The following is a 72,089-nucleotide window of genomic DNA, read 5'->3' as shown; positions in this document are numbered from 1 at the left end:
AGAACTGTTTATGTTATACATTTGTACTGAAGAAAGGCTGTTTTCATTTTGGAGCTGTAAAGTTTATGATGGACAATAAACTTTATGCTGTTTTTTACATAAAAACCCTGTGTCTGTGCGTATCCCAGCGGCTACCAAAGAGCTGAACCCCTATAATTGGTGTTTGAAGGCGGGCATGAAGTCCCAAACAGCATAAATGATTGCAGTTTAAAGACCGAATGTCCTAGGTAAAGGCAGCTACAGTATTGCAAACACAGTCTGAAATCATGGAGGAGCTTGTTGAGCAACTAGTCCAGGCCAATTGGCAGCAGCAGCAGGCACAACAAGAAACCAGCAGTTTTAACAGCAGCAGCAGATGGCTTTCTTGGTAGAAACTGTCCAGGTCAGTGAGATGGCACCTCCCACCAGCCAAAGTGATGATAACCGTGTGAGGCGAAGAGTACGGGAGGCCTTGCAGAAAATAACTCTGGGAGTATGACATTGGGGCTTTCCTGACTGCCTTTGAGAGGGTGGCAGACAGGCAGAAACCATCCCCTGAACAATGGACAGAGGTCCTAGCTCCTTACCTTACTAGAGAACTGAAGAAAGTGTACTGCGTCCTTGCCCCGCAGGATGCCAAAGAGTACAGCAAGCTGAAGGCAGAGAATATGCCATCTTTTGGCGTAACCCTGGCAGTCAAGGTGCAGTGAGTGCACCTCTAGCGCTGTCATAGGAACAAGTCACCCAGGTCCCAGGTGTTCGACCTTCTACACATAGTGCAAAAATGGCTACAGCCTGAGACAGCTCCGTGGCACAGTTGGTGGAGAGAGTGGTGGTGGACTGATTTATCTACTCACTTCCCTGGTCTATACAATGCTAGGTTGCTCAGGGAGATCCCCAGAATGCAGATGACCTTCTGAGCCTCAAGGAAAGATATCTGGCTGGGGAGGAGAACTCCCTGAGCAGTCAAGGGAGCCTAAAGTCTCCCTTCTGCAGTACTCAAAGGGGAGTTTATAATTAAAAGAGGCTAAATCTTCGTCTGAGGGGCGCCCAAAGACCCAGAAGGGGACAGAGCCAGTTTCAAGGGGTCTGTCTCATACCATTGTCTGTTGGAGGTGTCATGCCCTAGAATATCTAGCAGCCCATTGTCATATGGCCTCAGAACAGATGGACTGCACCGTAGACTGGCGCTGCTTATTATTTTCACATCCCGGAAGTGTCACTAAGTGACACTTCCGATAATAATGCAATAAGCTCTTGATATTTCACACTTCGTAGGTCTGTGCATATGTCGAATTGGGCCACGGGATAGTCCTTGGCGTCACTACGGATACACCTTAGCCCCACCCTCTTCCCAAGGACTTGCACTTGCGGAAGTGTACAGTTAATAGGGTAACCAAACTCCCTGAGTTTGACACTATTTAGAGGGTTAACTGGCCCCAAAACAGGTCAGGGTCGGCAGAGTGGCAGCTGTCTTATATAGCTGTCAGCCGCAGGAATTTCGCCAGCTGGGGGGGGGGGGCTCTATTTACTTATTCCTCAACACTATTAAAAAGGCCCCTTGATGGCCACCGTTAAGGCATATCACTGGTCATTGAGGGGTTAACCTATCATATGTTAAGGTTACGCTATAAAGTGTAAATTTTTGGGATCAAGTTATTGAGACAAGTATTTAAAATCAAAGTCTCCTTAGACCGAATAATATGTGTGGGATATAGGGAAGGGAATCAGTTCCCAATGATGGTGAAAAAACTACTATACTTTGTACGGTCCAACAAAGAAAGAAGTGATTGTATACGTAAATAATTACTTGCAACATGAACATGTTTATTACTGTAATATGCATAAACTAAAGACATTTGTTCAGACCTGGAGATTGTGGATTTAAAGCAACTGTAAAGAATGCCAGATCACTGAGATTGAAGAAAAAGAGCGGAGGAAGGGATGGAGGGAGTTGCAATACTGTTGCTCATATAGTGATTATGTAAATATATACAGTGGCATATGAAATCAAAGAAAAAAGTTTTTCCAGCTCACCAATGTGAAAGGAGCCCTCCGGCAGTGCGAGGATTCAGCTGTGTCGGCAGCAGGACTAAGCAATAGAGGAGAGTATCCAGCAACCAGTCTGGGAGAGCGTGGTTAAAAATATTTTTTTTTTATTATAAATTCATTAAAAGGCAAAAAGTAAAAAATTGGGACAGTCCTCGGGAACTGTACCCAGGTACTCCAGTAGATCTGACGCGTTTCAAACTAGGTAGTTCTTATTCATAGTCTGGCATAGTTCCATGTTACAAGTAAATGCCTTAAATAGTAATAAAAAAAAAGAGAGAGAGGGATGAAAAGTAAGAAGAAAATATAAAATATTCAATAAACCCTAGTGTATATACATGAGGTCTGTTTTAATATTCAGACCCTTTGGTATTGTAGAGTCTAACTTAAAAATCCACAAAGCTTCTTTTTGATGTAGGATCCGAGTTCTATCACCTCCCCGTTTGGGTGGTGGTACTTTCTCAATAGTTCTAAGAGTGCTGACATCACCCTGGTGGTAATTTAGAAAGTGTTGGGAAGCACCTAAAAATGAATAATAAGAAAAACGGGATTCAGACGCAACTTCAATAATCGACGTGTAAGTATGAATCCACTGATGGCAATACTGATTTATCTGATTATGATACTGAAACATTGGAAGCACCATCTACGTCTAATTTAAATTAAAAAAATGGAGTAGGCTCTGCACTGCACAAAACACATCTACAAAAAGAGTCACCAAGAGAGCTGGGATAAAACCTCACAAAAACACTGCACAATTATTCAATTAGACAAAAGAAATAATAAAAAATCACGAGGATGATTCTACCATCTTGAATTTGTCAGCCACTATTGTTGACCAGACACAAATTAATGTATTAAAAAAGGGATTGAATTTTGTACCTACCAGAAAATTTGAACAGTTAACACTGTTGAGAAAGTGCCCCCACCCAAACGGGGAGGTGATAGAACTCGGATCCTACATCAAAAATAAGATAAAAATCGACATAAGTTAGACTCTAGAATACCAAAGGGAATGAATATTAAAACAGACCTCATGTATATAAACTATGGTTTATTGAATATTTTTCTTCTTACTTTCCATCCCTCTCCCCTTCAGCCCCCCAAGATTGGTATGTCATTTCCCCCTTTTTTTTTTTTTTTTTTTTTTACTATTCAAGGCATTTACTTGTCACATGGAGCCATGCCAGACTATGAATAAGAACTACTTAATTCGGAAAGCGTCAGATCTACTGGGGTAATCTTTTATACAGTTTCCCGCGGACTGTCCCAATTTTTTCCTTTTCACCTTTTAATGAATTTATAATAAAACATTTTTGTTTTTAATCACACTCTCCCGGACCTGTTGCTGGATACTCACCTCAGTGGCTTGCAAAAGTATTTAACCCTCTTGGGTTTTTACCTATTTTATTACATTACAACCTATGTTTAAATATTTTTGTAATCCGTTTTCTGTGTGGTGCATCAGCACTAAATAGTCTTAAGTGGTAAAAATATATGCATAAATTAAATTATGGGATCAAATAGCTAATGTGCATTTGTAATCACCCCTTTTATTATGAAGCCCCTAAAAATTTCTGGTGTAAGCAATTACCTTCATAAGTCACATGCTTAGTGAAAGGAAGTCCACTTGTGTGCAATCAAAGTGTCACATGGTCTGTCAGTATATACACTTTACCTTTTCTGAAAGGCCACAGAAGCTGCAACACCATTAAGCAAGAGGTGCCACTAACACAATGAAGACCAAGGAGATCTCCAAACAAGTCAAGGTCAAAGTAGTTGAGCAGTACAAGTTAGGGTTGGGTTATAAAAAAATATCCTAATCTCTGAGGATCCCCTGAAGCACCATCAAATCCATTATCATCAAATGGAAATAACATGGTACCACAACAAACCTGCCAAGAGAGGGCTGCCCACCAAAACTCTCAGCCCAAGCAAAGAGGGCATTAACAGAGGCAGAATAGAGACCAAAATTAACCCTGTAGGTGTTGCAGAGTTCCCAAGCAGAGACTGGAGTATCTGTCCATAAGACCACAATAAGCCGTACACTCCATAGAGGTGGCCTTAATGGAAGAGTGGGCAGGAAAAAGCCTTTACTTACACTCAAATTGTAAGGCTCGTTTTGAGTTTGCCAAAAGACATATGGGCGACTCCCCTAATGTATGGAGGAAAGTTCTGTGGTCAGATGAGACAAAAATTTTAATTTTTGGCCACCAAGGTAAGCGGTGTGTCTGGCGCCAAACCAACACAGCTCATCACCTCAACAACACCATCCCCACAGTGAAATATGGTGGTGGCAGCATCATGCTGTGGAGAGGTTTTTCAGCAGCAGGTACAACGAAAATGGTCCGAGTAGAGGGGAATATGGATAGTGCAAAATACAGGGATATACTAGAGCAAAACCTGCTGCAGTCTGTCAGTGATTTGAGACTGGGATGAAGGTTCAACTTCCAACAAGACAATGACCCAAAGCATACTACTAATGCAAAACTCGAGTGGTTTAAGAGGAAACATGTAAATGTTTTGGAGTGGCATAGTCAAAGCCCAGACCTTAATCCAAGTGAGATTCTGTGGTCAGACTTGAAGATTGCTGTTCACCAGAGGAAACTATTTAACTTGAAGGAGAAGGAGCAGTTTGCCTTGAGGAATGGCCAAAAATCCCAGTGGCAAGATGTGGAAAGCTCATAGAAACTTATCCAAAGTGACTTGCAGCTGTAATTGCCACAAAAGGAGGCTCTACAAAGTACTGATTTTAGGGGGGTGAATAGTTATGCACACTAACGTTTACAGTTACTTTGTCCTATTTGTTGTTTGCTTCACAATAAAAAAGAAAACCAAATGTTCACAATTGTAAGCATGTTCTTTACATGAACTGGTGCAAACCCTCAAAGAATCAGTGAAATTCCAGGTTGTGAGGTAGCAAACCATGAAAAATGCTGAGGGAGGAGAATACTTTCACAAACCACTGTAACAATATGAAATATTTAATGCTAATGTTATAATGCTTTTTAGATAATAGATGTCTATTAGTAACTGCATATATTTTAATTCTAAAGTAAGTTCTAACTTGCTTTTCATTCAATTTATCAAAATATATGGTTTTTCCCTGTGTGATTTTTTTGATGGACAACTAAATCTGATTTCTGTTTAAAACATTTCCCACATTCTAGACATGAATATGGCTTCTCCCCCGTGTGAACTCTCTGGTGTATAACAAGACCTGATTTCCGTGCAAAACATTTCCCACATTCTGAACATGAAAATGGTTTCTCCCCTGTGTGAATTCTCTGATGGACAACTAAATCTGATTTCTGTTTAAAACATTTCCCACATTCTGAACATGGAAAGGGTTTCTCCCCTGTGTGAAGTTTTTGATGTCTAACAAAATTAGATTTATCTGCACAACATTTCCCACATTCTGAACATGAAAAAGGCATCTCTCCTGTGTGTAATCTCTGATGCCTAGTAAGGTTTGATTTATTTGTGAAACATTTCCCACATTCTGAACATGAATATGGTTTCTCCTCTGCGTGAACTCTCTCTTTCTCCCCTGCATGAACCATCTCATGTCTAACAAGCTCTGTTTTCTGATTAAAATATTTCCCACACTGTGAACAAGAATATCTTTTCTCCTTTGTATGATTTTTATGAGTAACAAGAGACATTTTTAGGGAAAAACATTTTCTATGTTTTACACTTGATAATGGCTTCTTTGCTGTAAGAGCAGTTTGATTTTTAATGCCGCTTGGGTGACTTTTATTTTTCTTAATAGTCTGTGATGAATCAGATGTTTGGACCTGTTTAATAGGATCAGATGATAGATCTTTGCTGTAAAGGGATGATGGAATATCTGGAGTAATTCCATTCTCTTCAGTTATATCTTGTGTGATCTCAAGGTCATCTGATTTAAAAATTGCAGATGTCACTTGTCCCTGTGATCTCCGGGTACAGTCATCTGCCAAGAATAAAGATTATTACTTTTGAATAAAATAGCCTTAAAAAATATATTTGTAAAACATTTGTAAACTAAACATAGAAATTGCAAGTTCTGTAGACAAAACCAGCTGACAATCAAACATTAGACCTCAGTGCAAGAACGAGTAGAGCATGAGGTTCGACCCTGTGGATTCCCAACTGCTGGTTAAAATGTCCAATTTTTATTAGTTGTTAAAATTTCATTCCAGAGTATATGTATTTCTCGTTTCTACACATGTATGGTAAGAATGCTGTTCCGTGCATGCTGGACTATTTAGAGTGAGCTGGATTTTTTCCGTTTTTCACTTTTTGCCAGTCTATTTTATAACCCCAATTAGGAGGATCAACTGGACTACTCCGATTTAATTTGGCATAGTGCAACCATGATCATCTTACAACTTCAACTAGGAGGATAAACTGTGACAGATTTTTATCAACTTAAAATGTTGACAAGTCTACTTTAGGACTATAGACTAGGAAGATTAAGTTGACTTAATATGTTTTTATTCGGCTTACTGCCACCATGTCCATCTTACAACTCCCACTAGTAGGATACACTGGACATGATGTTTATCAACGCAAATGTTGTCCAGTCCATTTCATGATTTCAGACTTGGAGGATTAACTGGACTCACTTTGATTTAATTTGCTTTAGAATAACAATGTCCAACTTACAACTCCAACTAAAAGGATAAACTGGGACATGGAAGTTTAGGTGGATTAACTGGACTTGTTATGGTTTTATTTGGCATACCATGCCCATGTCCTTCTTACAACTCCGACCAGGAGGAGTCTCCCATGGGCATAACACTACTCAGACAACACAGGGTGTGGGTAAAACCGTGTGGCAATACTTTATTGAACCACCAAATAGACAATAAACATATAGAACAGTCCCGGCAAAATACCCAAGAGGGTGCAAAATTACAGAGTCTCACCCATACGCTGACTCGCCGGGATTAGTGCAGCTGCGACTATGGGAAATCCAGAGCCAACTACCTCAACCAGCAGCACCCCATTTTGGGCGGGCACCCACAGAGAGAAGGTAGCGGAAAGCTTAAGAAGCTGACAGTCCATTGAGGTACGTGGCCAGGAGACTCGAGGGTCCCAACCTGGCTTCTCCGAACATATCCATGGAATCAGGTGACCAGTGGATCCCAACCTAGTTTTCTCCAAATGTATCCATGGGTTCTGTGAGTCAATGGAGCAGATCTGTATTCCTCCAGCCAAGGCCATGGTCCATTAAGCTGGCATCCTGCAGAATCCAAACCTGTGTCCCTCTAGATGGAGCCATGTGTCCTAGCTGTTACTCTGGCAATTCACTCTCATTCTCAAGAGTCTCTCTTGGCTGTGTTTTTCTAAAGTCTCTCTCATCATTCACAGGGCGGGGGGGGGGGGGGGGGGGGAGTGGCAGGGGCTGATGTCTCATTGTTTCAGCATTTAATCAGTTTGCATAGTTTGTCTTCTGTTTTGCAAGTCAACAAGCTAGCTGGCCTGGTACAATATGTAATCAACATATAGCAAACATCATTGTTCCATGACCAGTGTCCTTGTCCTCCAGAGATAACAGACAATAAACTGTAGGAGCTGATATAAGACGTAAATAACAGCCATTTATCAATTAACAAATATCAACTCAACCTACAAGAAGAGTCAACATTCAGATCATGACAAAAGTCCATGTTGCTTGACCAAATGAAAAAAACAAATGCATAAATTTAATATACAATAATTCAGGCAATAGTCTACCATACTGGGCCTACGAAATTTACGTCTGGCATAATGAAGAAGAAATGCTGTGTTTTTACACTAGGACATACATGTTTATCAACCTAAATGTCGGCCAATCCATTTACTGACTCCAAAATAAGAGGATTGACTGGTCGTACGTACGTACGTACGTATGGTTTCAGTCTGTTTAGCATAGCCATGTCCTTACAAAATCACTTTGGCTAAAAAAAACAAATTAAGGACATAGATGCTTTACCAGATTAAATGCCGACCAGTTCATTTTATGCCTCCAGACCTAAGAGAAATGACTGGGCTGACAAACAGTTACATTTGATTCAGTGCAATATGCACATCTCAAGTAGGAAGGATAGACTGGGAATCTGTTGGACTCTGCAGCCTCTTGCAGGACTGTATTTTAGCTTTCCCTTAACTGCAACAGACCTCCGGTATCATCTGGAACTTATCCTTCATCAAGCTCAGGAACTAAAAGGTAAAAGCCAAAACATTGAGAGGCAGTAATGAAAAACCAGACCTACTAAGCCATGAATCAGCTGGCTAACCAGGCAAAGCCCATAGACCAAAGTTAATGTATAACTGTCAGAATAATTTTTATTGTTGTATATACTGCAACAACTACTATTTACTACTGTTTTGTTAGTGCATGAGTTTCTGTCTCCAGAAATGGTGTCATGTTGCCAATAGTTCACTGCAAAAAAAAAAACCAGGAAATTCCTGCTCAGAGTGTGTGTGTGTGTGTGTGTGTGTGTGTGTGTGTGTGTGTGTGTGTGTGTGTAGCTGTAGCACACATTCACTTTGCAAGCTGAAAGCTAAGATCCTAAGCTATAAGAAATACCAGTTGTAAGCGGTGTTATCTTTGTTCCTCAATAAACATATATTCACTGTTGAATGGCTGGACAGCGTAGAGATTAATCCACTGCCAACAATATCACTGAGGGTAATATCCAGTCGAAGGTCCCATCAAACCATGCCATAAGGAAGACGACAGGCCAAAATACCAGGCTGCAGGCCCAACAGCTAACATAAGGCCACCGTTAACAAAAGGCTACAGCTAAATACCAGACTGCATGCCACCATGAAACCCATGACAAAAACCAAATGAGCAAGTATTTGTCTTGGATTTTGTATGTTTAGTGGCCAGTGTGAACATGCTCATACACGCTGCATGCATACTAACTTATATTCCAGTTAATTTCTTAAGGCTGCGTGCCCACGTTGCGTATTACAAGCGTATATGCTGCGGAATTTCCGCAGCGTAAACGCTTGTAAAACGCATGTATAGCCGCACCCCATGGTCCCCAATGGCATTCCGCAATGTCAATGCCCATGCTGCGGATTTTTCCGCAGCGTATATGCTGCGGTCAAAAATCCGCAGCATGTTCATTAATTTTGCGGAAGCGCAGCGGAATCAATGTGCGGATGGTACCCAAGTCTGGATGAGAGGAGACTCTCATCCAGACCTGGGTACCAAAGAACCTGTAAAAAAAAAGAAAAAATAAAGTTTATACTTATCTTCTGATGTCTTCCCGGTGTTTTCCCGCCGTCGCGCTGTTGTGTGAAGGACCTGCCACGTCATTGAGTCATGTGACCCATCACATGACTCAATGACGTCACCGCAGGTCCTGCTCACAACAGCGTGAGCCGCTCAAGACTCCGGACGGGGCAGAGAATGCATCGGAAAGTGAGTATAAACTTTATTTTTTTATTTTTTACCATTCTTATTCTTTTTTTTAACTATTACTTGGTCACACTATATAAATCCATGCCGGTTGCATGGATTTATATAGTGTGAACAAGTTGTCAAGCACTTTTCCAAGTGATGCTTAAATCACTTGGAGAAGTGCTTGATAACCCGCATGCGGAAATGCATGCAAAGACGCTGCAAAGACGCCTCACAAACGCTTCTACCTGGCGGGAAAACCCCATGTAAAATCCGCATGCGATTTTCCCGCCAGGGAGAAGCGTAAAAAATATGCTTCAGTTCCGCAACGTGGGCACATAGCCTTAGGTTCTTGTTTCAGGTTTTTGCACTCAGTACAAACAAGGGCGTGGCCTCCCTTTTCTTTGAGCTGTACATTACGTTTATATAGCTCTCATTGTTGGGTGTCCATTAGTCAGGTCTCTGTCCTGCTCTGCCCTTATTCACATTTACATCATTTGACATATGGTAAGGTTTTAATACTAGGTTAGGACCATCCCGAATAGGTTCACCCTGACGTGGTGGGACAGCTTTTACGTTTTTTTGATCAAAATTATGTTAACTAAGTTCCTTATATTATTTTCATGCACTACTGCTATTCATTTATTGCAGGGTATTAGCTTATTAAGTTTTTATCTTTGGTTGTGTCTGTTTAGTGGCCAGTGTGAACATGCACCTACATGCTGCATGCACATCAACTATATTCCAAATCATCTCTTTAGGTTCTTGCTTCACTGAAGTTGTAGGCCAAAGATCAAATTTAAAGCAGCAGGTACTGTAGACATTAAATCTAGCTTTCCCAAAGCTAATGATAACATTTCAGTGCCCAACTGGACCATTGTACCCACTGAAATTCTTCCTAGCGATTGCTATAGGGCACCTTAAGGGAGGTCCATGATCCACGGCTGCTCGAGCCATCTGCTGTAAAGCTCATCTATCTTCAGAACAGAAAACCACTTTAGGAGGTAGTGGGAGTTGCCTTTTTATTTTTTGCTCTTGTATTCCTGTCCAGTGATAGCTGGGGGTCCCTCACTCTCAGGTGCTGTCATGGGTGAGGGGAAAAAATACAAAAAAAAAAATTATAATTGTATTATATTTATTGTGTTTATATAAGAGTATGTCAGGGACAAACGTGTTCTTCTCTCCTCCTTGCTAAAACGGGTGCGTTTTGGGTATTTTAGATATACTGAACGGATTAACCCCTTCACGACCTTTGAGGTATCCATACATCCAGGTTGCTTGGTACTTGCCGACCTTGGATATATGGGTCATGGCGATTTTGCGAACACATAAGCTGTGTGCGCGCGATCGCCGCCGGATGTCAGCTTATTCTGACAGCTGACACCCAGCACTCAGTGTCAGGAGCACCACTCCTGCACTTTAACCCCCCTAAATGCTGCGATCTATATTGATCACAGTATTTAGAGGGCAGGCAGAGAGAGAGAGGAAGTACCCTCTGCCTTCCGATAGGCGCCCCCACTGCGTCATCGCGAGGGGCGGATCGCTGCCATGGTGATCCGATGTCATCATGACGACATGCCTTATCAATTTGGCCACACGCGGAACGACATTTAAAAAAAAAACAATTCCTGAATTGCTGATTTTTGTTCATTCTCCCTCCCAAAAATCGTAATAGAAAGCGACCAAAAAATGTAATGTGCCCGAAAAAGATGCCAATAAAAACATCAACTCGTCCCACAAAAAACAAGCCCTCATATGACTCGGTAGGCCAACATATAGAAAAATTATAGCACTCAAAATATGGCTATGCAAAGACTAGTTTTCACAAAAAAAAGAGTCTTTTAGTGTGTGAAAGCAGCCAAACATAAAAACCCGATATAAATCTGGTATCGCTGTAAGTGCACCGACCCGAAGAATAAAGTTGCCTAATCACTTATACCGCACAAGGAACAGGGTAAAAAATAAATAAAATCAATTCTTCATCTGCTGTTGATTTGTTCATTCAGCCTCCCAAAGATCGCAGTAAGGCTCGACTCACATTAATTCTGCGCTGGGCGCTTACACCCGGGCTTCCATGTACATCTCCTAAATACGTGATTCAGACGGAACCCCCGGCGGAAGATTCTTTACAATGAGGCAGATGGAGACACTATGGACGCCATCTGACGTGCGATCCGGAGGTGTCTGTCCTTTTAGGCGTACATAAAAGTGTGGTCCGCCACAGTTTTGTGCACTTCTGAAAAGAAAGACAACACTGAACAGAGGCCAGACGGAGTTCAGAGTAACTCTGCTGCCTGATTATAGCGAATGGGTCCCTCGAGGGTTTCATCTGAATCACGTTACTCAGAGATTTAGATGGAAATCCCAATATAAGTGCTCAGCGTAGAGCGCAGAATAAATGTGATCCCAAACGTTATGTAAAAAGTTCCTAACAAAAGGAAGTAGATAGCACTCCGTCCCTCCCGAGTCTCACCATGTACAGCCACATATGGGGTATTTCTACATTCAGCAAAAATTGTGTGACAAATTTTGGTGTAATTTTTACCCATTTCCTACTGTGAAAATGTAAAATTTGGGGCTAAAACAAAACTTTGGTGATAAAAACGTAATTATTCTTTCGTCATGGCCGAATGGTGTAAAATTCTGTGAGGCACATGTGGTGTCAACATGCTCACTGCACCCATAGATGAATTCATTGAGAGGTGTAGTTTGTAAAATGGGGTATTTTATGCGGGGGTTCTGCTGTTTTGGCATCTTAGGGGCTCTGCCAATGTGGACATGACATTGTCAAACCAACCCAGCAAAATATGAACTCCAATATGGCGCTTCTTCCCTTCTCAGATTTGCACTGTGCCTCAAAAATAGTTTTAGACCACATATGGGGTATCTGCATGCTCAGGAGAAATTGCACAACAATTCCAAAACGTCACTCCTTCCCTTCCAAGCGTGACGTACGCCCAAACAGTAACTTTCTCCCACATATGTGGTATCAGCGTGCTCAGTAGAAACTGCACAACAACTTTTGGGGTCCAATTTCTCCTGTTAACCTCGTGAAAATAAAAAAAATTGGGGCTAAAAAATTATTTTTGTGGAAAAAAGTCATTTTTTTATTTTCACGGCTCTACGTTATAAACTTTTGTGAAACATTTGGGGGTTCAAAGTGCTCACCACACATCTAGATAAGTTCCTTAAGGGGTCTAATTTCCAAAATGGGGTCACTTGTGGGGGGTTTCCACTGTTTAGGCACATCAGGGGCTCCCCAAATGTGACATGGCGTCCGCTAATTATTCAAGCAAATTCTACATTCAAAAAGTCAAATGGCGCTCCTTCCTTCCGTGCCCTGCCGTGTGCCCAAACAGTGGTTTCCCCCCACATATGGGGTATAGGCTTACTCAAAAACTTCACAACAAATAGTATGGTGCAATTTCTCCTATTATCCTTATGAAAATGCAAAATTGGGGGCTAAAAAACATTTTTGTGTGAAAAATGTATTTTCACGGCTCTACTTTATAAACTTTTGTGAAACACACGGGGGTTCAAAGTGCTCACCCCACATCTAGATAAGTTCCCTGAGGGGTCTAGTTTCCAAAATGGTGTCACTTGTGGGGGGGGTTCCATTGTTTAGGCACATCAGAGGCTTCCCAAATGCGACATGGCATCCGCTAATTATTCAAGCAAATTTTACATTCAAAAAGTCAAATGATGCTAATTCTCTTCAGAGCTCTGCCGTGCGCCCAAACAGTGGTTTTCCCCCACATATGGGGTATCAGCGTGCTCAGGAGAAATTGAACAACAACTTTTGGGTTCCATGTTTTCCTGTTACCCTTGCGAAAATAAAAAAAATTGGTGCTGAAGGATCATTTTTGTGGAAAAAAGTTAAATGTTCATTGTTTTCTTTCACATTCCAAAAATTCCTGTGAAGCACCTAAAGGGTTAATAACCTACTTGAATTTGGTTTTGAGCACTTTGAGGGGTGCAGTTTTTAAAGGGTGTCACTCCTGGGTATTTTCTGTCATAAAGGCACCTCAAAGTGACTTCAAATGTGATGTGATCTCTAAAAAAAAATGGTTTTGTTAATTTTGCTGGAAAAATGAGAAATTGATGGTCAACTTTTAACCCTTATAACTTCCTTACAAAAAAATGTGGTTCCAAAATTGTGCTGATGTAAAGTAGACATGTGGGAAATGTTATTTATTAGCTATTTTTTGTGACATATCTCTCTGATTTAAGGGTATGAAAATTCAAAGTTTGAAAATTGCGAAATTTTCGCCAAATTTCTTATTTTCGCAAAGAAAACGCCAGTCACATCAAATACATTTTACTACTATCATGAAGTACAATATGTCATGTCAGCATCATTGGGATCCGTTGTAGAGTTCCACAGTTATTACCTCATAAAGTGACACTGGTCAGAATTGTAAAATTGGCCTGGTCATGGAGGTGAAAATAGGCTTGAGTGGTGAAGGGGTTAATGTACATAATATAATGTGTATAGTTTTATGACTATTTATCTGTGGATGACCTGTATGTATTTTGATAATGCTTTAATATGTGTTAAGATAGGGACAGCATAGGAATAGGACTAAGAAGTAGTTAATATAGATAGGAGTGGGAAGTGCAGTGGAGGGCATTGTAGTTTAGAAAGTTAGATAGGTTCAGTACAGAAGTAGTTAATGTGTTCAGGGAGGTCACCCCAGTTGGGAGGGGTAGGAGTAGATAAAAGAGGGACTTCCTGGTTTACTCAGACAGAGATATATGCAGAGTTAAGATAGTGAGAGACTAGATGAAAGACAGATTAGGCCAGTGGACTTTTGGAAGCAGCATGCAGGCGGTTGCCACTAATTTCAGCGGTCCTTCCCAGGATATCCGGGGCCTACGGCCCGAAGTAGGTACGGAAGTGAGTGCCTTATTCACCTTCCAGAAGGTGAAGCTGCATGGGAAACCGAGTCAGAAGTCGGCCAGAAAGCATGGCAGCTGCGGAGTCGGATAGAGCGTCTCATGGGTCAGAGGTGCCATTAAATGAAGGGAGAGCTCAGGCTGAACAAACGGACAGAGTGGAAATGTACTGTGCGGTAACTGCCATTGAATACCAGATGTTAAATAAAGTTGAACTGTTTAAAAAGGACAAAGAGTCTGCTGTTGATTTTGTGGCTGCATCCAGATCCGGAATCGTGGAGCAATTGGAGTCTTCAGGACCAAAAATGAAGGTTAACAATGGAAAAAATTGCAATTATTAAGGACATACAGTCTGAAATGTGTTTGCCTGTATCATGTCTGCCTAGGTGATGTATACACCTTTTTATATGATCCAATAAAGTTTACAATGTTTATGAAGATTTTCTGCAGCTGGAACATCATACAATTTTTTCCATTGTGGCCCTGCCGCACTGCTGGTTCCGTCTCGATCTTCAACTTGGGTGAGCTAACTTTTCTCTTATCTCTTTGCCAAAAGTGAAGGTTATCCACTTTACATAGACCACATGACAGACGAGACATTATTTACTTGTGGGGTGCCAGGGTGTGGGAACACAACAGCCCCTCGCCCATGACTACTGCCCTGCGCACCTTAAATTTATATGTCTTCTGTTTATATTTGAGCATTTAAATAAAAAGGACTTGGACTGGTGTCTGGTCATAAAAGCAAGGCCCACCATACGGAATATATTTTTCTTCATGCTGTTGTACGCTGTCATTTGGCTTTGCAGCTTAGAGATGTGGGAAGGTAAGGGTCAGCATCTTCCAGTACCCTAGGTACTAGGGTGTATTCTCTGGGCTATAAGTTCTGTCTGGAACAGGTCTCACTCCAACAGAAAGTAATGGGTACAATTTTGGTTTAGCAGAACAACGGTGACTGATTGATTGTGATATGGCCGGACTACACCGAAGATAAAGCAGCCAAAGCAAAAAGAATCTGTGACTTCTCTGCATTTAGTGGTTAGTACTCACCCGGGTAGTCATTTGTAGAAGTATCTTCTTTATACCACTCATCACCCCTCACATATGTCTCTGTAGTAGTAATACGGGTCAGATCTTTACCCTGAAACAAATATTGTAAAGACAGATGGAGAAGTCACATCTATGATCAGCTCTAATTTTGCCATCCCCACAGTTCTCATTACAAAAGTATAAAACAAGACTGAGCTCAAGACCTTCACAGCCGTCTACACATCATAGGGGAGATCTCATGACACCTTCTCTCCATCTACCTGATGATCCTGAGGAACATTGAGATTTTCTTGTTTACAGTCCTGTGGAAGAAGAGGACGGGGACATCTCTCTGGTGTTTTCCTCTTACTGGATAGAACTGGAGGAAACACATACAGGGACTGAATTCATTCTTTACATACAGATAATTTTAGGCCAGGTGTATTTTGTCCTGTCTATTACCAGGTGATGTGAGGGGCTGGGGAATCTCCATCATGACGTCCTTGTATAGATCTTTGTGTTCTTCTAAATACTCCCACTCCTCCATGGAGAAATAGACGGTGACATCCTGACACCTTATATGAACCTGCCATATACAATGATATCGTCACCCCCCGATCCCGTCATAGCGTTACTGTATAATGTCCCAGCATTCCCAGCACAGTCACCTCTCCAGTCAGCAGCTCAATCATCTTGTAGGTGAGTTCTAGGATCTTCTGGTCATTGATGTCCTCATGTATCAGGGGGTGAAGTGGAGGCCCCGTGATTGCGTTTAGGGGTCTTCCCCATCCCTCAGACACAGGGGCCTGACAGTGTTCACTAGAGGTCTTCTTCACTACTGTGTAATCCTGGTTATGGAGAGACACATTAATAAATCTCACTACAGACATTTCCAGAGTCCTCACCTCTCGAGTTCGGTCCATCTGTTATTCCCATAGATAAGAATGATGTAATGTGACGTCATCAGAATCTCTCACCTCTCCAGTAAGCTGGAAGAGGATCTCTAGGGTGAGGTGTAATATCCTCTCCGCCATCTTGTCCCTGTCCATATCCATACTTGACGGGTCAATTAGGAAAATTGTCTTGTATAGAAGATCTTCACTGAGAGGATCCGATATTGTAGGCCCTGAAACGGAAGAAGCTGACGATGTAACATCATAAAAATCCCATATATTAATTATAATACAATTACTGGCGGTAATAAGGAAAACATATTATTTATTTATATAGCGCCATTGATTCCATGGTGCTGTACATATGTGTAGATGTTTATCGTATATACTGGAACATTAGTTGAATTGGTCAGTCAGCTTGTCCCATTCACTGGTTATTTTGGTCACAGCTGATTGGCTGTAGAGATCATATGGGCGCAGAAAATACAGATACTCGCAGGGGACCAATCAGTGGTGGTACAGGGGTTGTGGGGGATTGTTAATATGAGTAATAATATTTTAACTTTTTCTAGTTTTCATTTTTTTCCTTCTTTACACCTACTAATAAATCCTATATATTTTAGGGCACACACAACAAGCAGTTTCTTCCTCGGAGTCTGCAGATGAATTCGTCTCTCATAGACTCATCTTCCATAACACTAATTCTCATCTCATTCACTGACACTGGAATTGGCATTAGCAATACTGCAGGAGATATTTACTACATGTGAAATATGTGGGGGTCTGATGGTACTGTGGGAACATTATACTGTGTGTGGGGGTCTGATGGTACTGTGGGAACATTATACTGTGTGGAGGGGATGGTGGTACTGTGAGAACATTATACTGTGTGTGGGGGGATGGCGGTACTGTGGGAACATTATGCTGTGTGGGGGTAATGTGGGAACATTATACTGTGTGGAGGGGATGGCGGTACTGTGGGAACATTATACTGTGTGGGGGGATGGCGGTATTGTGGGAACATTATACTGTGTGGGGGTAATGTGGGAACATTATACTGTGTGTGGGGGGGATGGCGGTACTGAGGGAACATTATACTGTGTGGGGGGATAGCGGTACTGTGGGAACATTATGCTGTGTGGGGGGGTGGCGGTACTGTGGGAACATTATACTGAGTGGTGGGGATGGCAGTACTGTGGGGACATTATACTGAGTGTGGGGGGATGGCTGTACTGTGGGAACATTATACTGTGTGGGGGGATGGTGGTACTTTGGGAACATTATACTGTGTGGGGGGGATGGAGGTACTGTGGGAACATTATACTGTGTGGGGGGGATGGAGGTACTGTGGGAACATTATACTGTGTGTGGGGATATAGTGGTACTGTAGAAACATTACACTGTATATGGGGGATGGAGGTACTGTGGGAACATTATACTGCGTGTGGGGGGATAGCGGTCCTGTGGGCAGCACGGTGACTCAGTGGTTAGCACTGCAGCCTTGCAGCGCTGGGGTCCTGGGCTCAAATCCCACCAAGGACAACATCTGCAAGGAGTTTGTATGTTCTCCCAGTGTTTGCGTGGGTTTCCTCCGGGTTCTCCGGTTTCCTCCCACACTCCAAAGACATACTGATAGGGAATCTAGATTGTGAGCCCCAATGGGGACAGTGATGATAATGTATGTAAAGCGCTGCGGAATATGTTAGCGCTATATAAAAATAAAGATTATTACTGTGGGAACATTATACTGTGTGTGGGGGGGATGCCAAGACCTTGGCAAGGCAGTGTGTGGTGCAAGCTGGTCCCCACTGAAGCATCTAGGCAGTGGACCAGTCAACAACTGGTGCGCGTAAGCACAACCATGGTAGGCCCAGAAGAACAAAGTTTACAGATTTAGGTAGCACGTACAAAGAAATTCTGTCAGAATGAAGAGCTCCTACTTGCAGCGTGATAGAACGGATAGGCTAGAAAAAATCACTTTCTCATACAGTCCTTTAGAATTGACTTTGTTAATCATGTTTTGTTAGAGGCAGTAGCATAGGCACAGGTGGATTATAGTGAGAGCATTTTAAACTCCTCGTACGCGCGCGGCTCCGCTCCGTACGCCTCGTACACGCGCGGCTCCGCTCCGTACGCCTCGTACACGCGCGGCTCCGCTCCGTACGCCTCGTACACGCGCGGCTCCGCTCCGTACGCCTCGTACACGCGCGGCTCCGCTCCGTACGCCTCGTACACGCGCGGCTCCGCTCCGTACGCCTCGTACACGCGCGGCTCTGCTCCGTACGCCTCGTACACACCCGGCTCCGCTCCGTACGCCTCGTACACACCCGGCTCCGCTCCGTACGCCTCGTACACACCCGGCTCCGCTACATCCACACTGTAAACCCCTCCTGACCCCACACATAAACTTCCCCTCATCCAGCACCATGACAACCAGCACAGCAGAGTCCTGCATCCACTGAGGCCCCTGATCATGTGACCCCTGACTCCTCCCCTCCTGTGACCTCATCACAGGTCCTGTGCGCACAGAACAGCTATATAGCTAGAGTGAAGTTGACGTGTGAGGGAATGATGTCATCGGAAGGGGTGGGTGGCCCCCAGATACCTCACAAGCATGCATTATCCCCCTCCAGCATTAACCCCCAAGTATCAGCCCCCTCACCCCAATAACAAGAAGAAGACATTAAACCTGCAATTTAAAAACAAACTCCTCTTTTTCAGGTTGAGCACACACTCACCTCCTCCTGCAGCTTCAGCCAGCACACTGTGTATGTCGAGAAAATGGCATCTGGTGCTAAACTAGAACACGCCCACGGAAATTACATCATGCCTGGAACTAGCCCATACATACTAGTGTCTACTCTGGTGGTTGGATTGTGGCTAAAGGACCAGGTCCCTGTGAGTGTTTTAATACTAGACCTAACAGGCTAATGGACCAGGTCCTTCTGCCAACTTGGATTTAGGCTGCTCTCTATGCACATTCTCTGCAGGACTAGGTTTGAAAGTCATTTAAAGGGGTTTTCCCACAAACAAAAGTTAATCTTAAAAACTGGCTGTGTCTGATCATGTACAGAATATACCACATCTCCTGGGCAGGGGAGGAAGCAAAAGACAATATAAACATTACGGCATGGGATTGTGGAGAATTCATTTTGTGAGGGGTAAAACATTTGTCTGTTTTTAAACAATATTTTACCTCACAAAATGTACCAGCTCCTGGGAATAAACGGCGGTGGCTGCTGGAAGCAGGTCTCATCATTGTCCCCTGCTCGCGCTGAGATCAGCGCGAGCAAGGGACAATGTTGAAAGTTGTATTCAGCCCCCGCTGTCTACAACAGGTGTAAAATTAAGAATACAATTAAAAAAAACAAAAACACAAACACCTAATCTAATGAAGCCTGTGTCACCTGTAAAAAAAAAAAAAAAGCCTGTCACCTGTCCGACATACTGTCCCATACCGTAATCCATGTCTAGGACAACTGGTTTACAACCTGTGAGTGAAGGATTTATATTTATCTATCATGACTCCATCTTAGTTTCTTTATGCATGCATCTCTTTCTGGAATGGAGTCTATGTAAAGAATGGTTTTGAAATAGCTGTCTAAAGACATAGAAATAAAGAAACAAAATTGAGTAGAAGCTACATCTAGACCAAAATAAAGTGTTCATTTTAGCCAACTAAAAGTATGTATGCTTAGGCCATGTGCCCACGATGGAGAAATGCTCAGGATTTTTTCCTGAGCGTTTCTGCATCTCCCTGGCAGAAAAAAACGCATGCGGATTGTACATGCGTTTTCCTGCCAGGGACATGCGGAAATGGAGCGTTCATTCACTGACATTTCCGCATGCGAATTGACAAGAACTTTTAGCATCACTTGGAAAGTGCTTGTGACAACTAGGTCACACTATATAAATCCATGCAAACGGCATGGATTTATATAGAGTGACCCGAGAGAATGGTAAAAATAAAAAAATAGATGTATACTTACCCTCCGATGGTCCCTAGTGTCCCGCTCACTCCGTTCTCCCTTGCCGACAGCGATGGATTGAAAGACCTGCCGACGTCAGTGTCGCGTGACCCGTCACATGACTCTGACGTCAGCGCAGGTCCTTCAATCCACTGTGAAGTGCCGGGAAGCAAGTAGGAGCGCAGCGCGGGCCGTCGGAAGGTAAATATACATTTTTCATTTTATTCTTTCTTTTACAGATTTTTTTAATGGTACCTGGGTGTGGATGAGACTCTTCTCTCCTCTACACCCGGGTACCATCCGCACATTAGAACGCTTGGATTACGCATCTACATATACAGTGATGCGTAATCCATGCGGTCTAATGCAAGTCAATGGCGGCGAAGACCCAGCACTTCCGCAAAATAATTGGTAGTGCTGCGTTTTTTTCCGCAATGATAATCCGCAGCGGAAATTTCCGCAGCATGTGCACAGCACATGCGGATTATCATTGGGGAACATTGCTGCCCTTCTACCATGTGTTTTTAATGCGTTTCCGCAGCTGCAAAAACGCATCGTGGGCACACAGCCTTGTTACTACTCATTTCAGGGGATCTCTGTCCTAACCCTGGTCCACCCATCCCCCAACCTCAACCAACCCCACCTCACATCGAAACCCTGCTAACCTTATTAACATCAGTTGTACTCCTTCTCCCTCCTTCAATTGTGCACTGTGGCATCCACAGTCTATGCAACAAGCTTCCTTTCCTGCACAACTACTTTCTGACCAACTCTCTCAATCTGCTGGCCCTCACTGAAACCTGGATTCAGGATTCTGACACTGTCTCCCCTGGCGTTATTTCTCATGGTGGCTTGCATTTTCCCATTCCCCGATACCCGCAAACAGACTTGGTGGTGGAGTCTGCTTACCCCTGTCTTCACAATGCAAACCCCCCCCTCTCAATTCTATCACTTTCATTCCCTTCTTTTGAGGTCCACACCATCAGGATCTTCCATCCCCTCTCCCTCAGAGTAACGGTCATATACCGTCCCCCAGGCTCACCTCACTTCATGTCCTCAGATTTACCAACCCTTATCCTGGGAGACTTCAACATCCCCATTAACAGCCTCACCTCCCCATCCGCATCCCAGCTTCTATCTTTAACCACATCTCTTGGCCTCTTACAGCTTTCAATCTCTGAGACACACAAAGACAGAAACACCCTTGATCTGGTCTTTGTCCGGCTTTGTTCAATCCCCTACCTAGATAACTCCCCACTTCCCCTCTCTGATCATAACATTCTCTCCTTCACGCTCACAAATCCTCGCCCACCCCAGCACATGCCTATCACATATTCAGAAATCTACAAGCCATTAACCATCATACACTTACAGACGCCCTACACTCATCACTGTCCCCAATCTTCTCTTTTTACTGTACTGATCTGGCTGTAAATCACTACAATGTCACTCTCCGAAGCACCCTGGACCAAGTAGCACCCCTCACCCTCAGAACTTCTAAACACAGAGTGAAACAGCCCTGGCTCACACCACAAACCCGATATCTCCAGCGATGCTCTAGAAGTGCCGAACGCCTATGGAGGAAAACTCTCACACTAGAAAACTATATACTATAAATTTATGTTGACCTATAACTCTGCCCTTCACCTCGCCAAACAGTCCTACTTCACCACCCTGATCTCCTCACTATCCAACAACCCCAAAAAAAACTCTTCGACAACTTTCACTCCCTCCTCAGTCCTAAAGCGCAGGCCCCTATCACGGACATTTACGATGAGGACCTGGTCTCCTATTTCACAGAGAAAATCTGTCAGGAAATCAGCTCCCAGCCACCAAGCGACGCGACTCCCATCCCTCCCCACATCTCCTGTGGATCACTCTCCACATTTGACCCAGTCACAGAAGAAGTCTCCAGGCTCCTCTCTTCTTCTCATCCCACTACATGCACCACGGACCCCTTTCCCTCACGCCTACTCCAGTCTCTTCTGTCGTCATTACTCACTTTAACTAAAATCTTCAACCTCTCCCTCTCTTCTGGTATCTTCCCCTCCTCCATCATTACTCCATTACTAAAAAAAGCCCTGTCTTGACCCTTCCTGCACAACTACAGACCAGTCTCCAATCTTCCCTTCATCTCTAAACTGTTGGAGCACCTGGTCTACTCCCACCTCACCTCTTACCTCTCCATTCACTCTCTTCCAGACCCATCGTGGTCCGGCTTCCACTCCCTACATTCTACAGAAACTGCACTCAAAGTGACCAATCACCTTCTGACAGCAAAACGTAATGGTGACTACTCTCTGCTCATTCTTCTTGATGTGTCTGCAGCTTTCGACACCATTGACCACCACCTCCTACTCTCTATGCTCCACTCAATCGGCATAAAGGACACTGCTCTTTCTTGGTTCTCCTCATACCTATCTGACCGCTCTTTCAGTGTATCATTCGCTGGCTCCACTTCCTCCCCCTTCTCACTATTGGAGTTCCTCAGGGTTCAGTCCTTGACCCTCTTCTCTTCTCTCTCTACACGGCCCCAATTGGACAGACCATCAGCAAATTTGGCTTTCAGTACCATCTTTATGCTGATGACACAACTATACACTTCATCCCCTGACCTTACTCCCACTGTACTACAGAACACCAGTGACTGACCGCAGTTTCCAACATGTCTGCTCTCTATCTGAAACTCAACCTTTCCAAAACTGAACTTCTTCTGCTCCTGTCGTCTACTCACCTACCTAAATCTGACATCTCCCTCTCCGTGTGTGGCACCACAATAACGCCGAGCCAGCAGGCGTGCTGTCTGGGCGTTGTTTGACACCAATCTTCCCTTCACCTTCCATATACAATCTCTTGCCTGCTCTTGTCACTTGCACCTGAAGAACATCTCTAGAATCCGCCCCTTTCTCACCTTGGAAACAACAAAAACCCTCACTGTTGCCCTGATCCACTCCCGCCTTGACTACTGTAACTCTCTATTAATTGGCCTCCCCCCTCACTCGACTTTCCCCTCTCCAGTATATATATTTCTATGAGGCTGTCACACTCTGGTTGTCAGAGCCTCAGCAGGTCCATGCATTGCATTCTGAGATCAGACTGAGGTGCATGGACATCTGAATGAGCCCTTAAACAGATAATACTAACATAGCTCCAAACTATCCCGTTTTCGGCAGGACTGTCCCGCTTTGAGAGCTCAGTCTCGCGTCAAGTCACGAGTCAGCTGTTCTCACAGCTTCTACTTACCTCTACGATGTTTTCATCGCTCTGTAGCTCCTCCTCATCGGGTGCGGGGCCGATCATCTCAGTGCATAAAATAAATTACATATTCACCTTCTTATCGGGTCTCACCCAGAAATTGATCTCACTTCAGTGTGCTGTTTCCCAATACTTACAGGCTGTGTGCGCTAACCACTAAGCTATAGCCCATAATGTTAAAGACAGGAGAATTTGGTTATCTTGACTCTACATTGCAATGAATCCAGGAGCAGAGTATACATCTCCATAGAAATACATTGTATATATACAATGTATTTTTTATGGTTGCTGTATAGTGGAGGTGAAGAAAAATATTTATCTTGTTCTTATAAGGCTATAACCCCACGCTCCGTAATGGCAGCATTTTGGACACAGCTCACCTGCGCTGCATCTAAAACGCTGCGTTCTATATTAGAAGCACAATGGATGGATTTATAGAAATCCCGTGCTTCCATTTGACGCTGCGTAAACTCATCCGCGGCACGGATTTACAAGACGCAGCACAACAGTTTCTGTTGCAGAGACGCTGGTCTCCATTATGAAAAGTTCCACACTAGAATCATATGGGATGTGGTAACTCCACATGGTTAAGTGAAGACATGCGGATTTACCTGCGTGATTATAACGCAGCGTTTTGGATGCAGGGAGAATACGCTGCGGCCAAAGCGCTACTGTTCCTGATAGTGGTAATGTAGCCTAAAAGTATTAAGAATAAGCAATTCCAAATTTTTTTTTTTTTTAGTGTTTACTCAGGCCTTGAACCCACAAACTCCACATTACAGATATATGGGAGCTTTAGTGCGCTGAGCCACAAGCTTGAGGGACATGATGAAGAGGATTTCATGTACTTGATATGTACTGAAGAATCTGACCAGGCTGATAGAAATACACTGCTGTGTACAATGTATGTATTTTTATTCTACAGGGAGAATCAGGGAATGTGCCCACGATACGTACCAGCCTGCGGGCCCGATTCTCCGGAATAGCCGGTGGCAGCTTCAGCTCAATATGCAAATGAGCAGCTCCATTTTTTTCCCCAACTGCAGACTTTCCTCAGAGGTTAGGTCTATGGGGAAAGTCCACATGCGGAGCCGCAAGAGAAATGGACATGCTCCGGGTCTGAAACGCGACACATGTCAGCACGGAGACACATAGTGGACATGGGATTTCTACAAATCCTATCCACTATCCTGTAACATCTAGCTGCAGCGGGTTTCACACTGCATAAGCACGCAGCGGCTCTAGATTGTGTGCACATACCCGAAGAGATTTTTTATATCTTATAAAATGTAAAAAAAAATTAAATGAAAAACACTTCATAATGAAAAAAAGTTATTTTTAATGTGTTTATTTTTAAATAATAAACATAACAAATCAGTAAATAACATGGACATATTTGTGTCCCTGTAATCGGAACGACCCGCACAACACAGCAATCAGATTTACAGTACAGGGATTGGTAAATGACATAAAAAAGTAATTTATATTTTTCTCGATTAAACCCATAAAAATGTAATAAAACGGTAATGCTGAGGTAGTGTTCACATGTAGCGTAAATGCTGCGTTCTTTCTGCAAGCGTCCGCACCACACGACACAATAACAATCTTCTCTGATTTATGGCGTCTTTGCTGTGTTTTTGTTTTTTTTTAAGCGTTTTCCCGCTTATTTGATGTGATTTTGGGGAAGATATGAAGCAGAGTTTTTAACGCTTTTTAACAGTACAGAAAAGCTTTGATTTTTATTGCGGAGTTTGGTGCGGATCCTGCAGAAAGCTAAAAACACAGTATATCTGCAACGTGTGAACATGGCCTTAGGCTATGTGCCCACGATGCAGAAATGAAGCAGAAAATTTCTGCAGCATTTCTGCATCTCCCTGGCAGAAAAAACGCATGCATATTGTGCATGCGTTTTTCCTGCAGAATACATGCAGATCCACATGCGTTTCCGCATGCAGATTGACAAGCGCTTTCCAGGCGATAGCATCACTTGGAAAGTGCTTGACAACTAGGTCACACTGTATAAATCCATGCAAACGGCATGGATTTATACAGTGTGAACCGTAAAAATTAAAACAAATAAAGCTATACTCACCCCCGATGCCCCGCTGTGTGCAGCAGCGCTCGTTCCTGTCTGGTTCCCGGCTGCCGGCATATCGCGAGACAGAGCGGTGAAGGGCCTGCGGTCACATGACTGACGTCACCGCAGGTCCTCAAGCGATGCCGGCATTCAGAGAAAAGCCTTCGGAAAGGCGAGTATAAACTTTATTTGTTATTTTATTCTTTTTTTACAGGTACAATGGTACCCAGGTCTGGATGAGAGTCTCCTCTCCTCCAGACTTGGGTACCATCCGCACATAGAAACTCATATTATCCGTGTGTGCAAATGTGCTGACACGTATAATATGCGTTTCAATGCAAGTCAATGGCGGCGATTACGCTGCGTGTCCGCAGAATTAATGGACATGTTGCGGATTTTTGAGCGCAGCATAAACGCTGCGGAAAAATCCGCAGCATGGGCATTGACATTGCGGCTTGTCATTGGGGACCATGGGGGACGGATCACCAAGCGTTTCCCAAGCGTTTATGCTATGGAAATTCTGCAGCATAAACGCTTGGAAAACGCATAGTGGGCACACAGCCTTACAGACACAAAAAAGCCGAATGTTGTATAGTGAAGCTACATAAAGATGAGAAAGTTCTGGCGGCTCCGACTGTGAATGAAAGAACATAAAATAATCCACAACTAGAGCTGACCGGTAACACTGACCTGGATGCTGGATTTGGATCTACGCCCTGCAGTCTATGGAGTCTGCTGAATGTCCCTCATTACCAGCGCCCCTCTGACAACTCCTCCGGGGAAAGAGGGGGAGGTGGAAAGACGGAAGGGGGGCCCGAAATAGGATTAAGAGACAAGAAAGGGAAATTAAAAGAGGTGTCTAAAAGGAAATAAAAAGGTGGGAGGCCACCAGGGGACAATACCTAGCAAGTCAATAGAAATGGAGAAAGTGGGAGGGGGGTTTTGGAGGAATTATACTCATCTATCTGACAGACGTCAACAGTGTCACCCCTTCGGCAGCCTCGCATGGATTCAGCGGCCTCACTTGTCCGAGGAGAAGATATAGCCCGTTATGTAGACACTACGTTTGATTTTTTTACGCAGTTTGGAGCCTCCTGGTGGCCGGGCGTAAACCTGCAGTCCTGTGTCGCCTAATACTATTGAGAACAGCTTTAGGCTGTGTGCCCACGTAGCGTTTTTCAAGCGTATATGCTGCGGAATTTCTGCAGCGTAAACGCTTGAAAAACGCATGTATATCCGCACCCCATGGTCCCCAATGGCATTCCGCAATGTCAATGCCCATGCTGCGGATTTTTCCGCAGCGTATATGCTGCGGTCAAAAATCCGCAGCATGTTCATTAATTTTGCGGAAGCGCAGCGGAATCAATGTGCGGATGGTACCCAAGTCTGGATGAGAGGAGACTCTCATCCAGACCTGGATACCAAAGAACCTGTAAAAAAAAGAATAAAATAAAGTTTATACTTATCTTCTGATGTTTTCCCTCCGTCGCGCTGTTGTCTGAAGGACCTGCCACGTCATTGAGTCATGTGACCCATCACATGACTCAATGACGTCACCGCAGGTCCTGCACACAACTGCGTGAGCCGCTCAAGACTCCGGACGGGGTAGAGAATGCATCGGAAGGTGAGTATAAAGTTTATTTTTTTATTTTTTACCATTCTGAACAAGTTGTCAAGCACTTTTCCAAGTGATGCTTGGAGAAGTGCTTGATAACCCGCATGCGGAAATGCATGCAAAGACGCCTCACAAACGCTTCTACCTGGCGGGAAAACCGCATGTAATATCCGCATGCGATTTTCCCGCCAGGGAGAAGCGTAAAAAATATGCTTCAGGTCCGCAACGTGGGCACATAGCCTTAAGTACAAAACAGGATTCACTCCTCAGCGTGCAGCCCCTTCAGGAAGAATCTCATGTAAATACTCTCAATCCCTCCCTTCAGATGCCCCAACATCACTCCCTTCCCTGTTCAGCCCAACCCCCCAAAGTAAAACTACACTTCCCGGCGCAGTGGGCGCACCCCGCACACGCAACCCAACACAAGGGACATCACACAGTATCCTGGGCAGCACCATGTAACATCACTCTCTTAGCAAGCAGCCACATGCAAATAACAGGACCCCCTACGTCCCCACAATGACGCCCCATCGAGGTAAAAGCAACCACATGCAGATCCACCGCCTCATGCAAACCCTCCAGCCGCCGCCCCCCCCACCAGCCTTTTACAGGAGCCCTGCGCAGACCACCAGCCTTTTACAGGAGCCCCTCTTGCCCCCCCCTGCGCAGACCACCAGCCTTTTACAGGAGCCCCTCTTGCCCCCCCCCTGCGCAGACCACCAGCCTTTTACAGGAGCCCCTCTAGCCCCCCCCTGCGCAGACCACCAGCCTTTTACAGGAGCCCCTCTTGCCCCCCCCTGCGCAGACCACCAGCCTTTTACAGGAGCCCCTCTTGCCCCCCCCTGCACAGACCACCAGCCTTTTACAGGAGCCCCTCTTGCCCTCCCCCTGCGCAGACCACCAGCCTTTTACAGGAGCCCCTCTTGCCCCCCCCTGCACAGACCACCAGCCTTTTACAGGAGCCCCTCTTGCCCCCCCCTGCACAGACCACCAGCCTTTTACAGGAGCCCCTCTTGCCCCCCCCTGCACAGACCACCAGCCTTTTACAGGAGCCCCTCTTGCCCCCCCCCCCTGCACAGACCACCAGCCTTTTACAGGAGCCCCTCTTGCCCCCCCCCCTGCACAGACCACCAGCCTTTTACAGGAGCCCCTCTTGCCCCCCCCCCCTGCACAGACCACCAGCCTTTTACAGGAGCCCCTCTTGCCCCCCCCCTGCACAGACCACCAGCCTTTTACAGGAGCCCCTCTTGCCCCCCCCTGCACAGACCACCAGCCTTTTACAGGAGCCCCTCTTGCCCCCCCCCCTGCACAGACCACCAGCCTTTTACAGGAGCCCCTCTTGCCCCCCCTGCACAGACCACCAGCCTTTTACAGAAGCCCCTCTTGCCCCCCCTGCACAGACCACCAGCCTTTTACAGGAGCCCCTCATGCCCCCCCCCCCCTGCGCAGACCACCAGCCTTTTACAGGAGCCCCTCATGCCCCCCCCCCCTGCGCAGACCACCAACCTTTTACAGGAGCCCCTCTTGCCCCCCCCTGCACAGACCACAAGCCTTTTACAGGGACCCCTCTTACCCACCCTGCGCAGACCACGAGCCTTTTACAGGAGCCTCTCTTGCACCCCCCTGCACAGACCACCAGCCTTTTACAGGAGCCCCTCTTACCCACCCTGCGCAGACCACGAGCCTTTTACAGGAGCCTCTCTTACCCACCCTGCGCAGACCACGAGCCTTTTACAGGAGCCTCTCTTACCCACCCTGCGCAGACCACGAGCCTTTTACAGGAGCCTCTCCTGCACCCCCCCTGCACAGACCACCAGCCTTTTACAGGAGCCCCTCTTGCAGCCCACAAATAAGATGAAAACCAGCACACAGCTCCACGTAAATACCAGCATCCCCCTATGCAGCCCTCATACGGGAACACCCACTTCCCACCCCTCAGGTCCTCCATGTCATCTCTCCACAGCCTCAGCCACAGCAGAACACGGCTTCCTGGTATAAAGTTTGCAATTAACAAAGAGGCCACGCCCCTTCCGATGACATCTCAAATCGCATGGTCACATGGGCATCACGTCACCAGAGGCCTATTAGCCTATACCTACATCTGGTGTGCGGCGCTGCAGGTGGAGGTATGTGGAGATTCTCCATTACTGGACGCAGGGGACATTAACCCTTTAATTACTGAGACGAATTTCTTGCTTTTTGTTGTCACTTTTAACAATTACACATTTCTTGTTGCTTTTCCTCTGATAGATACATACGACCCAACTGTGAAAGAGAGGAAACACATTTTACTCACACAGTAGACTGCCCTTTTATTGTACCCCAGACAGTATAATGTTCCCCCAGTACCGCTGTCCCCCCACACACAGTATAATGCTCCCACAGTACCGCCATCCCCCCCACACAGTATAATGTTCCCACAGTACTGCCATCCCCCCACACAGTATAATGTTCCCCCAGTACCGCTGTCCCCCCACACAGTATAATGTTCCCACAGTACCGCCATCCCCACACACACAGTATAATGTTCCCACAGTACCACCATCCCCCCACACACAGTATAATGTTCCCACAGTACTGCCATCCCCCCACACACAGTATAATGTTCCCACAGTACCACCATCCCCCCACACAGTATAATGTTCCCACAGTACCACCATCCCCCCACACAGTATAATGTTCCCACAGTACCACCATCCCCCCACACACAGTATAATGTTCCCACAGTACCACCATCCCCCCACACAGTATAATGTTCCCACAGCACCGCCATCCCCCCCCACACAGTATAATGTTCCCACAGTACCGCCATCCCCCCACACACAGTATAATGTTCCCACAGTACAGCCATCTCCCCCCACACACAGTATAATGTTCCCACAGTACAGCCATCCCCCCCACACAGTATAATGTTCCCACAGTACTGCCATCCCCCCACACAGTATAATGTTCCCACAGTACCGCCATCCCCACACACACAGTATAATGTTCCCACAGTACCACCATCCCCCCACACACAGTATAATGTTCCCACAGTACCACCATCCCCCCACACACAGTATAATGTTCCCACAGTACTGCCATCCCCCCACACACAGTATAATGTTCCCACAGTACCACCATCCCCCCACACAGTATAATGTTCCCACAGTACCACCATCCCCCCACACAGTATAATGTTCCCACAGTACCACCATCCCCCCACACACAGTATAATGTTCCCACAGTACCACCATCCCCCCACACAGTATAATGTTCCCACAGCACCGCCATCCCCCCCACACAGTATAATGTTCCCACAGTACCGCCATCCCCCCACACACAGTATAATGTTCCCACAGTACAGCCATCTCCCCCCACACACAGTATAATGTTCCCACAGTACCGCCATCCCCCCCCACACAGTATAATGTTCCCACAGTACCGCCATCCCCCCACACACAGTATAATGTTCCCACAGTACAGCCATCTCCCCCCACACACAGTATAATGTTCCCACAGTACAGCCATCCCCCCACACAGTATAATGTTCCCCCAGTACCGCTGTCCCCCCACACACAGTATAATGTTCCCCCAGTACCGCTGTCCCCCCACACACAGTATAATGATCCCACAGTACAGCCATCCACCCACACAGTATAATGTTCCCACAGTACCTCCATCCCCCCCAACACACACAGTATAATGTTCCCACAGTGCCACCATCCCCCCACACAGTATAATGTTACCCCAGTACCGCCATCCTCCCCACACAGTATAATGTTCCCACAGTACCGCTGTCCCCCCACACACAGTATACTGTTCCCCCAGTACCGCTGTCCCCCCACACACAGTATAATGTTCCCACAGTACAGCCATCCCCCCACACAGTATAATGTTCCCACAGTACCTCCATCCCCCCCAACACACACAGTATAATGTTCCCACAGTGCCACCATCCCCCCACACAGTATAATGTTCCCACAGTACTGCCATCCCCCCACACAGTATAATGTTCCCACAGTACCGCCATCCCCACACACACAGTATAATGTTCCCACAGTACCACCATCCCCCCACACACAGTATAATGTTCCCACAGTACTGCCATCCCCCCACACACAGTATAATGTTCCCACAGTACCACCATCCCCCCACACAGTATAATGTTCCCACAGTACCACCATCCCCCCACACAGTATAATGTTCCCACAGTACCACCATCCCCCCACACACAGTATAATGTTCCCACAGTACCACCATCCCCCCACACAGTATAATGTTCCCACAGCACCGCCATCCCCCCCCACACAGTATAATGTTCCCACAGTACCGCCATCCCCCCACACACAGTATAATGTTCCCACAGTACAGCCATCTCCCCCCACACACAGTATAATGTTCCCACAGTACCGCCATCCCCCCCCACACAGTATAATGTTCCCACAGTACCGCCATCCCCCCACACACAGTATAATGTTCCCACAGTACAGCCATCTCCCCCCACACACAGTATAATGTTCCCACAGTACAGCCATCCCCCCACACAGTATAATGTTCCCCCAGTACCGCTGTCCCCCCACACACAGTATAATGTTCCCCCAGTACCGCTGTCCCCCCACACACAGTATAATGATCCCACAGTACAGCCATCCACCCACACAGTATAATGTTCCCACAGTACCTCCATCCCCCCCAACACACACAGTATAATGTTCCCACAGTGCCACCATCCCCCCACACAGTATAATGTTACCCCAGTACCGCCATCCTCCCCACACAGTATAATGTTCCCCCAGTACCGCTGTCCCCCCACACACAGTATACTGTTCCCCCAGTACCGCTGTCCCCCCACACACAGTATAATGTTCCCACAGTACAGCCATCCCCCCACACAGTATAATGTTCCCACAGTACCTCCATCCCCCCCAACACACACAGTATAATGTTCCCACAGTGCCACCATCCCCCCACACAGTATAATGTTACCCCAGTACCGCCATCCTCCCCACACAGTATAATGTTCCCACAGTACCACCATCCCCCCACACAGTATAATGTTCCCACAGTACCACCATCCTCCCACACACAGTATAATGTTCTCACAGTACCGCCATCCCCCCCCACACAGTATAATGTTCCCACAGTACCGCCATCCCCCCACACACAGTATAATGTTCCCACAGTACCGCCATCCCCCCACACAGTATAATGTTCCCACAGTACAGCCATCCTCCCACACACAGTATAATGTTCTCACAGTACCACCATCCCCCACACACAGTATAATGTTCCCACAGTACAGCCATCTCCCCCACACACAGTATAATGTTCCCACAGTACCGCCATCCGCCCCACACACAGTATAATGTTCCCCCAGCACCGCCATCTGCCCCACACAGTATAATGTTCCCACAGTACCGCCATCCCTCACACAGTATAACATTCCCCCAGTACCGCCACCCCCCCACACACAGTATAATGTTCCTACAGTACCGCCATCCCCTCACACAGTATAATGTTCCCACAGTACTGCCATCCCCCCACACAGTATAATGTTCCCACAGTACTGCCATCCCCCCACACAGTATAATGTTCCCACAGTACCGCCAGCCCCCCACACACAATATAATGATCCCACAGTACCGCCATCCCCCACACAGTATAATGTTCCCACAGTACCACCATCCCCCCACACACAGTATAATGTTCCCACAGTACCGCCATCCCCCCACACACAGTATAATGTTCCCACAGTACCACCATCCCCCCACACACAGTATAATGTTCCCACAGTACCACCATCCCCCCACACACAGTATAATGTTCCCACAGTACTGCCATCCCCCCACACACAGTATAATGTTCCCACAGTACCGCCATCCCCTCACACACTGTATAATGTTCCCACAGTACCGCCACCCCCCCCACACAGTATAATGTTCCCACAGTACTGCCACCCCCCCCACACAGTATAATGTTCCCACAGTACCGCCATCCCCTCACACACAGTATAATGTTCCCACTGTACCGCCATCCCCCCCACACACAGTATAATGTTCCCACAGTACCGCCATCCCCCCACACAGTATAATGTTCCCACAGTACAGCCATCCTCCCACACACAGTATAATGTTCTCACAGTACCGCCATCCCCCACACACAGTATAATGTTCCCACAGTACAGCCATCCCCCCACACACAGTATAATGTTCCCACAGTACCGCCATCCTCCCCCACACAGTATAATGTTCTCACAGTACCGCCATCCCCCACACACAGTATAATGTTCCCACAGTACAGCCATCCCCCCACACACAGTATAATGTTCCCACAGTACCGCCATCCCCCCCACACACAGTATAATGTTCCCACAGTACAGCCATCCCCCCACACACAGTATAATGTTCCCACAGTACCGCCATCCCCCCCACACACAGTATAATGTTCCCACAGTACCGCCATCCCCCCCACACACAGTATAATGTTCCCACAGTACCACCATCCCCCCCCACAGTATAATGTTCCCACAGTACAGCCATCCTCCCACACACAGTATAATGTTCTCACAGTACCGCCATCCCCCCACACAGTATAATGTTCCCACAGTACCGCCATCCCCCCACACACAGTATAATGTTCCAACAGTACCGCCATCCTCCCACACAGTATAATGTTCCCCCAGTACTGCCATCCTCCCACACACAGTATAATGTTCCCCCAGTACTGCCATCCTCCCACACACAGTATAATGTTCTCACAGTACCGCCATCCCCCACACACAGTATAATGTTCTCACAGTACCGCCATCCCCCACACACAGTATAATGTTCCCACAGTACCGCCATCCCCCCCCCACACAGTATAATGTTCCCACAATACCGCCATCCCCCCACACAGTATAATGTTCCCACAGTACAGCCATCCTCCCACACACAGTATAATGTTCTCACAGTACCGCCATCCCCCCACACAGTATAATGTTCCCACAATACCGCCATCCCCCCACACAGTATAATGTTCCCACAGTACAGCCATACCCCCACACACAGTATAATGTTCCCACAGTACCGCCATCCCCCCACACACAGTATAATGTTCCCACAGTACCGCCATCCCCCACACAGTATAATGTTCCCACAGTACCGCCATCCCCCACACAGTATAATGTTCCCACAGTACCACCATCCCCCACACACAGTATAATGTTCCCACAGTACCTCCATCTCCCCACACAGTATAATGTTCCCACAGTACCACCATCCCCCCCACACAGTATAATGTTCCCACAGTACCGCCATCCCTCACACAGTATAATCTTCCCCCAGTACCGCCATCCCCCCCACACACAGTATAATGTTCCTACAGTACCGCCATCCCCTCACACAGTATAATGTTCCCACAGTACTGCCATCCCCCCCACACAGTATAATGTTCCCACAGTACTGCCATCCCCCCACACAGTATAATGTTCCCACAGTACCGCCAGCCCCCCACACACAGTATAATGATCCCACAGTACCACCATCCCCCCCACACACAGTATAATGTTCCCACAGTACCGCCATCCCCTCACACACAGTATAATGTTCCCACTGTACCGCCATCCCCCCCACACACAGTATAATGTTCCCACAGTACCGCCATCCCCCCACACAGTATAATGTTCCCACAGTACAGCCATCCTCCCATACACAGTATAATGTTCTCACAGTACCGCCATCCCCCACACACAGTATAATGTTCCCACAGTACAGCCATCTCCCCACACACAGTATAATGTTCCCACAGTACCGCCATCCTCCCCCACACAGTATAATGTTCTCACAGTACCGCCATCCCCCACACACAGTATAATGTTCCCACAGTACAGCCATCCCCCCACACACAGTATAATGTTCCCACAGTACCGCCATCCCCCCCACACACAGTATAATGTTCCCACAGTACAGCCATCCCCCCACACACAGTATAATGTTCCCCCAGTACCGCCATCCCCCCCCACACAGTATAATGTTCCCACAGTACTGCTATCCCCCCACACACAGTATAATGTTCCCACAGTACTGCCATCCACCCACACACAGTATAATGTTCCCACAGTACCGCTATCCCCCCACACAGTATATTGTTCCCACAGTACCGCTATCCCCCCACACAGTATATTGTTCCCACAGTACTGCCATCCTCCCACACACAGTATAATGTTCCCACAGTACCGCCACCCCCACCACACAGTATAATGTTCCCACAGTACTGCCATCCCCCACACACAGTATAATGTTCCCACAGTACCACCATCCCCCCACACACAGTATAATGTTCCCACAGTACAGCCATTCCGACACACACAGTATAATGTTTCCCCGGTACCGCCATCCCCCCACACACAGTATAATGTTCCCACAGTAGCGCCATCCACCCACACACAGTATAATGTTCCCACAGTACCGCTATCCCCCCACACAGTATATTGTTCCCACAGTACCGCCATCCTCCCACACAGTATAATGTTCCCACAGTACCACCATCCCTCCACACAGTATAATGTTCCCACAGTACCACCATCTCCCCCACACAGTATAATGTTCCCACAGTACTGCCACCCCCCCACACACAGTATAATGTTCCCACAGTACCACCATCTCCCCACACACAGTATAATGTTCCCCCAGTACCGCCATCTCCCCACACACAGTATAATGTTCCCACAGTACTGCCATCCCCCCCACACACAGTATAAAGTTCCCACAGTACCGCCACCTCCCCACACACAGTATAGTGTTCCCACAGTACCGCCACCCCTCCACACAGTATAATGTTCCCACAGTACCGCCATCACCCATACACAGTATAATGTTCCCACAGTACCACCATCCCCCCACACACAGTATAATGTTCCCACAGTACCGCCATCCTCCCACACAGTATAATGTTCCCACAGTACCACCATCCCCCCACACAGTATAATGTTCCCACAGTACCGCCATCCCCCCACACACAGTATAATGTTCCCATAGTACCGCCATCCTCCCACACAGTATAATGTTCCCACAGTACCACCATCTCCCCCCACACAGTATAATGTTCCCACAGTACTGCCACCCCCCCTACTCACACAGTATAATGTTTCCACAGTACCACCATCTCCCCACACACAGTATAATGTTCCCCCAGTACCGCCATCCCCCCACACACAGTATAATGTTCCCACAGTACTGCTATCCCCCCACACACAGTATAATGTTCCCACAGTACTGCCATCCACCCACACACAGTATAATGTTCCCACAGTACCGCTATCCCCCCACACAGTATATTGTTCCCACAGTACCGCTATCCCCCCACACAGTATATTGTTCCCACAGTACTGCCATCCTCCCACACACAGTATAATGTTCCCACAGTACCGCCACCCCCACCACACAGTATAATGTTCCCACAGTACTGCCATCCCCCACACACAGTATAATGTTCCCACAGTACCACCATCCCCCCACACACAGTATAATGTTCCCACAGTACAGCCATTCCGACACACACAGTATAATGTTTCCCCAGTACCGCCATCCCCCCACACACAGTATAATGTTCCCACAGTACTGCCATCCACCCACACACAGTATAATGTTCCCACAGTACCGCTATCCCCCCACACAGTATAATGTTCCCACAGTTCTGCCATCCCCCCACACACAGTATAATGTTCCCACAGTACCGCTATCCCCCCACACAGTATATTGTTCCCACAGTACCGCCATCCACCCACACACAGTATAATGTTCCCACAGTACCGCTATCCCCCCACACAGTATATTGTTCCCACAGTACTGCCATCCTCCCACACACAGTATAATGTTCCCACAGTACCGCCATCCCCCCACACAGTATAATGTTCCCACAGTACTGCCATCCCCCACACACAGTATAATGTTCCCACAGTACCACCATCCCCCCCCACACAGTATATTGTTCCCACAGTACAGCCATCCCCCCACACACAGTATAATGTTTCCCCAGTACCGTCATCCCCCCCACACACAGTATAATGTTCCCACAGTACCGCCATCCACCCACACACAGTATAATGTTCCCACAGTACCGCCATCCCCCCACACACAGTATATGTTCCCACAGTACCGCCATCCACCCACACACAGTATAATGTTCCCACAGTACCGCTATCCCCCCACAGAGTATAATGTTCCCACAGTTCTGCCATCCCCCCACACACAGTATAATGTTCCCACAGTACCGCTATCCCCCCACACAGTATATTGTTCCTACAGTACCGCCATCCCCCCACACACAGTATAATGTTCCCACAGTACCGCCACCCCCCACACACAGTATATTGTTCCCACAGTACTGCCATCCACCCAAACACAGTATAATGTTCCCACAGTACCGCCATCCCCCCACACAGTATAATGTTACCACAGTCTGGTACCACCCACCCCACTGGTAATAAATGCTCACTTTGCCCCATTCTTAACCACTTCGCGCCAGAGCCTGTTTTTGCCTTCGTGACCGGGCCAATTTTTTCAATTCTGACCACTGTCACTTTATGAGGTAATTACTCTGGAACGCTTCAACGGATCCCCCTGATTCTGAGATTGTTTTTTTGTGACATATTGTACTTCATGATAGTGGTAAAATTTCTTCGATATCACTTGCGTTTATTTGTGAAAAAATCGGAAATTTGGCGAAAATTTTGAAAATTTTGCAATTTTCAAACTTTGAATTTTCATGCCCTTTAATCAGAGAGATATGTCACACAAAATAGTTAATGAATAACATTTCCCACATGTCTACTTCACATCAGCACAATTTTGGAACCAAAATTTTTTTCTGTTAGGAAGCTATAAGGGTTAAAAGTTGACCAGCGATTTCTCATTTTTACAACAAAATTTACAAAAACATTTTTTTAGGGACCACATCTTATTTGAAGTGACTTTGAGGAGCCTTTATGACAGAAAATACCCAAAAGTGATACCATTCTAAAAACTGCACCCCTCAAGGTGCTCAAAACCACATTCAAGAAGTTTATTAACCCTTCAGGTGCTTCACAGGAATTTTTGGAATGTGGAAGAAAACAATGAACATTTAACTTTTTTTCACAAAACTGCTACTTTAGCCTCAAATTTTTAATTTTCACAAGGGCAGCCAGAAAAAATGGACCCCAAAATGTGTTGTGCAATTTCTCCTGAGCACGCCCCCAACAAGTCACCCCATTTTGGAAACTAGACCCCTCAAGGAACTTATCTAGATGTGTGGTGAGCACCTTGAACCCCCAGGGGCTTCACACAATTTTATAATGTTGAAGGGTGAAAATAAAAAAACACATTTTTATCACAAAATTGCTACTTTAGCCTCAAATTTTTAATTTTCACAAGGGCAGCCAGAAAAAATGGACCCCAAAATGTGTTGTGCAATTTCTCCTGAGCACGCTGATACCCCATATGTGGTGCAAAGCCACTGTTTGGGCGTACGACATGGCTCGGAAGGTAAGGAGCGCCATTTGACTTTTGGAATGGAAATTTGACTGGAATGGATAGCGGACGCCATGTTGCATTTGGAGAGCCCCTGAGGTGCCTAAACAGAGGAAACCCACAACAAGTGACCGAATTTTACAATCTACTCCTCTGTATAAATTAATCTAGTGGTGGGAAAATAAGTAGGTAAATGGTCACTAAACCCATAGATGAATTCCCACAGAGGTGTCATTTCCATAATGGGGTCACTTCAGGGGGGATTATGCTGCTCTGGCACTTTTCAGAGTACCAGAGCTAAAGAATCCCCCCTGAAGTGACCCCATTTTGGAAATGACACCCCTCTGGGAATTCATCTATGGGTTTAGTGACCATTTTAACTCGATGGATGATTTCCAGAAACAAGCACGCAATGGAAGGTTTAGATTCTGGAGAACCCCCCCCTGGAAATTAAGTGAGCTCTACTCGAATATGTCATTCACTAAATGAACCAAATGTTTGAATGACAAATTGGGATACATTTTTACAGTTTAAAAACGTGGTTCTGTGTGGTAGATTTTAAAGCAGTCAGTGACGCATAAGGCTGGCAATGATGGGCATTGTGGGCAATAGTAGCGGGTATCACGCCTCATTCCTCTCTTAGTACATACACGACATCTTTTCTGGGGGTTCCTTCTTGTTTCCGTTGCTGGAATAAGTGCAATAAAATGTCGCTCAGTGAGTCTTTTCACATCCTCAGATTCTAATGGATGAGCGGGGCTAACACTTTGAAAGACAAGATTTTCAATGACCTTTTCTTGATAATCAAGAAAAGGATCTGAATTTCCTGCTTTTTTGTACAACACAAAAGAATTGTATGTGGCCACCTGAAACAAATAGATAACCAACTTTTTATACCAGGTATAGGACTTTCTTGATACCTGGTATGGCTGTACAACCTGGTCTGCAAGGTCCACACCCCCCATGTGTTTGTTGTAGTCAATGACTGACACAGGTTTTTGCTTCGGAGTGGTGGATCCTAGTTCTACAGTGGCCCTTGTGGCATCTGTGTGGATCGAGCTGAGGACAAAAATATCCCTCTTATCCCTATATTTCAGGGCAAGCAGCTCTCCGTTGCGTACAGCCCCTGACTGCCCCTTTTGGAACTTTTGGTTGACCAATGGTTGTGGAAACCCCTGACGTTTTTTACGGATGGTCCCACAAGCCCCGATGTTGTGTTCAACCAGACTTTTACATAGGGGTATGCTGGTGTAATAATTGTCCACATATAGATTGTAGCCTTTTTGAAAAAATGGACTTATCAGCTCCCAAACAATTTTTCCAGATGTCCCCAGATAAGTAGGGCATCCTGGTGGGTTTAGTTGGCTGTCTGTCCCCTCATATATGCGGAAAGCGGATGTGTATCCGGTTGAACTTTCGCACATTTTATAGATCTTTATTCCAAACCTTGCCCTTTTAGATGGGATAAATTGCTTGAGGTGCAGTCTTCCTTTGAATTTTACAAGGGACTCATCTATAGAAATATTTTGTGTTGGGGTGTAGAGGCTTAAGAATTTTTCTGACAAATTTTCAATGATGGGTCTAATTTTATATAACCTGTCATGTTCTGGGGCATTTCTGGGCAGGCATTGACTATTGTCGTTAAAATGCCAAAACCGCATGAGCATTTCATAACGGGTCCTAGGCAGAATGACTGAAAACATAGGGGTGGCTTGAACAGGGTGGTTGGACCAGTAGGATCGAATGCTCGGTTTTTTAACAAGCCCCATGGCAAATGTAAGTCCTAAAAATTTTTTTATTTCCGGGACATTAGTTGGTGTCCATAAATTTGCCCTAGCATAGTAAGATCGGGGATTCTGGCTTATGAATTGGGATGCATATAAATTTATTTGCACGACAATATGCTCTAGCAAGCTGTCTGTAAAAAACAAATTAAAAAAATGAATTGGTCCAAAATCTTCCACCTCCACATTTATACCAGGAGTGGCGTTGAAATCAGGGCTGAATGGAGCAGCCGAATCCGAAGCCTCCCATCTGGGAAATGCTAGATCATGTGGCAAAGCCCCTTGTACACTGGCGTGCGCCAATTCACTAGTAGCAGGGACAGCGCTTGTACTGGGCAGTGTTCCCTGATTTGGAGACGTTTCTCCAGTAGCGCTATTTGCCCCTATTGTTGTACTGGTCCTTGGGCTTGAGGATGGACCAGAATCACTGCTCATTTCTGAGCTCTCAGTGTCGCCGCTACTAAAGCCCTCAAAATCCACATCGCCATCTGAGATTGCGCTGTCATCAGTGTCAGAACACAGCAGGGCATACACCTCCTCTGCGGTATAAGTCTGACGGGCCATTTTATTTTTAGATTTTTTGACTGGACTGAACGGACCGGACCGGACTGAACGGACCGGACTGAACGGACCGGACTGAACGGACCGGACTGAACGGACCGGACTGAACGGACCGGACTGAACGGACCGGACTGAACGGACCGGACTGAACGGACCGGACTGAACGGACCGGACTGAACGGACCGGACTGAACGGACCGGACTGAACGGACCGGACTGAACGGACCGGACTGAACGGACCGGACTGAACGGACCGGACTGACTGATCTGACAGGACTGACTGACTGATCTGACAGGACTGACTGACTGATCTGACAGGACTGACTGACTGACAGATCTGGCAGGACTGACTGACTGGACTGATCTGACAGGACTGACTGACTGGACTGATCTGACAGGACTGACTGACTGGACTGATCTGACAGGACTGACTGACTGGACTGATCTGACTGGACTGATCTGACAGGACTGACTGACAGGACTGACTGACTGACAGATCTGACAGGACTGACTGACTGACAGATCTGACAGGACTGACTGACTGACTGACAGATCTGACTGACTGACTGACTGACAGATCTGACTGACTGACTGACTGACAGATCTGACTGACTGACAGATCTGACAGGACTGACTGACTGATAGATCTGACAGGACTGACTGACTGATCTGACAGGACTGACTGACTGATCTGACAGGACTGACTGATAGATCTGACAGGACTGACTGACTGATCTGACAGGACTGACTGATAGATCTGACAGGACTGACTGACTGATCTGACAGGACTGACTGACTGATCTGACAGGACTGACTGATAGATCTGACAGGACTGACTGATAGATCTGACAGGACTGACTGACTGACAGATCTGACAGGACTGATCTGACAGGACTGACTGACTGATAGATCTGACAGGACTGACTGACTGATCTGACAGGACTGACTGATAGATCTGACAGGACTGACTGATAGATCTGACAGGACTGACTGATAGATCTGACAGGACTGACTGATAGATCTGACAGGACTGACTGACTGATCTGACAGGACTGACTGATAGATCTGACAGGACTGACTGATAGATCTGACAGGACTGACTGACAGATCTGACAGGACTGATCTGACAGGACTGACTGATCTGACAGACTCACTAACCCTAACTCTTACTTTCTTTTTTATTTTATTTTTTTTACTTTCACAGTGGCAAGGCTGACACAGCTCTTGTCACACTGTTTCTCCTCTGCTCTCTCACTGAGATCGGAGGAGAAACAGTGTATTTATCAGGCAGATCGCCCGGGAAAGTTTGTTGCTAAAACAAACTTCCCTGGTGATCTCTCTGATTGGCTGGTGTGACGCTGACATCATCGAGACCTGAGCCAATCAGGTCTCAATGATGTCAGAGATCACAGCACCGGGATCCCCGCCGCTCCTGAGGTATGTGGGGGGTCCCGATCGCCGACCACCAGCTGTTGCTATCTTTTAAATGCCGCGATCGCTATGGTTCGCGGCATCTAGAAGATAGGAACAGGTTAACATCATGGGGACCTGATCCATTCAGGTCCCCATGATGCCACATGTCAGAGCTATCGCTCTGAACCGGTACCGCATCGCTAGCAGGACCCTGGGGGTCCTGAGCGCTGCGGGACCACCCACCGTTTTTAAACGTAGCGCTGCACAGAGCCCGGGCAGCGCCGACGTTTATGTACAGTGGGCGGTCCTGAACCGGTTAATTTCTGTACAGTGGAACCCAGGACAGATGAGATAATCACCACACAATAGTTATAGGATAATAGATAATATATAATAAATAAAATAATAATAAAGTCGTTGTGGACGTGATTTCACTAACATTGTGCAGGGAGATTGTTTTCCCTATAGTGATGTGTATTTCTTATTGATTAAATTCTGATATTTGTATTTTCTACTTACAATCTATTTTGAATCTCTTCTCCACAACCCTCATTAGTGCGATCATACAAAATACAAGCCTCTGATTGCTCCGGTGATGCACTGTACTACTGTAGTGCGGTGTATTATCCCTGCCTGTCAGTGTAATACTAATGGCCCCATACACATTAGATAACTGTCGGCCAAACGATCATGCAACTGACGGCTATCTCTCCTGACTCCCCCATGTGCATGAGCACTCTGGTTGCCTGAATCTTCCTGTGGTCTGTATGAGAGAGCTGCTGGCAGATTCCTGTGGCAGAGGATTATCCTCAGGGAGAACAAAAGGATCGACCTCTGTAATAAAGCATAACTGATCCTTCACTCACCCATCATCTGTCAGGAGGCCTCCATATACATTAGGCTGCAGCCGATCCTGCTCAAATCAGCGAATTTACCTGAATTTAGTCTAATGTGTATGGGGCCTAAGAAGTATCATATTACACTCTGCCTCTGGGAGGGCCTATTAGACTTTCATATGTTGCAGGTCCAGAGGCCATTTTTATGCCTCCTTGTACCTTAGTAACCCCGCAGCACTCCACGATCCAGTAGTGACGGGGGCATTGGGCCGAACGAGGAGCTACGTAACTCTGACAATTTTCTTATATGCTATGGTTGTTTTTCGAAGAAGTAAATAATTAAACAGCTGGGATTATTGTTGAAGCCGTGCCCATAACATCCATGTGACAAATATGAGCGTTGTGGTGCAGAAAAGATTTTATTTTTTTTCATCTATTGTTTATCATTTGATAAAAGAGGCACCATGTGTCTTGTGCTTTTTACTTTGTAACATTTTAACACTTGCTATTTTATGGTGATTTTCTTAGGGAACCCGAAGAGGAAAATAACAGGAAAAATATAATACCAGAGGAAAAAAAAAACATTTAAAAAACTGCCACAACACCATCCATATGGACTTTATAACAGTTATTTCTCTAGGTTACAAATAACACCTGTCTATGGTTTTTCTGGAAACAAAAATTGCCTCAAGGTTCTGTGTGTGAACCAGACATGAGATCTAACACGATACAAGATTACAGCCCGGGGAAGACTTTTCTAGATTCGTGGCTAATAACTTATTATCTATGTGCACCTTATGGACCTCTCTTAACCTACTGTTCAAGATATCCTACAGCTGATAACTTGGAGCATCCCTCAAGAGCCCGTTGATGATTATCACCTTTCCTGTTTTTGTGGGAAATGGTTCTATGTTGACTTGTATCCATATATATTTTGATTTATATATATCTATCTATTGGGAAATGTTTTTCAATTATTTATGTGATTGTATATGGATCTCTGCTATATTGATGCTCCTTTAAGTTGTCTTATTTATTTATTTTTTTGTACTGAGAGCATTCTGTCTTATGGGATGTTTATTACATTACTTAGCTATATGCTCTCTGTCCTTTGTTCTTATCTCCTTCATTTACCTTCTTTCATATATTGGTGGTGCGCGTGTCCTCTGGTCCCTGGCTGTCCCGCGCTCGTGTCTGGCTGCCTTCTGTCCCTGGCGCGCTCGTGGGGGCGTTTCCTAGGCGCGCCCCCGGGCGCGCGCTCGGGACTTGGCGGCTGTGACGCGTGCGGCGGGGGGCGCGGCTCCGAGTACACGCGCCGCTTCACACCAATGGGCTTTGTCCCTACCCACCATGTGACTAGCGGTGGGCGTATATATTCAGGTCCTGTCGGGTACACTTTACAGCGCCTCTTGAAAAAGAAGAGCGAAACGCGCGTCGGGGCGCGCTTTCACTTGTAGCACCTTCTGTGGCTCCCCTGGCATCCTGCGGGCTTCTTGTCACCCCGGTTTTTTGCAACTGGGTGAGTGCTTTTATCTACCTCTTGGGTACTCTTTATACATTTATTCATTTAATATCATGGACACAGGGTAGTTAGTACCTCTTATTCCGGTTCTGCATTTCCCCCTTTTGTTACTATTTAACATTTTGCGATTTTTGCACATGATATTGTCTATTATGTCTATTTAAATGACTGGTGTTTTATAATGGGTGAATCTTTATATTAATGTACTGCTACCATTTGTGGTTACACATTTATAGAGTGTCCCTCTGTTTGTATATTGGATTATACCCTCTCTTCCTGGATTGCCCAGCAGTCTTATTGCCAGGAGTTGCCTTGTTTCTGGCACTGCCTTTTCTGATCCCCTTGCCTCGTTACTATTACTTTCTGTACTACCTTTTATCTTTGTGATGATGAATTATAAATAAAGATTCTATCCTTTTGCTATACTACTCTTGGTTTCTCCGGTTTTTTAATATTGGATGTGAGTAGGCAATTTGAACCTGGTGCCGGACAATATGTCATAGCACCATGTTTTGTATCATAGTATATATTTGGCCAGCTTTTTTCTTACAAATAACACCTGTCTATGGTTTTTCTGGAAACAAAAATTGCCTCAAGGTTCTGTGTGTGAACCAGACATGAGATCTAACACGATACAAAATTACAGCCCGGGGAAGACGGGAAACATTCAAACGGGCAGCTGGTGGTGATGTAGTCAGTGATGGACTCTGGCCAGATACATTTATAGAGCCATAGTAGAAAATTAAGATGTCGTCCTCATCATGAAGTAGTTATTTCTCATTTTATATATAATAAATATCTCCTGCAGTATTGTTAATGCCGATTCCAGTGTCACTAAATGAGACGAAAATTAGCGTTATGGATGATGAGTCTCGGAGAGACGTATTCAGTTGCAGACTCCGAGGAAAAAGCTGCTTGTTGTGTGTGTGGTCTAAAATATATGCGGTAGGTTTTATTAGAGAATATAAAGAAGAAAAAACAGGAAAAAAGTAAAAATATTAATACTCCCATTAATGATCCCCCCCACAACCACTGTGCTAACACTGCTGGGTCTCCCGCCAGTCTCAGTATTTCCTGCTCACATATGATCTCTACAGCCAATCAATCAGCGGCTGCAGCAGTGACGAAAATAGTCAGTGAATGGGACAAGCTGGCTTTGTTACCAATTTAACTAATGTTTCAGTGTATACAAACTAACAATACAGCATCTACACATTATATTTCCTCATACAGTGGGTACGGAAAGTATTCAGACCCCTTTATATTTTTCACTATTTGTTTCATTGCAGTTCTCTTTTTTTCTCATTAAGGTACACTCTGCACCCCATCTTGACTGAAAAAAACAGAAATGTAGAATTTTTTTCAAATTTGTTAAAAAAGAAAAACTGAAATATCACATGGTCATAAGTATTCAGACCGTTTGCTCAGTATTGAGTAGAAGCACCCTTTTGAGCTAGTACAGCCATGAGTCTTCTTGGGAATGAGGCAACAAGTTTTTTACACCTGGATTTGGGGATCCTCCGCCATTCTTCTTTGCAGATCCTCTCCAGTTCCGTCAGGTTGGATGGTGTATAAAGAAAAAAAGGGAAAATTTCAGCCTACTATACATATGCCATAAGAGTCCACTGGTGCACGGAAATCCATGGTAGCAAATCCAGGGATGAGAAGCAGTAAGAAGTAGATTAGAAAAACTCCAGCACCTTCTCCATATCCATTACAAGAGATGTAAAGTTAAAACGTCCATTTTATTAGTTCCATTAAAAAAGCCATATGTAAGGCAGACCTTACGCGTTTCGAACTAAACAGGGGTTCTTAATTATAGGTTACATTGCTGTAGTTAAAAGACATATACAGTATATACATATGGACTGAAAACAAAACGTTGGTGGACAGCCATTTCCAGGTCTCTCCAGAAATGCTCAATTGGGTTTAGGTCAGGGTTCTGGCTGGGCCAGTCAAGAATGGTCACAGAGTTGTTCTGAAGCCACTCCTTTGTTATTTTAGCTGTGTACTTAGGGTCATTGTCTTGTTGGAAAGTGAACCTTCGGCTAAGTCTGAGGTCCAGAGCACTCTGGAAGAGGTTTTCATCCAGGATATCTCTGTACTTGGCCACAATCATGTTTCCTTCAATTGCAACCAGTCATACTGTCCCTGCAGCTGAAAAACATCCCCATAGCATGATGCTGTCACCACCATGTTTCACTGTTGGGATTGTATTGGGCAGGTGATGAGCAGTGCCTGGTTTTCTCCACACATACCGCTTAGAATTATCACCAGAAAGTTCTATTTTCGTCTCATCAGACCAGAGAATCTTATTTCTCATAGTCTGGGAGTCCTTCATGTGTTTTTGAGCAAACTCTATGCGGGCTTTCATATGTCTTGCACTGAGGAGAGGCTTCTGTCGGGCCACTCTGCCATAAAGGTCCGACTGGTGGAGGGCTGCAGTGATAGTTGACTTTGTGAAACTTTCTCCCACCTTCCTAATGCATCTCTGGAGCTCAGCCACAGTGATCTTGGGGTTCTTCTTTACCTCTCTCACCAAGGTTCTTCTCCCTCGATTGCTCAGTTTGGCTTGACGGCCAGGTCTAGGAAGACTTCTGGTGGTCCCAAACTTCTTCCACTTAAGGATTATGAAGGCCACTGTGCTCTTAGGAACCTTAAGTAATGCAGAAATTGTTTTGTAACCTTGGCCAGATCTATGCCTTTTCACAATTCTGTCTCTGAGCTCCTTGGGCAGTTCCTTTGAGCTCATGATTCTCATTTGGTCTGACATGCACTGTGAGCTGTGAGGTCTTATATAGACAGGTGTGTGCCTTTCCAAACAAATTCCTATCAGTTTAATTAAACACAGCTGGACTCCAATGAAAGAGTAGAACCATCTCAAGGAGGATCACAAGGAAATAGACAGCATGTGACCTAAATATGAGTGTCTGAGCAAAGGGTCTGAATACTTATGACCACGTGATATTTCAGTTTTTCTTTTTTTAATAAATTTGCAAAAATTTATACATTTCTGTTTTTTCAGTCAAGATGGGGTGCAGTGTACTTCAATGAGAAAAAAAAATTAACTTTTTAGAATTTACCAAATGGCTGCAATGAAACAAAGAGTGAAAAATTTAAAGGGGTCTGAATACTTTCCGTACTCACTGTATGTTTCCTTATTATCTTCAGTAATTGTATTATTACATGGGGTTCTTTATGATGTTAAATTGTTTCCTTTTCTTTCCATTCAGGTCCCTACTAATTTTCCTGATTGGCCCATCAAGGATGGATAGGGACAGGGACAAGATGGCAGAGAGGATATTACACCTGACCCTAGAGATCCTCTTCCGGCTTACTGGAGAGGTGAGAGATTCTGATGACGTCACATTACATAATTCTTATCTATGGGAATAACAGATGGACAGAACTGGAGAGGTGAGGACTCTGGAAATGTCTGTATTTAGTTTTGTTAATGTGTCTTTCCATAACCAGGATTACACAGTAGTAAAGAAGACCTGTAGTGAACGCTGTCAGGACCCTGTGTCTGAGGGATGGGGAAGAACTCTGAGCCCAATCACAGGGCCTCCACTTCACCCCCTGATACGTGAGGACATCAATGACCAGAAGATCCTAGAACTCACCTACACGATGATTGAGCTGCTGACTGGAGAGGTGACACTGCTGGGAATGCTGGGACATTATAAAGTAACACTATGAAGGGATCGGGGGGATGACGGTATCATTGTATGTGTCAGGTTCCTATAAGGTGTCAGGATGTCACCGTCTATTTCTCCATGGAGGAGTGGGAGTATTTAGAAGGACACAAAGATCTGTACAAGGACATCATGATGGAGGTTCTCCAGCCTCTCACATCACCAGGTAATAGACAGGACTAAATACACACGGCCTATAATTATCTGTATGTAAAGAATGAATTCAGTCCCTGTATGTGTTTCCTCCAGATCTATCCAGTAAGAGGATAACACCAGAGAGATGTCCCCGTCATCTTCTCCCACAGGACTGTAAACAAGAAAATCCCGATGTTCCTCAGGATCATCAGGTGGATGGAGAGAAGGTGTCATGAGATCTCCCCTATGTTGTGTTGACGGCTGTGAAGGTCTTGTCTTCAGTCTTGTTTTATCCACCAGTATTATATGTTTTATAGTTGTGTAATGAGTACGGTGGAGATGGCAGGATTAGAGCTGATCATAGATGTGACTTCTCCACCTGTCTGTGACTTTTACAATATTTGTTTCAGGGTAAAGATCTGACCTATATTAATACTACAGAGACATATGTGAGGGGCAATGAGAGGTGTAAAGAGGAGATTCCTACAGATAACAGCACAGGTGAGTAGTAACCACTAATTACAGAGAAGTCACAGATTCTTCTCAGTAACGGGATGTGGCTGCTTTATCTTTGGTGTAGTTCGGCCATATTACAATCAAGCAGTTACCATTCTCCTGCTAAACTCAAACTGTCCCGCTTACTTTGGGCATTGGAAATCCTTCAGTTGGAGTGAGACCTGTTCCGGGTAGAGCTTACAGCCCGGAGAATGCACCCTACTACCTAGAATTAGAAGATGCTGACCCTTACCTTCCCAGATCTCTAAACTGCAAAGCCAAATGATAGCGTACGTAGAATGTGCTGACAGCATAGAAAATCATGTGAAGAAAAATATAATCAGTATGGTGGACCTTGCTTTTATGGCGAGACACCAGTCCAAGTCCTTTATATTTATATGCTCAAATATAAACAGTAGACACATAAACATAAGAAATATAATGCAATTATCATGTTTTCTTTTTTTTTTTTCTCCTTTTTTTATTTAAACACTTCCACAACACCCCCCAATCAAAGGAGAGCGAAGAAGAGAAAACCCCTCAATCCATAATTTTGCCTATATTTCCTAAACTCTTTGCTTCTACTTATCCCAGCAATTAATTTATTGGGACGTGTAACTTGACCCAAGCTGTTGTTAGAAAAATATATTTTTAGAAGTTATCCAGTCCTTAAAAATCATTCCCTTTGCAGATAACAACAGTGAAGTAATTAGATCCTCAGTAGGACAACCCATCTTGACTTGACTATAAAAAAATGAAATGACAAAACAATATTCAGCCTCTCAGCAACAAATGTGATAACTGGTTCCCATAATCCCTAATTTCCCGGCAGTCCCAATACATATGAGATAGATCTGCCGCCTGTGAGTTACACTTGGGACATTAAGAATATTTATTTAATATATCATGAGACATCTAGAATATTTAATATATCCGATCTTCTGCATAAAAGCCGGGGACGGAGCAACCTGTGAATAACCATAAATTGGAACATTCTCTCTCATATGACGTAGAGAAGAACATTAGCAGAATTTACAGTTATTTCCCATTGTTTAAGATAAATCCAAGATCTGATCGCCAGAATTTATTCTCCTCTGAAAGTCGATTAATCAGATGTTTTATAGCAGGGCTGTGGAGTTGGAGTCTGAGTCGGTGTCCATTTTGGTGGAGTCGATTAGAAAATGGACTTACTCCAACTCCTAAAATATATAATAAATTGGGTACAGTAGTTCAGTGCAGTTTGGGGGGAATATTTTTTTCATAAGAATTTGGGAAAATTATGAAATGTCCTATTCCTGATCTAAGGGTCTAGACTTTTAGCTGAGATGAATCTGTGCTACAGTAAATTTATCACTTAAACATGAGCCATGTATGTTGGAATCGTGGAATCGGAGTCGGAGTTGGAGTCGGTGTCATGGAAATTGAGGAGTCGGAGTTGGAGTCTGAGGTTTGGCTTACCAGCTCCACAGCCCTGTATTATAGGGAACTAATTCTGCCTTTAAAGATTTCACTTGACAATAAATAATCCATGAAAGGATTTGTTCCCGCAAAACGAAAAGCCAGAGACTGAATAGAACGTCTTATCTGCAAATAAGGAAAGAAATCTGAATCCGCTAATCCTACTTGTAGAACAAATCCCTCTTTTAATATCTGTGACAATAATTATTCCCCTTTTTATCCAAAGTTCGGCACTGTAAGAAATGAGGGAGATTAGTATTATCCCACAGTGGGCACATGGAGGCTGGACAGTCCACCCACATGAGATTTTTTTAAATGCCTCATGAAATTTATTTAGCAAAACAATAAAAGGACAGTAAAGGGAACATGTCACCTGGTTTTTGCCATATAAAGTACGGCCACCACCATTATGGCCTCTTACAGCATACTAGATTGTTGTAAAAAAAAAGTCCCCAATCCACTCTGCAGATACCAAAAAAGATCCTTTATTATACTCACAGTCAGCATGTTCCAGTCCGATGGGCGTCCCTGGTCTTCATTTGGCGCTTCCTCTCTTGATCCGGCGCTTCCTCTCTTCTTACAATCGCCGCCCTCCTTCCCTGATTTATGTGAATGATGCGTTCCACCTACACCTCGTGCCTTGGGCCTTGTACACCTCATGTGTCTAGGCCTCGTACACCTTGTGCCTCTGAGCCTCGAGCCTCTTACACCTCGTGCCTTTGGTCTTTAGCTTTGTACTCTGACCTCCGGGCTTGAGCTTTGTTTCTGTGGTCTTGAGCTTTGTGCCTGTGGGCTTGAGCTTTGCTCCTCTGGGCTTGAGCTTTGCTCCTCTGGGCTTGGGCTTTGTGCCTCTGGGGGCTTGGGCTTTGTGCCTCTGGGGGCTTGGGCTTTGTGCCTCTGGGGGTTTGGGCTTTGTGCCTCTGGGGGTTTGGGCTTTGTGCCTCTGGGGGTTTGGGCTTTGTGCCTCTGGGGGTTTGGGCTTTGTGCCTCTGGGGGCTTGGGCTTTGTGCCTCTGGGGGCTTGGGCTTTGTGCCTCTGGGGGCTTGGGCTTTGTGCCTCTGGGGGTTTGGGCTTTGTGCCTCTGGGGGTTTGGGCTTTGTGCCTCTGGGGGTTTGGGCTTTGTGCCTCTGGGGGTTTGGGCTTTGTGCCTCTGGGGGTTTGGGCTTTGTGCCTCTGGGGGTTTGGGCTTTGTGCCTCTGGGGGTTTGGGCTTTGTGCCTCTGGGGGTTTGGGCTTTGTGCCTCCGGGGGTTTGGGCTTTGTGCCTCCGGGGGTTTGGGCTTTGTGCCTCCGGGGGCTTGGGCTTTGTGCCTCAGGGGGCTTGGGCTTTGTGCCTCAGGGGGTTTGGGCTTTGTGCCTCAGGGGGTTTGGGCTTTGTGCCTCAGGGGGTTTGGGCTTTGTGCCTCAGGGGGTTTGGGCTTTGTGCCTCAGGGGGTTTGGGCTTTGTGCCTCAGGGGGTTTGGGCTTTGTGCCTCAGGGGGTTTGGGCTTCGTTTACCTCGGAATTCGTACACCTCATGTGTCCATGCTTAGTGCCTCTAATCTCACTCTTTGGGGCACACGCCTTCCATCTTGTGTCTTTATGCTCGACTCCGGTTAGAGGGGCCTTGTTCCTCTGGACCTGGATCCAGCTTCATTTGCCTCATTCTGTCAGACTTAGCTTTCAATTTCTAAATTCTGGATTCTATTTTATAGTTTGTTTGAAGGGAAACATATGCCTATCAAATTCATCCTAGAACATGACATACTATTGATCCAGGGATAGGAATTAAAACCCCATGAGGCAGATGCTAATTTCCCCAAGTTAGGGGAAAAGATCCTTCCCAACACTTTTGCAGATTCGGCATAAGAGATCATTGGGAAGATCTCTTGTTATTCCCTTGTATATTTGCACAATGTGGTGGATTTGCCTTTAGGACTTTGTTCTTACACGCTGAGTGAGCCCAAGTTTGATAGCCTGTCCCGATTACCAAGAAAAATAAAATTTTGCATATGTCCGCACAAGTCTCTTGTATAGGTACTAATTCAAACCAACTGTCTTGGAGATTTAGTCCCACCCTGTTTATGCAGTGTGTCTCTTGTGGGAAGGGTTCTTTTTACCAGCTTTCAGAGTTGCACCAAGGTCCTGTATTAGGAGTTACGGATATAACAAATCACTTCATGATTTTTCCTACCTTATACTTATATATATGGCACGACTGATGGTAAGTGCATTTATTGAGGCTGCTTTCATCAATACCGGATGTGTGGGCCACACATCCCACCGCTGTTACCACTTTGTCACAGATTACAACGGGTAGATCACGCAGATCCCACCGCTGTCACCAGTTTGTCAGGGGAACGCAACTCCACTGCCTCCAATTGTCGGGCAATTACACAATTGACTGACAAGGGAAGGACGCGGCCATGGCTGCTTCCACTACTAGGCCAGTTATTGGGGAACTCTCATTGAGCATATGGTATCTACACCTCCGATTACAAGTCATGGAATATATATATACTCGGGTACGATAACTGCCAGCTCCACAATAACAAGAAAATGGAACCATTGCTAACTGCCACCACCAATTGTTTTATACAGGCTGATTGAACAACCTTTTCAGGTAGTGTATGGCTTCAGGAGTGCAGTTTATAGAGAGGAACAGAGTTATTACATTTTATATATTTAACCCAGAAAGGTAGGCCGTGCTTATAAAAAAAATTACAAAGATGATACAAAATGGGAACAAAACAATTCGGCATTAACAATTACATGAATTAAAAAGGAATAACGAAAGAGAAGTACTAAACCTGATGTTGCAGGAATGGCTCTTATCTTTATGGAGGGAAGCACTCGGATTAGGAAAATGAACACTCTCATAGCACACTATATCTCCCCAAATTAACAAAGACAAACACCCAAATTCTGCTTATTATTAGTTTAAGGTTACGCCCTCATACCCTCCCTTGGTGAGCTCATATGGAGGCTGGTTGTGGGATGTGCTAGGTCTGTTAGAATTTCATGAGATCCCTAACTTTTGGGATATCTTCGCCCCTGGATGTCCCAGGTGGTTGATATTGTCGTCATGTTTCTTATCGCAATTTTATCTGTCTATAGAGATGAAATATGGCATGGATAGCACCATCCATCAGACCAATATTAAGTTGGAGGGGTTCTGCCGGGCTTACGGTGATATGAGTGAATGCGCTATGTGCGTCCCTTCGTTACAACGCCAAAAATATATCTCCCATAACTATTGGATTGATGCAGTGTGCTATATTCATCACTGACCACTGGCTTCAAAAGGTCTCAGAAAGATTCACTGCGTAAATGAATCTCAGGCTTGGTGACTTTTTCCCAGCAAATCTCCCTGCTGTAATTTCCTGGTCACTGCAGGAGATACTTCAATTGAGGATGAAGTGTCAGCTCTCTCTCACTTCCCTAGCTATAATTAATCCCATATGTTCAATGGTATGGTGATATGCCACCTTTCTGGAGATGTTATGCGGATTTTAATTTTTCTCTATGACAATCAGCATCATAGGAGTGATGAACCACACTCCTCAAACAGATGGTGTGATGACGAACCCAGCATTGGTAATGGCAGGGGAGGGTTCCTGCCAGACTGCAGTTGTATATTTTTTTAGTTTCAATGTTGGTCTAACTCCTGACTTTGAGGCCTAGGGATTTATGGATTTAGAATAGACGGCAGTGGGCTTCGGGGCTTGTAATGTATAAACCACCCAATGCTGTTCCCATTTATCCATAAAGGTTATTGGATTAGTCTTTCGGCAATCTTTCCTGCAGGACTCCTTGTGGTATGATAAACTGGTCTGTACCCAAGGTTTAGTTCAGTTGGGACGCAGGAGAACCTTACAGCAGTCCTCATTGCAGCCGTGGCGGTGGACACCACCATCCTACTCTGTGCAATAAGAGGTGTTCAATGTCTATTCTATGGCTGCGGTGTTCATAAGTATAATTCATCTAACACAGTTACTGCGGCTCATTATTGGCGTTGTGGTACCACAGTTGAGTGTTGCACTCTTATCCAGTTTCTGCCGTATGATTTTATCTACCACATTTGTGCTGAATATTTGGAATTATACATATATCAGACATTCACTATGGTAATGTAGCTTTCTAAAGATTTGATCCTTTTAATCTGTTTCATCTGGCTTTGCTGTTCCCTGGTATTATGGATCTAAGACTGGGCATATTGTTCCTGTTTAGGGATTGGATCTGGAGATGCAATTCACAGGTTCTCAAGTGCTTGGTAAATTGATTCTATTTTCTATATTTTCTTCTGATCGTACAAATCAGTTTCTATATCTAGCCTAGTTCTTGCCCGGGACTATGGTCCTTTAGGACTTCTGTACCCCAGGTGCTATATCTCTTCTATTGCTCCTGTATGCTGTCCAGTGGAACATACTGGAAAAGGGAATTAGAAATACAGGTAATTCTATTTCCAGGAAGTCCCTCAGGAGAGCACTATTATTTCTTCTCCTTTATGTTTTATCTTGCAGATGAGTTTCTATTGATTCGTGTAGACCAGGGTTCCCCAACTCCAGTCCTCAAGGCCCACCAACAGGTCATGTTTTCAGGATTTCCTTAGTATTGCACAGGTGATGGGATTGTTGCCTGTGCAGGTGATGGGATTATCACCTGTGCAATACTAAGGAAATCCTGAAAACATGACCTGTTGGTGGGCCTTGAGGACTGGAGTTGGGGAACCCTGGTGTAGACCATTTGCTTCCATCCTTCTGTGGTAATTTGAAAGACACTGGAGGGGGGAGCGACCTTTTCACCTCCCTGTGATCTTTCAAGTCCTGATGGACCACCTGGAAGTCGAATTACCAGTAGATCTAACTCCCCTTTCTGGGACCTACTAAGTAGATTTGGCACTTTTTTAGAGCATTCTAGTATGCTGAAAGAGAGCCTAATGGCCTCATGCGCACTGCCCATCCGCTCCCCGGGCATGCGTACTGACTCTGGATGTCCAGCCACAGCTTCATAGCAGTTGTGTGCATGCTCCAGAGCACAGAGTGGAGGGGAAACAGTGGCGCGCATAGCGTCTGTACTCACGTGCTATGTAGCCCCTGACTCAAAGCAGCTCCTGGGGAGCGGATGGACAGTGCGCATGCACAGGATTTGCTACGTGGTTGCCGTGACGTCAGGCTAGTCACGGCATTGAATCACAACAATGACGTGGGCATGCATAATTTCAAAAGTACACTGAACCGTGACCGAAAAGATAAAGTCGCCACCCCTATGACAATAAGAAAAGGTATGTGAGGGAATCCTCTAATGATATAAAGGTTTTTTTTTAAACATAATAGTTGGTGCTTTTCTTTGACAAAAACATGTTAGTGATAAACATTGCATCACTAACAACACACTGGGGCCAGTTTAATAGCTAAAAATGAGGTGACAAGTTCCCTTTAAGTCATGAAAAAAACATTCTGAATATTGCAACAACAAAAAAAAGTCTCCCTTTGTGTTGGCATTTTCCGAGACCCATCATCATGCTCTACTGGTTCCTACTCTGAGATCTAATGTTTGATTGTCAGCTGGTTTTCTCTACATAACTTGCAATTTCTATGAATATACTGTATGAAAAAATGTTATACAAATATATTTTTTAAGAATATTTTATTCAAAAATAATAATCTTTATTCTTGGCAGATGACTGTACCAGGAGATCAGATGAACAACTGACATCTGTAATTTTTAAATCAGATGACCTTGATATCACACAAAATATAAGTGAAGTCAATGTGATTACTCCAGATATTCCATCATCCCTTCACAGCAAAGATCTATCATCTGATCCTTTTACACAGGTCCTATCTTCTGATTCATCACAGACTATTAAGAAAAATAAAAGTCACAAAGGAGGCATTAAAAATCAAACTGCTCTTACAGCAAAGAAACCATTATCAACTGAAGGACATAGAAATAATTTTTCCCTCAAAATGTCATTTGTCGCTCATAAAAAAATTCACACAAAGGAGAAAATATTTTCTTGTTCACAGTGTGGGAAATATTTTAAACAGAAATCTAAGCTTGTTAGACATGAGAGAATTCACACAGGGGAGAGGCCATATCCATGTTCAGAATGTGGAAAATGTTATACAGATAAGTCAAGTCTTGCTATACATCAGAGATTTCACACAGGAGAGAAGCCATTTTCATGTTCACAATGTGGGAAATGTTTTAATCAGAAATCAGATTTAGTTGTCCATCAGAGAACTCACACAGGGGAGAAACCTTTTTCATGTGCAGAATGTAAGAAATGTTTTAATCAGAAATCAGGTTTAGTTGCCCATCAGAGAACTCATACAGGGGAGAAGCCTTTTTTATGTGCAGAATGTGGGAAATTTTTTGCAGGAAAATCAAGTCTTGTTAAGCACCTGAGAACTCACACAGGGGAGAAGCCTTTTTCATGTTCAGAGTGTGGGAAATTTTTTGCAGGGAAATCAAGTCTTGTTATACACCAGAGAACTCACACAGGAGAGAAGCCTTTTCCATGTTCAGAATGTGGGAAATGTTTTAGTCAGAAATCAGATTTGGTTGTCCATCAGAGAACCCACACAGGAGAAACCTTACGTTTTTACAAACTGTACAAGAAAACACATAACAGAGACAGTCAAAGTAATGAGAAATAAGTAAATGCAAAGGAAAGGCAAATTAGAATGTACATAATTAAAATATATGCAGTTCCTAATAGACATCTCTTATTTAAAAATCAATATGAAATTAGCATTTAGTATATGATGTTGTTACATATTTATATATTCATTTAGGGCGGCACGGTGGGTTCAAATCCCACCAAGGACAACATCTGCAAGGAGTTTGTATGTTCTTCCTGTGTTTGCGTGGGTTTCCTCCAGGTTCCTCCCACACTCCAAAGACATACTGATAGGGAATCTAGATTGTGAGCCCCGATGGGGACAGCGACAATAATGTGTGTAAAGCGCTGCACTATTTAAAAATAAAGATTATTATTATTATTCACTATATGGACAAGGGTATTGCAACCTACTTTCCACCAAAAAGAATACCCAACATTTTCTCCTTCCTAATTTCATATATCCGTGATCTACCATTCATTACAGTTTCTTTCAATCCACAATCTCTATCTGAACCAATGTCTTTAGTTTATGTGTATTACAATAATAAATATGTTCATGTTGCAAGTTACTATTTACATCTCTGATCCATTCTGTCATGCGTCTTGAACCTGTGCTTTGTTGTTGGCTTCTCTGCCCTCTGAGCCACAGCAGATACACCTTTTTTCCAGGTGTTTGGTTTCTGTTATCCTTGCTGCAGTCTTTAAGTGAACCAGTGTTTTCATTTGCTCAGTTGTCTGCCCTATCACCTTTCGGATGCAGCTATATATATATATACTTTCTCCCTGCTGGTATTTCCTGCTGGTGATCGTCTCATATGGATGTCCAGCCATACGGCTGTAATTTAAGCCAGTCAGTGAAAGACCAGCTAGGGTTTATCTCTTTGCTGTTTATGTTCTTTATCCTGCACCTATCGTCTGTTTTTTTTTTAGGAAGTAGGCTGCATATTTTCTAACAGTATGAACTTAATCCTTTATTTTGTATTTTGTGGTATGTTTTACTCACTCTGGGATCTTTTTTTATTTCAGCACACTTTCCCTTTTGTAGGTAATTTACACTGTGCTCTGCCCTCTGGGTCTTTAGGAGGAACTTGTAGCGCTCGACGACCTTTCAAGCAGCATAGGTTAAATTTGCCATAGTCTAGTCTGATTAGGGCTATCTCAACTCACGCAGGAGCCACTAGGGACTGCGGGGTCAGGATCTCTATTCTATACAGGAAGCAGCAAGGTCAGTTGCAGTTTTGTATGTGTTACCTGTTTTGCCGAGTGAGTTGCTACACTATCATAACACTTTCCTTCTTTGTTGAATCATCTGGTGGGATCTATTTTAATACATATTATTGGGTCTAAGGGAATTTGATTTTAAATACTTTCTAAATTGTCTCAGTAACCTAACCCCCCAAAAATGTACACTTTATAGCATAACCATAACATGTGATGGGTTAATCTGACACTTAGGATACTCTGGGTCCCTTTTGTTTTTCATCTTTAACAATACTTCTGTTAAATTATTCTTATGTACAGTGAACAATTACAAAATTCTACTCCTTAGATTTTTGTAAAGCAAAGTCCTAGGACCCAATTCATTAAGAGTGGTATTTTATACACCAGTCTTAATGAAAAAGGTGCAGCAATAAGATGTGCCAAATTCATTCAGAGATGCCACATACTGAACTTGGTACATCTTATTCAGTGGTTTGCGCCTCACTAGAAAGTGCTCCAGAGAGGGACTGGAGTAACATTCCCGATGTAAGAAACAAGAAGCTGTTACACGCCTGTCCCTGGTCTGGGCTCTGCTCCATCTGCCCTGGTCCATTGAATTTTCTTGTGCTCCACGTCAGATTTTGCAGTTGGCCTGGCGTGCTTCCATGTGAAGAATTGCTTGGGCCTAGTTAAGAGCTTCTAAGACACACACGTGGGTCTTGATATTGAATCTGAGTCTAGACTTGCAGTTGGTGTGTGCATAGCAACCTGGCTGCGGGCTGCAGGGCGTCTTTAGACCAGCAGCTTCTAGTGCCTCTAGAGTTCTGTTGGCCAACTATCCCTGAGTCTTCTGGACCTCTTCTCTGTTTCCACCTGCGGTTTTCAAGACCTCTCCCTGGCTAGACTTCCTTGGTTGCTGATTTTCCTGTTACTCCGGAGTGTTATCTGCTACCTGGCTAAAAATTTTTGGAAATCTCCAGTCTGCTTGCCTGCAGTTTCCTGACGTCCCCTGCCTATCTGTGGTTTCCTGCACTCAACCTGTCTACTTACGCTCTCCAGACCCTCTATTCACCAACCTTTTCTTTTGCACTGATGACCATGGCCTATGTGCCTACCGGTACCTTGGGCTTAGAGGATTCACCTCACCCAGTGAGTCCCCTAAACTTCAGAAGCAATCAGATCTATTTTATTACAGTTTTTAACATAAATAACAAAATGGCTCACTCTCTCCTTTTTCCCAATCCAAAATGCTGGGGTAAGATTATCCCTTCAAAGTCCAGAAATTTTAGGGCTACATTAACATCACATATTTTATACAGAAGAATAGCGCTATCTCCATAGTTCTCTGTACAATGATAGATCAGACAAGGTCCTCATATTTAGACAGTTTCTATTATACTCAAACACTCTCTATATCATCATGATCAGAGTCTCATGATACAGAGTAGAGAAGCTCCAGGAACAAAGACCCCGTCTCGTACTAACACCCTGGATGCCCAAAGAATCTAGCCACGAGGCCCAGATTCTCTCATTTTTGGCTCTGGTATTTCTTTTAGAATAAATCCCTTTCTCATACAGTCCTGTAGTAATGACTTTGTTAATCACGTTTTGTAGGAGGGTTCGTCTGAATCCATCTAAATGTCATCAGAACGGTAGTGAATCGAGGAGTCAAATTTTGAGAGACGGGTAACCCAGCGCTGCTCCAGGTCCCCCAGCTTGGCAGTGTCCAGATGGGCCAACGGGTTGTTATCTGTTCACACTTGGATCTTGGCTTCCATCAGAGGTACTCTGCGAATTTCTCAGTCATAGCCCATACTAGGGCGAGGAGATCCAGCCGGGAGGAGCTATAGTTGTGGAGGTTCCCCTCCGTATCCCTCAAGGCCATCTTCAGAAAGGGATGGATTTCTCTACTCTTGATACAGTCCTGACTACAAATATTCATAAAATCCCCGCTCTTATCTTTCCAGAGACTTACAGTTTCTTTTTATAGCCTCTCTTTATCAGGAACAGGCAGGAGCCACTCTGCTCCCTCAGAGACACACACACACACACACACACACACACACACACACACACACACACACGAGATCTCTCTGCTTCCTTGTTCATTTCTTCATTTCCCTCTAAGCACAGACCAAGAAGCAGAGGAGGGCGACTAGTCCACAAGCAGAAAACCCAGAGGAGAGCATGGTTTCTTAAAGCCACAGTGTATTCAATGTCCGGTAAGGGCTGATCCTCTACACGGACACAGTATGAGAAGCGAGTGGGGATGGGTGCAGACACAGTATGGTGAATGGAGGAATTGGTGCAGACAAAGAATGGGGGAGGATGTATGCAATCGCAGTATAAGGAGCAAAGGGGGAATGTATGCGGACACAGTATGGGGAGCGAGTGGAGGTATGGATGCAAACACAGTATGGGGGATGTGTGCGGACACAGTATGAGTTGGGAAAGGAAAAATGTGTGCGAACACAGTATGGGGAGCAAGGATGATGGGAAGTGTGCAGACACCTAGTTTGAGGAACCAGGGGGATGTGTGAAGAGGCAGTAGGTAAAGTGAGAGGGTAAATATATGAGGAGACCATATGAGCAGGGAGGGGGAAACATGTAAGGGTAATATTGTGAGGAGACAGTATGGGGGGAGAAAAGTTTGAGTGGCACAGAATAGAGACTGAGTTGTGTGGGGGGAGGTGGTAGCATGAAGGGACAGTGTAAGGTCACAGCCAAGAGGGGACAGTATGCCAGGGAGTGGGAGTGTAATGAGGGGACACAGTGTAGAGGGCATGTACCATAAGAGGGACAGTGTGGGGGTCATATTTTGTGCAGGGAATATAATGAGGAGCAATTATTTATTTAGGGGCTCAGCATAGGACAGATATTTTTATTCAAGAGCATTATAATGACATTGCTATTTTTAAGGGCACCGTGTGGGGGTTGATGTGCTACAGAAGACCGGAGGAGATGGAAGTCTCCAGAGATGAGCTGTGAATGAGAAAAGTCATGGAGTCTGGACAAGATGAAGAAAAGATAAAGAACTGCACCCAGAAAAGTCATCATCTATAAGGTACCTGGATGTAAATGTTTTATTGTGATACTAACTACTACTCATGTTTGTATTAATGTTCTATGTGACTGCAGACTTCTGAATTCTCACAGTGCGAACTTCATGCTGTCAGGATTCTCTGGTGCCAGTGATTTGCATACATGCGGTCACGTGTTGACTAGAAATGAGTGGCCTCACTGAATGAAAATCAATTGAACGTGGCCGGACACGTTTCGTCGGAATGTGGCCAGAAGTATACAAATTGCATACTTATGCTGACATGACCGTCCACTCTTGCCACTGGCAAGGGAGAATCCTAAAAGTGTGCAGTGCATGCGCTGTGAGAATTCAGAAGCCTGCAGTCACCTAGAGTGACTGAAGACTTTAATGTCAAACCTGGACAAGCCCTTTAATTATAAACTGAAGCACTGAAGTATGTCAAACCTAACAGCATGTAATATGTTCACTGTCAGGATTTAGCTCTGCTTGCTGGTTCCAGCAGTTATTGCATGGCCACTTCCCTCATTTGCGATTTTCATACTTCCAGTCACGTGACAGCTAGCTTTTCTTCCTGCTTCTCTCAGTTTTTCACTGAACATTGAGAGAATTAGGAAGAGCGGCTCGTCTTGTAGGAGAGAAGTATTACAGCACCACACCATATATCACTCGTAGCAATCACCAAGAAATGTCTCAGTTCTTATACTCTGTGATTCTTTTGGTGGTGCAATCTGCCAAGTTCATAAAGAGTCATAAGATTCATAAGATTGCCGACCGCAATGATGTCCCGTTCATAGAAATAAAGGACTGTTTTATCAAGATTCTGTGAGTGCTGCCTTTCACTATTCTATTATGAATCTTAGGAAGAGCAGCTAGTCGACACATGACTACGTGTGCAAATGCACACTGAATTCTTGTCCATGGTGCCAGGAAAGCTAGATACACCTCTGACCCCATCTGTGGAAGTACTGTACCAAAAAGCCACTGTGTGTACTCTTTACCCCCAACGGTGGGAGTACTGTGCCTTTAAGCCTTTGTGTGTACTCAGCAAAATTGCCACAAAAACAACTGCAAAATCGCAGCCAATATCCATGGCCAATTCCCTGGCTATTAAAAAAGTTGTTCAGTACTTTTTTGAACTGGCCCAATTTATTCAGCATGTGGCCATAAGTATTTTTTGTAAATACCTTTCATTGTATGTATTGCCTGTAAGCGGTGCTATTGCTGGCCGCTCACAGGCATCATGTGACACCACGCTGATGTCAAGTGAGGCGTGACATCAGTGATGCGATCCCCGCAGTGGATGCTGGGCTGTGGGCGCGATTACCAGCATCCACCGCACGCTTTCCCAATGAATGAGTAGAAGGAGAGCATGCGGTGGATGCTGGGTGTGATGCGGAGGGTAACCCCGCCCACAGCCCAGCATCCACTGTGGAACGCAGAAGTGAGTCACCCTCGGCTGCAGCCGGAATTTGACATGACATCAGCGGATGTCAGAGCTGGCTGCAGCCGGGGGTCACGTGATGCCTGTGAGCGGCCAGTGATAGCGCCGCTCACAGGCAATACATACAACGAAAGGTAATTACAAAAACACTTATGGCCACATGCTGAATACATTGGGACAATTCAAATAGGTACTGGACAACCCCTTTAATATCAGCCCACAGCTGTGTATCTACTGTATCTAGTATCTATCTATTCTCTATATATCTATTACTTATCTATCTATATGTAGAATCTGCTGAGTTTTGGGGTGCCAGTTAATATTAATTAACAAGATCTACTGGATCTTTAAAAGGGGATTTATTACAAATAGGATATTTAAAATAACATACATAAGGGAAACCTAACTAAGGGACAAGGGAACAATGTAAGGGAAAGGGTAAAAGGAGAGGATAGTAGAAGATGGGAAGTGGGAAGAAGCAGAAGAATAAAAAACTAGTTTGATGTGCTACCTTTATATCAGTTACACAGTCAGACATGGCCCATACATTGCCCATCCCTGTAACACCTCCAAATAATGGTACCATTCAATCAGGTCACAGTCTTTGAAGTTCTCCAGAAACATTGCACATGGCTGCTGATGCAGACACTCTTCTGAAGGTGGCGCTCTTAGGTTTAGAATGGGTAAGAGTATCAGAGGTCATGATTGCAGTGGTCTTCATCTTCCTGCTGATGGCATCTGGTATATAGCCAAAAGGTCTTTGTATCAAGTGGCCTGAGGACAGGTTCAACTGCATTTTGCTTGGAGATAAGAGGTCAACTTGAAGAACAATGGTTTGTAATCCAAACACCACAGGGGTTATGTACCTTTGAAGAGGCCAGACAAGATGTCCATCTGGCATGTAGGTGCTCTCTTTACTCTATCACTAGAACAAAAGGCATCACACCACAGGACACACAATGTCTTCCTGCCTCACAGGTTTTATGACTCCACAGCACATGGTCAATCTCTTTGATGTCGTCCTTTGCTGAACTTTAGTGCTATACAGGGTTTGTGGATCAAATTGTGAGTTCAGTCATTCATATTACACGTACGATAGATATTGTCCATGTTGGGTTCCAACACTATATAACTATCTATACATCTATCAATAGACTGATAGATAGGTAGATAGATATATGGACAGATAATTAGATATATGGATAGATCTGATCATCCTAGATCTGAATGAATGAAATATTCTCATTGAATAATTTGTTCTGTACAAAGTTGAATGTGCTGACAACAAAATCACACAAAAATCATCAATGGAAATCAAATTTATTAACCAATGGAGGCCTGGATTTGGAGTCACCCCCAAAATTAAAGTGGAAAAACACTACAGGCTGATCCAACTTTGATGTAATGTCCTTAAAACAAGTCAAAATGAGGCTCAGTATTGTGTGTGGCCTCCACAGGCCTGTATGACCTCCCTACAACGCCTGGGCATGCTCCTGATGTGGTTGCGGATGGTCTCCTGTGGGACCTCCTCCCAGACCCGGACTAAAGCATCCGCCAACTCCTGGACCGGCTGTGGTGCAACGTGACGGTGGATGGAGCGAGACATGATGTCCCAGATGTGCTCAATCCGATTCAGGTCTGGGGAACGGGCGGGCCAGTCCATAGCTTCAATGCCTTCATCTTGCAGGAACTGCTGACACACTCCAGCCACAAGAGGTCTGGCATTGTCCTGCATTAGGAAGAACCCAGGGCCAACCGCACCAGCATATGGTCTCACAAGGGGTCTGAAGATCTCATCTCGATACCTAATTACAGTCAGGCTACCTCTGGCGAGCACATGGAGGGCGGTACGGCTCTCCAAAGAAATGCCACCCCATACCATTACTGACCCACTGCCAAACCGGTCATGCTGAAGGATGTAGCAGGCAGCAGATAGCTCTCCACGGCGTCTCCAGACTCTATCACGTCTGTCACATGTGCTCAGTGTGAACCTGCTTTCATCTGTGAAGAGCACAGGGCGCAGTGGCGACTTTGCCAATCCTGGTGTTCTGTGGCAAATGCCAAGCGTCCTGCACAGTGTTGGGCTGTGAGCACAACCCCCATCTGTGGACGTCGGGCCCTCATACCACCGTCATGGAGTCGGTTTCTAACCGTTTGTGCAAGCACATGCACATTTGTGGCCTGCTGGAGGTCATTTTTCAGGGCTCTGGCAGTGCTCCTCCTGTTTCTTCTTGCACAAAGGAGGAGGTAACGGTCCTGCTGCTGGGTTGTTGCCCTCCTATGGCTCCCTCCACATCTCCTGGTATCTGCTCCATGCTCTGGACACTGTGCTGACAGACACTGCTACCCTTTTTGCCACAGCTCGCACTGATGTGCCATCCTGGATGAACTGCACTACCTGAGCAACTTCTGTGGGTTGTTCTGTAGACACCGTCTCATGCTACTGTACATCTAGGGGTGAGAGCAATGGCAAAATGAAAAAGTGACCAAAACAACAGCCAAAAAGGATAAGAACAGAGAAATGGTCTGTGGTCACCACCTGCAGAACCACTCCTTTATAGGGGGTATCTTGCTAATTGCCTATCATTTCTACCAGTTGCCTGTTCCATTTGCACAACAGCAGGAGAAATTGATTCACAATCAGTGTTGCTTCATAACTGGACAGGTAGATTTCACAGAAGTGTTATTGACTTGGAGTTACATTGTGTTGTTTAAGTGTTCCCTTATTTTTTTGAGCAGTGTAGATGTAGAGATAGATATATGCAGGCCATGCCACTGGGGCCCGTGAGCCGGGGGGGGGCCCCGAAGCAGCGGGGGAACGAGGAGGAAAGGTGAGTATTCTATTTTCCTGGGGGAGGAGGGGGGGGGGGTTGCGGCAGCGGAGGAGCGGGGCACACACAGTAGCAGCTGCTGCAGCTACCACGTGTGCCCGCTGCTAAAGGGAAATGAATATTCCCTCTTCTCCACTCCCTTGGGCATGGAGAAAAGGGAATATTAATTCTCTTTAGTAGCGGGCACGGAGGAGCGCTGAGCTGCGGCTCCTGCTGACAGTGCCTGCTACTGAAGAGAATGCATATTCAGTCTTCTCCACTCCCATAGTCCAGGCGTAGAGAGGGGTGAATATGCCGGCAGCTCTCGTCAGCGTCTGAGAGAGCGCGCTGCTCAGATGCTGACATAAGCTGCTGGCAGAAAGGACGCAGCACTGGAGCAGAGGTGAGGAAGGAAGGTGAGTATAAGTGTTTATTTTTTATGTGTAGAGTGATTGGGCCATACATACTAGGATTGGGGGATGAGTGGGCCACACATACCAGGATTGGGGGGTGAGTGAGCCATACATACCAGGATTGGGGGATGAGTGGGCTATACATACCAGGATTGGGGGATGAGGAGGCCACGCATACCAGGATTGGGGGATGAGTGGGCTATACATACCAGGATTGGGGGATGAGGAGGCCACGCATACCAGGATTGGGGGATGAGGGGTGCCATACGTACCAGGATTGGGGGATGAGGGGTGCCATACGTACCAGGATTGGGGGATGAGGGGTGCCATACGTACCAGGATTGGTGATGAGGGAGCAATGTGTTCCAGGATGGGGAAATTTACCAGTAGCTGCAGCAGTTCCCACCCTAGGCTAATACTCGAGTCAATACGTTTTCCCAGTTTTTTTGTGGTAAAATTAGGGGCCTCAGCTTATACTCGGGTTGGCTTATTTAAAATATACGGTATTTTAAAATCAGTGAGTACATGGTGCCCATAATACTGCAGGACTGTGGGGTGCACTATACTATATGGGGGCTGCATTTTAGTCTATGGGGTTTGTAATATACTGTATGGAGGACTATAGGGACTGCATTATATTCTATGGAGGACTATGGGGGGCGCATTATACTATATGGAGGATTATCGGTGGCGTATTATACTATATGGAAGGCTATATGGGCCCATTATAATATTTTGAGGGCTATGTGGGGGCCATAATGTGGCACCCCTGCGGGTCTAGTTGCCACAGAGGTACTGCATCTCAGCCAGAGGTGTGGTACCCCACTCTCAAATAAGGAGGGCCCACTACCCGGGACCCACACACTCAAATCCAACACTACATCACTCAATTAGGGAAGGGCAAGATTGCTCCTGAGGGAGAGCACAGACCCGGTCCTTGTCTAGAGGATGGAACTAGGTAGAGGAGGTGGGTGGAGGAAGTAGTTTAGGGGAGCACTGAGGGAAGGACTGAAGGTAGAGGGGACCACATAGAGTGACGTGGGTCACATGAACGAGAATATAAAAGGAAGGGTAGAAACATCTAAAAGGGTCCTAGGAGCAGTTCAGTAAGTGAGGACCGTGGAGGAGTAGGGCCCAGTAGGAAAGTGAACAGAGAAGAATGGAGCAGTGAGAAGGGCTCCAGAGAGAGAGGATCCTAGGGGCACGGGAAGTGCGGAGTTCCACCGTGCGCCCGAGTTCACACTGACCGTGAAGGGATCAGGTCGCTGTAGGGGACCGGCTCCAGACTAGTGGACGACTGCAAGACTCAGCTAGCAAACCAGAGGTTGTGGTATCTTCAAGTGCCGTAGCCAAAAACCACACACATTCGCTGAAAAGGTGGCCATATAGGACAAAGGGGACAGAAAGGACGTCGCCCAACAAGACCCGCGGCCACTGGCATGGGACAGTGTGTGTGAGGCGCAGGGCAGAAGGGCGAGAGCCAGCGCAGAGAGACAGCCTGGGAACGTACACAAGAAGGGGGTCCTGTTCAAGTGCACCCAAGTTATCTGAGAGTTGGCTGGATCACTTCCCCGGACGACACAGGACTCGGTGGGCTGTTATAATCTGGCAGTTGTAACCTGGAACACCATAAAAACTGTGAGTAAAAACTTGAAGACTGCACCCCGCTGTGTCCTTTACTTAATTGCAGCGTCACCTGCCTTGCACCACAACACCAACATCCTAAATCTCTTATTTAACTGTCCTGAGGCCTAGCTCTACCCGTGGAGAGCTGAACCATCTTTGCTGCGTCACCAACAGCCCCAGTGGATCTCAGCAGCAGCGGCGGCCACCTATAGCCACATACCACGGGTGGCATCACAAATCTTTATTCCCCAAAACTTTATTTCCCAATTGACTTTTCTTATTGACCGCCCTGGGCCATGGACCTTGTTACTGCCACCGTGACTACCCCAAAAAGGACCGGCCCAGCTACAGAGTACCCCACGGCCCCAGGGGGCGCGCCAATTATACTATATGACAGCAATTATACGGTGTGAAGGTTTGTGTGGGATCCATCATGCTGTTTGGAGGGCTGTGTGGGATCCATCATACTGTTTGGAGAGCTAATGAGGGTCATTGTACAGTGTGAAGGTTTGTGTGGGGTCCTTCATACTGTGTAGGGGCCATTATACTGTTTGGAGGGCTAGTGCGGGCTATTATACTGTATGTAGGGCCATTATACTGTATGGAGGGCTGTGTGGGAGTCACAGTTGGGGGATCATACTGTGTTGGGGTCACCATACTTTGCCTTGGGAGTGGAGGTGGGGCACAGTAGGGTCATTATACTGTGCATGTGGAGGCTAATGTGGAGCAATGCACCATGGGGGTATCATACTGTGTTTGGGGGGCAGTTTTAATGGCATCATACTTTATACGGGCAATGAAAGAGGAATCTAAGACTTCAGCAGGAGGAAAATTACTATGTAAAGGCTGGAAAGTTGTGAGATATTCTCTTCTTTGACTCAGACAAATATTTATTTTGTGGGGGGTGGGGCCCAATTAGAGCTTCGGCTATGGGGCCCATGATTTCTTTGTACGCCCCTGGATATATGGATAGATATACAGATAGCTTAATAGATAATAGCTAAATAGATAGATAATAGATCGTGTGACAGAGTCACTGGTGGTATATGTGAGGGGAGATATGTTTCACAGCAGCTACTAGCCTCAGTGAACTGAACCCAGAAGTTTCTTCAGCATGTTAGCTGCTGAAGAGGTTAAGTAGCCATTTTGGGACGGGTTCTTTGTGAGTAGGTGTGAGATGAGTGGGATGCCTACTCACCATATCTCCACCTCAAGGGTGTGGCTGGAGAAGGTAAATCTCCAGCAGTGAGTTTTTTTATTTCTCTGTTGTGAGTTTGGAGAGGCAAGTCTCCAGACTGTAGAACTTCAGCTCAGGAGGAGCTGAAGTGTGCTTTAACTTGTGCTGGCGAATCCCACACACATATGGACTGTGCTATCGTTTATCTTTTGTTTTGCCGTTATGCCAGCAAGGCTAAAATTTATTTTGCTGAACCTGCAATGCTTTATGCCGTTTTAATAAACCTGCAGAGGAAACCGTTCCTGAGTCTACTTCTGAAAGCAGCTGAGTGAGTCGTCTTACCATAATAGATAACAGATATTTTATGCCTGTTTTTGCCGCGATTTTGCCTTAGTTTTTGGAGTGTTTTATGCCTGCGTTTTCGCCTCTATTTTGCCGCTTTTTTGCCACAATTTTGATGCGTTTTATTGCCTTCATTTTTGCCCCAATTGTGCCTGCAATTTTGCTTTATTTTTTGCTTGTGTTTTTGCCTCAATTTTGCAGCCTTATTTTGCCTGTGATTTTGCTGTTTTATTGCCTTCATTTTTTCCCGCGCTTTTGATGCATTTTATTGCCTGCATTTTTGTCACAATTTTGATGCATTTTTTGCTGTTTTATTGGCTGCACTTTGCCGTGATTTTACTGCGTTTACCTGTGATTTTTCTGTGTTTTTTACCTGTGATTTTGTCGCAATTTTGCCTGCGTTTTTTCAGTGCATTCAATGGGTGAAAAACACAGGCAAAAACACACAGAGAAGTGACATGCTGAAGATTATTTTCTATTTTTGGTCCATTTTTGACCCATTGAATGAACTGAAAATACACATGCAAAAAAAGTAGCAAAAACACACAGATAATTGACATGCTGATTATATTCTGCACTAAATCTGCAAGTAAAAAAATACTTTGTTTGCATGACACTTCACGCTTCTCATTCACTTTCCTGCAGAAAAAACACGTTTTTGGTGCATTTTTTGTTGAGTTTTTGTACAGCAATGAATGCTTTTTGGAGCTAAAGATATTTGAAAATAGAAATGTGGGACATCGCTTTAACCCATGAATTACCATCGGACCCGAAGTAAGTATATTCACTGCGTTCTAACGCTGCACTTGTTTTGTCAGTACATGCGGATCCACCACATGTAATGACATTTCAATCGGTCAAAATCTGCAGTGGAGACTTGCGTCTCCTCTACAGAAATTGACATGCTGCGGGGTGAGTTTACGAAGCATGAAAAACAAGCATAGTGGGCATGCGATTTCTTATAAATGAATACAATCTATAGCTTTAAGGCCCCCACATAGTTCTCCATACAGCATAATGCACCCACTGCCCATACAGCATAATGCACCATCATAACCAATACAGTATAATACTCCCCATTGGCCATACATTATAATGAACCCCCATATAGTATAATGTACCCCCACAGCCAATACAGTATAATCCACCCCCATAGCCCATACAGTATAATGCACCCCCATACACTGTATAATTGCTTTCATATAGCTTTAAGGCCCCCACATAGCTCTCCATACAGCATAATGCACCCCACAGCCCATATAGCATAATGCACCCTCATAGCCCATACACTATAATGCACCCCATAGCCCATACAGTACAATGCACCCCCATAGCCCATACAGTATAATGCAAGCCCATACAGTATAATACACCTCATAGCCCATTCAGTATAATGCACCCCAGTAGGCTATACAGTATAATGAACACCCATATAGTATAATGCACTCATAGCCCGTACAGTATAATCCACCCCATAGTCATCAATACAGTTTAATGGCCACCATAATGTTGTTAAAAAAATAATAAAATACAATACTCACCTCTCCTCCTCATTCCCCGCAGCTTGTGTTCTAAGCATCACACATCTCAACACAGAGGGCGCCACGATGTGACATCATCGCGCTGAGACGTCAGACAGCGAGGAAGAATGATGTGGGAGGAAGCATCGGCTGACGCTCCCTCCTCCATATGGTATTGAGCACCTTAAGGGTCGCAGTTTTTAGAATGGGGTCACTTATGGGTATTTTCTGTTATATAGACCCCTCAGAGTCACTTCAAATGTGATGTGGCTTCTAAAAAAAAATGGCTTTGTAAATTTTGCTGTAAAAATGAGAAAATCGCTGGTCGACTTTTAACCCTTCTAACTTCGTAACAAAAAAAAAAAAAAATGTTGTTTCCAAAATTGTGCCGATGTAAAGTAGACATGTGGTAAATGCTATTTATTAACTATTTTGTTTAACATAACTCTCTGATTTGAGGGCATAAAAATTCAAAATTTGAAAATTGCAAAAACTGCTACATTTTCGCAAATTGCCACGTGTTTCACAAATAAACGCAAGTCATATAGAAATTTTTTTACCACTATCATGAAGTACAATATGTCATGAGAAAATCTCAGACTCAGTGGGATCCGTTGAAGCGTTCCTGAGTTATTACCTGAAAGTGACAGTGGTCAGAATTGCAAAAAAATGGCTTCCTGTGTGGGATTTTTGAAGGTTAAAGGGGTTGGCTAAGTATTGGACATGTTTGATCCTGTTAAAATAAAGACAATTATTGACAGGAGAATTTCACTTTTTTACTAAGTGGGATAGGAGATCATCTGAATTCCGGAGTAAAACTGAGTTTATTTTGCTTGTTAACAAAGAGACAACAAGTGAGATGCTCAGCAGGCTGTCTCTTACGTGTACAATACATTTTGATCAAGCTTATATAGGCAATGCAAAATATAGACCATCAGAAATGAGAGGCAGTTAAAACTAATTCTTGCTGCAGACTATAGATAATATTCTCAGCATACTGTGTTTCAAAAGAGGTTACTGTTCTACACATCTCAGAATGTCAGTTGTTTCTGACCTCAAAGATAAGGTCTACTTTTCAGTTATGATTGCTTTGTCATGCTATGATCTGTTGGTATACCTATGATTAAGGTTTTAAATCTCTATTAATGAACACACTGAATATACACATAATGGATAAATTATATACTTATTTCAAAAATTATTATAACAATTATACAAACCTCCCATATTTGTGACGTTCCTGCGGTGTCAGCACTTGTGTTCCCGGGGCTCATGTGAGGCTGTTACGTCATGTGAGCCCTGCGCCCAATCAGCGCTGGCGTTACTTTTAACGAGGCCAAACATGACGCGTGACAAAGGGTTGTCCTAGTAGTGGACAACTCATTTAAGAAGATA

The 72,089-nt window shown here is 45.0% G+C and overlaps 2 protein-coding genes across 4 annotated transcripts; one reads left to right on the top strand and one right to left on the bottom strand.

Moving 5' to 3' along the window:
* Positions 1–3,313: 3,313 nt before the first annotated feature.
* LOC141270670 (gastrula zinc finger protein XlCGF66.1-like) lies at positions 3,314–19,050 on the bottom strand. 2 transcript variants are annotated; one of them, XM_073680766.1, is made up of 7 exons: positions 18,969–19,050; positions 16,315–16,463; positions 16,006–16,185; positions 15,800–15,923; positions 15,619–15,716; positions 15,359–15,449; positions 3,314–5,983 (listed from the first exon to the last, which is right to left on the bottom strand). In XM_073680766.1, exons 2-7 carry the CDS (start codon positions 16,390–16,392, stop codon positions 5,115–5,117), a joined length of 1,440 nt encoding a protein of 479 aa, XP_073536867.1. In that variant the 5' UTR covers positions 16,393–16,463; positions 18,969–19,050; the 3' UTR covers positions 3,314–5,114. The 2 variants fall into 2 exon arrangements, with proteins under 2 accessions (XP_073536867.1, XP_073536868.1); XM_073680767.1 differs by lacking the exon at positions 18,969–19,050 and adding an exon at positions 18,139–18,348.
* A 10,079-nt stretch (positions 19,051–29,129) lies between these two features.
* On the top strand, positions 29,130–57,682 carry LOC141270657 (oocyte zinc finger protein XlCOF7.1-like). 2 transcript variants are annotated; one of them, XM_073680745.1, is made up of 7 exons: positions 29,130–29,271; positions 47,965–48,076; positions 48,206–48,385; positions 48,469–48,592; positions 48,676–48,788; positions 48,972–49,062; positions 56,174–57,682. In XM_073680745.1, the coding sequence occupies exons 2-7, from the start codon at positions 47,999–48,001 to the stop codon at positions 57,154–57,156; spliced, it is 1,569 nt and encodes a 522-aa protein (XP_073536846.1). In that variant the 5' UTR covers positions 29,130–29,271; positions 47,965–47,998; the 3' UTR covers positions 57,157–57,682. The 2 variants fall into 2 exon arrangements, with proteins under 2 accessions (XP_073536846.1, XP_073536848.1); XM_073680747.1 differs by having other exon boundaries at positions 48,676–48,773; positions 56,174–57,681.
* The last annotated feature ends 14,407 nt before the right edge of the window (positions 57,683–72,089 follow it).

This window comes from Phyllobates terribilis, unplaced genomic scaffold (genome assembly GCF_046119375.1).
Source record: "Phyllobates terribilis strain yellow unplaced genomic scaffold, ASM4611937v1 Scaffold_5__5_contigs__length_657084704, whole genome shotgun sequence".
NCBI classification, from domain to species: Eukaryota; Metazoa; Chordata; class Amphibia; order Anura; family Dendrobatidae; genus Phyllobates; species Phyllobates terribilis.
The sequence above is the reverse complement of the archived record's forward strand: the minus strand, read 5'-3'. Positions and strand labels throughout refer to the sequence as shown.

Excerpts from the sequence above, each read along its gene's own strand:
- LOC141270670 (XM_073680766.1), bottom strand. The coding sequence starts at position 16,392 with ATGGATATGGACAGGGACAAGATGGCGGAGAGGATATTACACCTCACC. Across the intron at positions 15,924-16,005 it reads TTGAGCTGCTGACTGGAGAG|GTTCATATAAGGTGTCAGGA; the intron begins GTGACTGTGCTG and ends TGTATATGGCAG. Across the intron at positions 5,984-15,358 it reads TTCTACAAATGACTACCCGG|ATGACTGTACCCGGAGATCA; the intron begins GTGAGTACTAAC and ends TATTCTTGGCAG.
- LOC141270657 (XM_073680745.1), top strand. The coding sequence starts at position 47,999 with ATGGATAGGGACAGGGACAAGATGGCAGAGAGGATATTACACCTGACC. Across the intron at positions 48,077-48,205 it reads TCTTCCGGCTTACTGGAGAG|GATTACACAGTAGTAAAGAA; the intron begins GTGAGAGATTCT and ends TTCCATAACCAG. Across the intron at positions 48,593-48,675 it reads CCAGCCTCTCACATCACCAG|ATCTATCCAGTAAGAGGATA; the intron begins GTAATAGACAGG and ends TGTTTCCTCCAG.